The sequence below is a fragment of the Diabrotica virgifera genome, chromosome 10, assembly GCF_917563875.1.
Source record: "Diabrotica virgifera virgifera chromosome 10, PGI_DIABVI_V3a".
In the NCBI taxonomy this organism is placed as follows: domain Eukaryota; kingdom Metazoa; phylum Arthropoda; class Insecta; order Coleoptera; family Chrysomelidae; genus Diabrotica; species Diabrotica virgifera.
The window spans coordinates 15055789-15127877 of NC_065452.1; the positions used below are offsets into that span (position 1 = coordinate 15055789).

A 72089-nucleotide genomic window follows, 5' to 3' on the forward strand; every position below is an offset into this window, starting at 1 on the left:
AAAGAATTCTTTCTAAATTATTTCTAAATTCATTATTTGACACACCTTGTATAAAATTAACAAACTTGGATAACTGATGGTTGCATCATCTTGAGGTTTAGACCATGCACAGATTTTTATGAAAAATAACTTTTTTTCCTAAAATTATTAATAAAAGAGTTATTACATGTCTAATAAATAAAAATGATGTTCGGAATCGGTAATTTTGGAAAATTTCAGAAATTTTTTTTTTCAAGTAGAAGGCTGTTATTGCATATTTGAATATGGTTTTTAATTGCAAATAACTTTTCATAATAAAATTTTTTGATATTTTGAAATATAAAAGCAGTTTGCTCTTGAGCGAAATTCATATTTTTTTACTTACCTCGTATACTGTTGACAAAATTTGATATATGATGATTGCATCTTAGGTTTTAGATGTGCAGAGCACTTTATGAAGAATGACTTTTTTTCGTAAAATTGATATTAAAAAGGTTTCCCATATGGTTCCAAGTTACGCAGACACCCTGTATCATCATGGGTCAACCGGTTTCAAGTCTTACAATATATGACTCATCATCAGGCCCAGTACAAAAAGTCTTCTCAATACAAACTACAAGATAACAGCCACTGAAACTGTTCCACAGCTAAAGATGTACCTGGAAGTCACCAGCCCAGTAAGAAAAGTTGACCAGTCAAACAGCCCTTAGTCTCTTAACTTAAATTGTTTGTTATGTTCAATGTGGAACCTGGCATAAATTCCTGTGTTCCCAGTGGTGTATGTTTATTATCATTAACAGTTGTTTTTTGTCTGATTTAGCAGTTGTTTTTTAATTTTAATGTTAAAAAAGTGTAAAAACATTTAATAATGGGACATCACTCACAAAATTTCCACATGCACAAATTTTAAAAATTGTTTTTTTTTACTCTGGCAACCAAAAAAGATCAATTTTTAAAATTTGTGCATGTGGAAATTTTGTGAGTGATGTTCATGTTTTTACACTTTTTTAACATTAAAAATAAAAAACAACTGATAAATCAGACAAAAAACAACTGTTAATGATAAAAAACATACACCACTGGGAACACAGGAATTTATGCCAGGTTCCACATTGAACATAAACAATTTAAGTTAAGAGACTAAGGGCTGTTTGACTGGTCAACTTTTCTTATGGGGCTGGTGACTTCCAGGTACATTTAATAATTTAATAATGGGACATCACTCACAAAATTTCCACACGCACAAATTTTAAAAATTGTTTTTTTTTGACCCTGGCAATAAAAAAAAACAATTTTTAAAATTTGTGCATGTGGAAATTTTGTGAGTGATGTCCCATTATTAAATTATTAAATGTTTTTACACTTTTTTAACATTAAAAATAAAAAACAGCTGCTAAATCAGACAAAAAACAACTTTTAATGATAAAAAACATACACCACTGGGAACACAGGAATTTATGCCAGGTTCCACATTGAACATAACAAACAATTTAAGAGACTAAGGACTGGTCAACTTTTATTATGGGGCTGGTGACTTCCAGGTACATCTTTAGGTGTGGAACAGTTTCAGTGGCTGTTATCTTGTAGTTTGTATTGAGAAGACTTTTTGTACTGGGCCTGATGATGAGTCATATATTGTAAGACTCGAAACCGGTTGCCCCATGATTATATAACAACTAATAAAAATACAAACTTAAGATTGCGAGTATTCACTCAATTACTATATCCAATTGCATAATGGACTCACATTGACAACCCTTTCATCATGTTTTTTTAATTGCGAAAAAAACTCTTGGTTTCTGAGTTTCTGGGGGGAGGGGGTCAAATTTTCGTTGGAACACACTGTATATCATCTTCTATATCCGTTTTGACCAATTTATAATACTGTAGTGTTACTCGGTTGACTGTACTATTTTATTTTTACTGATTTATTATTTAGTCACTAACTTTTATTTATATATTTATATTTATTTACATTGCCTGCCATACGCCTTTTCCAAAAACTTTCATGGGGCGCCACACCATAAAAGTTGTTTTTTCTTGGGAGGCCGTCGGTCATATATGACTGTGACACGATAACTTTTGACTACTTATATCACTCAAAATTACGTGACAGTCTATGGATGTTTGTAATAAAAAATAAAATATAAAGTCAATATAGTCATATAGTCAATAAAAAATAATTGATGGTACACCCAGAAAAAAATATTTTTTTCTTGGATTTTTTTTTAATGTGGACTGCCAGGAAACAACGCTGTCACTCATATATGTATTATGACTGACATGGCCTACTGCAAAAAATTTCTGTCAGTCAATTTTGGATGACGTGGCAGGCAATATGTTTTAAATAAAAAAAAGGCTTACGTACTTTATATTATTTTATTTACAATTAACATTTAATATTTACAAAACAATTAATACAAAAAAAGAAACAAATAACACAAACTGGAAACTTGTCGGGACTGGAACTAGTGCTGGTATCGGCAACTGGACCTTCTTTTACAGCAAGGGACGGTCACATTGGGAGCGTCACATTGTCCCCTCCTTAAGAGATGGTTCCTCCTGGAACCTTGGTGGGACTCGAACTGGATGCTGGTATCGGCAAACGGACCCGCTTCGCTCCGCACCAGTAACTATGCGGATTGCAACTGACCAACCTTGTTGGTAAGGCTCGATACATATTTGCGTGTTTTCAAGCTGCGTGCCCGCTGAGGGCAAGCTGCGCTCGATTGCTGGAGGGTCATCAGTACATGAGTTAAATTTATTCACTGCACACTCGAGGTAACCCGCGGCGTGCAAGCGAGTGTGCAGTTAATAACATAAACTCATGTACTGCTGACCCACCAGCTATCGCCCGCAGCTCGCCTGCAGCGTTCACGCAGCTTGAAAACACACAAATGTGCATCGAGCCTAAGAGTTTCTTACGGCTGTTTCTAAGTGGCACATAATAGTCGTTGGAATTATCTGAGTTGTCGTCTGACGGATTATGGACGTCAGTGGTACACAAGTTCCTACTTTTGTCTCCATCCTGATGGTCACCGGGTAGTCATTGACATTAATCAATCTCACGGGAATTTCTTTAGCAGCAGTAACCAATTCCTTTCCAATTCTGATTTCTCGGCCAACCTCCTCGTCGTGGTTTCACGGCTCCGTCATAACAGGTGTTCCTTCTACAATTCCCTGTAGCCACGCTACGGTGATCGTTTCACGCCTCGCAGGCACAACTTTATCTTCTTTAATGGCTGCTAGCACAGTGCTGTCATCATGCGGATAAAGAAATACCTCCTCGTTGCCAACTTTGATTAGTCTATTCTTAAAATCCAATTGAAATCCATGCAAATTCATTACGTCCATTCCTAATATAACATCTTCTTCGATGTCAGCAACTATGACAGTATGGGCGAACTCTTCTGCTCCAATTCCTAATTGTATCTGGATTTTTCCGTGGGTGTTGGCAATTTCACCTGTGGGAGTCCGCAGTCGCAACCTTGTTGGTAAGGCTCGAAATACATTTGCGTGATTTCAAGCTGCGTGCCCGCTGAGGCAAGCTGTGCTCGATTGCTTGAGGGTCAGCAGTACATGAGTTGAATTTATTCACTGCACACTCGAGGTGACCCGCGGCCTGCACGCGAGTGTGCAGTGAATAACATCAACTCATATACTGCTGACCCACCAGCTATCGCCCGCAGCTCGCTCGCAGTGTTCACGCAGCTTGAAAACACGCAAATGTGCATCGAGCCTAAGAGTTTCTTACGGCTGTTTCCAACTGATGGTCATATAATGGTCCTGGTCGCTCCGGTATCCACCAACAATGTATACTTCTTATTATTTATTTCTCCATCTACATATACACTATCTTCATGAAATTTCAAAGAAGCTTCATATTAGTATACTACGCACGGTGCTCACAGACCCAGCAGTGGCACACAATAGACTAGATCTCATATCAAAACGATTATATCGTGTAAATACACCAGGCACGTTTTCCAAGATAACTCTCTCAACACATGTTCCATAACCTTTCATATGCCGCAGGAGAATACAGAGTCCAAATGGCGTAACGTTGAATTCCCACAATCCAGATCCTGTAGCGAAGGCTGTCTTCTACTTATCCACTGGGTTCATTTCTACCGGCTAATATCCAGACTTCGAGTCCAACGTAGAAAAAAAATTACTTACAGCCAATGTATTCAACGTGTCGTCGATCCGAGGCAGGGGATCTGTCTTGGTAACATTGTTCAATAAACGATAGTCCACACATAACCTCGTAGTTCCGTCTTTCCTCTTGACCAAGACCACCGGAGAGACTCATGGGCTCGTAGAAGGTTCTATCACCTCATCTTTCTTCATTTCTTGAACAATCCTTTCAGCTTCTTCTCTCTTTGCCTGTAGTAATCGTCGGGCTGTTTGACGAATTGGCCTACATAGTGTCAATTTTATGTTTGACAACGGTAGTTCTTCCTTTCTTTCGTTCTTTCGGTACGAATACGTCAAGACGTCGCCCAAAAAAATTCCCTTAATTTCCTTTTCTCTACTTGTTTTAGAGACTGGCCTGCAACTGCAACCATTTGGTCGAACTAGTCGTTGGAATTATCTGATGTTGTCATCTGATGGATTATGGACGTCAAGGGTACACAAGTTCCTACTTTTATTTCCTTCTTGATGGTCACCGGGTAGTCATTCACATTAATCAGTCTCACGAGAATTTCTTTAGCAGAAGTAACGAATTCCTTTTCAATTATGATTCCTCGGCCAACCTCCTCGTCGTGGTTCCATGGCTCCATCATAACAGGTTTTCCTTCTACAATTCCCTGTAGCCACGCTACGATGATCGTTTCATTCCTAGCAGGAACAACTGTATCTTTTTAATGGCTGCTAGCACAGTGCTGTCATCATGTGGATGAAGAAATACCTCCTCGTTGCCAACTTTGATTAATCTATTCTTAATATCCAATTAAATTTCATGCACATTCATTACGTCCATTCTTTCATTCATCTTCTTCGATGTCAGCTACTATGACAGTATGGGCGAACTATTCTGCTCCAATTCCTAATTGTATCTGGATTTCTCCGTGTGTGTTGGCATTTTTACCTGTGGGAGTCCGCAATCACAACGTTGTTGATAAGGCTCGAAATACATTTGCGTGATTTCAAGCTAAGTGCCCGCTGCGGCAAGCTGCGCTCGATTGCTTGAGGGTCAGCAGTACATGAGTTGAATTTATTCACTGCACACTCGAGGTAACCCGCGGCGTACACGCGAGTGTGCAGTGAATAACATTAACTCATGTACTGGTGACCCGCCAGCTATCGCCCGCAGCTTGCTCGCAGCGGTCATGAAGCTTGAAAACACGGAAATGTGCATCGAGCCTAAGAGTTTCTTACGGCTGTTTCTAACTGACGCGACGGTCATATAATGGTCCTGTTAGCTCCGGTATCCACTAACAATGTATACTTCTAATTATTTATTTCTTTATCTACATATACACTATCTTCACGAAGAAATACCTGCTCATTGCCTACTTTGATTAGGTACTCTATTCTTAATATCCAATTGAAATTCATGCAAATTCATTACGTCCATTCCTAATATAACATCTTCTTCGATGTCAGCTACTATGACAGTATGAGCGAATTTTCTGCTCCAATTCCTAATTGTATCTGGATTTCTCCGTGGGTTTTGGCATTTTCACCTGTGGGAGTCCGCAGTCGCAACCTTGTTGATAAGGCTCGAAATATATTTGCGTGATTTCAAGCTAAGTGCCCGCTGCGGCAAGCTGCGCTCGATTGCTTGAGGGTCAGCAGTACATGAATTGAATTTATTCACTGCACACTCGAGGTAACCCGCGGCGTGCAGTGAATAACATTAACTCATGTACTAGTGACCCGCCAGCTATCGCCCGCAGCTTGCTCGCAGCGGTCATGCAGCTTGAAAACACGGAAATTTGCATCGAGCCTAAGAGTTTCTTACGGCTGTTTCTAACTGACGGTCATATAATTGTCCTGGTCTCTCCGGTGTCCACCAACAATCAACAATGTATACTTCTTATTATTTATTTCTTTATCTACATATACACTATCTTCACGAAGAAATACCTGCTCATTGCCAACTTTGATTACTCTATTCTTAATATCCAATTGAAATTCATGCAAATTCATTACGTCCATTCCTAATATAACATCTTCTTCAATGTCAGCAACTATGACAGTATGGGCGAACGTTTCTGCTCCAATTCCTAATTGTATCTGGATTTCTCCGTGGGTGTTGGCAATTTTACCTGTGGGAGTCCGCAGTCGCAACCTTGTTGGTAAGGCTCGATACACATTGCGTGTTTTCGAGCTGCGTACCCGCTGCGGCAAGCTGCGCTCGATTGCTTGAGGGTCAGCAGTACATGAGTTGAATTTATTCACTGCACACTCGAGGTAACCCGCGGCGTGCACACGAATGTGCAGTGAATAACATAAACTCATGTACTGCTGACCCACCAGCTATCGCCCGCAGCTCGCCTGCAGCGTTCACGCAGCTTGAAAACACACAAATGTGCATCGAGCCTAAGAGTTCCTTACGGCTGTTTGTAAGTGGCACACAATAGTCGTTGGAATTATCGGAGTTGTCGTCTGACGGATTATGGACGTCACGGGTACACAAGCCCCTACTTTTGTCTCCTTCTTGATGGTCACCGGGTAGTCATTGACATTCAGTCTCACGGGAATTTCTTTAGCAGAAGTAACCAATTCCTTTCCAATTATGATTCCTCGGCCAACCTCCTCGTTGTGGTTTCATGGCTCCATCATAACAGGTGTTCCTTCTACAATTTTCTTTAGCCACGCTACGATGATCGTTTCACTCCTCGCAGGCACAACTGTATTCTTTAATGGCTGCTAGCACAGTGCTGTCATTATGCGGATAAATAAATACCTCCTCGTTACCAACTTTGATTAGTTTATTCTTAAAATCCAATTGAAATCCATGCAAATTCATTACGTCCATTCCTAATATAACATCTTCTTCGATGTCAGCAACTATGACAATATGGGCGAACTTTTCTGCTCCAATTCCTAATTGTATCTGGATTTCTCCGTGGGTGTTGGTATTTTCACCTGTGTGAGTCCGCTGTCGCAACCTTGTTGGTAAGGCTCGATACCCATTTGCGTGTTTTCAAGCTGCGTGTCTGCTGCGGCAAGCTGCGCTCGATTGCTGGAGGGTCATCAGTACATGAATTTATTCACTGCAAGTGAAAGAGTGTGCAGTTAATAACATCAACTTATGTACTGCTGACCAGCCAGTTATCGCCCGCAGCTCGCCCGCAGCGTTCACGCAGCTTGAAAATACGCAAATGTGCATCGAGCCTAAGAGTTTCTTACGGCTGTTTCTAACTGACGGTCATATAATGGTCCTGGTCTCTCCGGTATCCACCAACAATGTATACTTCTTATTATTTATTTCTTTATCTACATATACATATCTTCACGAAGAAATACCTCCTCATCGCCAACTTTGATTAGTCTATTCTTAAAATCCAATTGAAATTCATGCAAATTCATTACGTCCATTCCTAATATAACATCTTTTTCGATGTCAGCAACTATGACAGTATGGGCGAACGTTTCTGCTCCAATTCCTAATTGTATCTGGATTTCTCCGTGGGTGTTGGCAATTTCACTTGTGGGAGTCCGCAGTCGCAACCTTGTTGGTAAGGCTCGATACACATTGCGTGTTTTCGAGCTGCGTGCCCGCTGCGGCAAGCTGCGCTCGATTGCTTGAGGGTCAGCAGTACATGAGTTGAATTTATTCACTGCACACTCGAGGTAACCCGCGGCGTGCACGCGAATGTTCAGTGAATAACATTAACTCATGTACTGCTGACCCGCCAGCTATCGCCCGCAGCTTGCTCGCAAATGGGCATCGAGCCTAAGAGTTTCTTACGGCTGTTTCTAATTGACGGTCATATAATGGTCCTGGTCGCTCCGTTATCCACCAACGATGTATACTACTTATTATTTATTTCTCCCTCTACATATACACTATCTTCACATTTCAAAGAAGCTTCATATTAGTATATACATATACTACGCACGGTGCTCACAGACCAAACAGTGGCACACAATAGACCATAGATCTCATATTAAGTAGTTAATAGATAATTAACGAGACAAACAACACTATGCTACACTCAAAATAAAGATGCACTAGAAATAAACAAACCAAGACACGTTGAACGTTAGGAGGAGCACTCCCAAATCATAATTTACAATGTATACGTATAGCCCATATAGGTATCTATACCAACGCCTATACACTGTAAATCCCAAATCATGATTTACAAAGTTTATACTTACATTGTAAATCGAAATATAACGAAAACATCGCCAAGTACAGAACAACACATACCTAAGTATAGTCAGCGCGCCAATCGGTTGGAAAATTTACACCGAATATAACAACATTCAGTTTGGCAACATTGTGTGAAAGTTGATATTAACATATCCCGTCTAAGATAAACAGAACTGTAATTTAGTTCAGACGGATTAATATATTTTTTTGCCAACAAAAATGCGATGTTTTAACCAAAGAATGTTTCGAATGTGATGTGCAAAATAATTTTGAATTCGGTTCTGCTGATGAACTTACTAATTTTGTCATTAAAGTAGAAAAAAAGTTAAATTTCTCTTTGCATAATCATTATCGTCCAAGTATCGTCTAAATATTTTAACTTTACTAATATCCGACGACTAATTGAGAATGATTAATCGGTTGTTAAAACATCTTATCTGTACCGGCTTCTGGAATGTTTTAAATATCAAGTTTCATTGATAAAATGCGCATTCCCACCGATTGTCGTTTCGACTATACCTACTATTCTCTATACTACTGGAGTCATTCCAAAGAAACTTCTAGAATACCTACCTACCTAATAAAAAAAAGTTGGGTCTGAATGACCATCTTTAAGACTATGCAGAAAACTATACTATTTTCAACATCCAATGTGTACGAACATTTTTGAGAGATACTCCGAGATACAAAGACACCTAGGGCTCGATAAAACGCCAAGGAAGTAAGAACCGTATGCTTAAATCTAGAACAGTGATACTCAACCTGCGGCCCGCGGGCCGCATGTGGCTCTATCATTTTTTATGCGGCCCGAAGGCTAACCAAAGAACCCTGTGATCAAATTATTTGTCAAATTTCACGTGGTTTTCAAATTATTTGATAGTATGCCGATGTGTTTGAGGCGTGTGGCAGACAATTTAATGATTTTAATTTTAAACTATATTGTAATTTTTAAGAACTCTGATTAAAAGCAAGATATTATTAACTTTTAATAATAAATTATTAAAGTTAATGAGCAAATATTCATTTTAAAAATAATAATTACTTATTTCCTATATTGCAACGACCCATTTAGTAATCACAAGAAAAATTCAGGTCCGGATTAACAAAAAAAAAATTTAAATAATTGTGACCTTGAAACAACATTCTGTATATCAAAATTTTCAAAATTCGTCTGCACATTTGAAAAGAGCGCAAAAAACTAAGTTTAATTGCTCGCTTCAATTTTTGCGCAGATAATTTAATGACATTTATTTTGAAATTATATCGAAATTTTTGTTTTGAAAGTTTGAGTTCTTAAAAATTTCGACATATTTTCAAAATTAAAGTCATTGAATTGTCTGCGCAAAAAATGAAAGCTCCATCAAAGCTCTTTTCAAATGTGCAAACGGGTTTTGAAAATTTCAATATACAGGATGTTGTTTCAAGTTCACAATGGATTTATAATTTTGTTTAATCCAGACCTGGATTTTTCTTGTGATTAGTAGTTGGGTGGTTTGGGTTCTAAATGTGACATGTGTGTACCAAATATCAAAATAATAAACAAGGTGATTCTAAAGTTATGGGTCCAGAAAGAAATGGGCAAAATCGATATAACACACTCGGTTATACAGTCGGTGGAGCAATTAATTTAGTATGTCTAGAACCGCCTCATTTACCTCTATTCACCATTCAACTATTTCCGTTTCCCAATGAAACACCCTGTATACTACTTCATCTTGATTGCGGCCCGCAATCTGTGGCAATAGCTACTATGTGGCCCAGGAAAGAAAAAGGTTGAGTATCGCTGATCTAGAATAATATTAACACTGCATGTTTCACGCCTAGCTCTACTCATTTCGTATTATAAATTGATCAAAAACGGATATAGAAGAGGACATGTAGGTATCTAGGGAAAGAAGACGTTATGGACATAGGCGAGCAACTGGATAAATAAGTTGCTAATTTAAGAACCTAATTTCAGAGCCGGTAGCCTAAACTGGGGAAAAAACTAAATGATGACGAGACAAAAGTTGGAAATTACGGATATGGCAACAGAAATGACACCGAGGAACGATAATGATGAACTACCTTGAGGAAAAACATCTGTTTGCAACGAACTCGTTCTTTAAAAAGAAACTGTAAAGAAAATTGACATGGTTAAGCCCGATTGGGAAACATAAGAATGAAATAGATTAGGTACATACCTACTCTCCACAGAAAAATCCACCATAAAAGACGTTACAGTTCTCTATCAATTTACAACTGGTAGTGATCCTAGAATGGTAGGTAAGAACGCAAATAAACAATAATGCTACCCTAGAAATAACCAAGAAAATAAAAAGACATAAAAAGCTAGACATGGAAAAACTAAAACAAAATAAATATGTATATGAAGAAAAAATAGAACAACGATTAATAATAGGCCTAGCTCCCAACAGCAAAAACATAAATTAAATAAATAATTAATGCAGTAACAAAATCGATAGTCACGGTAGTCAGGGAAATTCCTCAGACAAACAAAGAGAAATAAAGTTACATCTCACAAGAAACAAAAGATCTGGTGATTAAAAGAAGAAAGTTGGCTGAAACAAGAGAAAGAAAATCCAATCAATTCAAGGAAATTAACAAAACCATCAGAAAAAACATACAAAGCGATAGAAAGAAAATTCAAGAAGCAAAATTGGAAAAAGTTATCGAAAAAAAAACAAGAATATGAAATGCTTAAAATCAAGCCTAGGAAAATTTTAAATAAACAAAGTCAAAAATGAAGATCAAATTGCAATAAACGACAAAGATCAGATCATAGAAATAATTCATAAATACTATACAGAACTATACCAAACAAAAAAACACCAACAGAAGATATCAAGAGAAGTATGCAGATTCAAGTAAAAAAATGTACACTCAGAGATCCAGCCAGAGATTAGTAAAGCATAAATAAAGAGAGCGTTGATGAAAATGAAAAACGATAAGGCGCTTGGAGGATGGATCACCGCAGAAATACTGAAGAACGGAGGAGAGATCATGATCAATATCCCTCATACTCTTATGAATCAAATAATGCAGGAAAAAAATCTCGGACAACTGGAATGAATCCGTAACAATTATCTTACATAAAAAAGGAGATAGATCAGACCAGAAAAATTTTTGCCCAATAAAACTTCTAAATGTTCTATACAAATTATTCACTAAAATACTTACAACCAGACTCACAACAAAGTTTGATGGACACCAGTAAAGGTAACAAGCGGGTTTCAGAAAAGGATTAAGCACTTCTGATCATCTACTAACAATGAAAGTCTTAATCCAGAAAGCCCACGAATATCGCATTACAAAACAGCCGAATTGATTACAGATATACAGACCTGATGGAGAACATAATATGTGTAACAATCTATATAATATATAGGAATGCCTCAACTAGAATAAAAGTATATGAAGGAACAGAACCAGTTCAACTAAAACGAGGAGTTAGACAGGGAGATACAATCTCACCAAAACTACATATTTAGTCAAGCGCTGGAGGATGTCTTCAAAAAATTCACTGGGAGGAACGAGGTATTAAAATCAATGGACAATATCTGAACCACCTACGATATGCGGAATATATAGTTTTAATCGCCGATACAAAAGTTAAAACCATGCTAGAAGAATTAAGTTGAAAAAATAGCAATGGGGATGAATTACAATAAAACAAAGATTATGACAAACTCAGCCGAAAACTCCTTGATCACGTTAGGTCAAAATATAATAGGACAAGTTAAGGAATATATCAGAATAGGACAGATCTTAACGCTCAGCAAGGAAAACCAAACGGCAAAAATAAAAATGTCTGGGTAACATTCGGTAAATTGGCTACATTTTGAAAAACAAAAAATACCCGCAATATCTTAGAACGTGAATTTTCAACCAGTGTATACTTCCTGTTTTCACATATGGTTCCGAAGTTTGGACACTTACAAATGAGAATATGGATAAAGTGGCCAAAGAGCAAAGATCGATGGAAAGACAGATGCTGCATAAAGATCAAGATCGCAAAAGAACCGTCTGTATCAGAGGAGTAACCAAATTGAAAGACGTTAAGGAACAGGTGGCAAAACTCAAATGAAAATTTGCAGGTCGCACCATCCGACAAGCAGATGAAAGATGGAACAATCAACAATCAAATAATCTACTGACGACCATGAGAACACAAGAGAAGAAGAGGAATGCCTCAGATGAGATGGAGCGATGACTTCAAAAAGCATGCCCGATTCAGATGGATGACCACAGCACTGGATAGAAACCACTGGAAAAGAGAAGGAAAGGCCCATGTCCAAAGATGGATAGATTAAGGCTCGAAGATAGATAGAATTGCAGAAATAGGCTGAGACATCTACTTTACATCTCGCAATTAGCGCAGCAGATGAAACAGCGCCGCGTAAATTCAGGGAATAAGCAATACCAATAAACTACGCACCTGGATGAGTAAACCTATGCATGAGTGACATCTCAATAAGATCAGCCAAAGAATATGTCGGCAATATAGCGTCGAACTATTGGTTGAGATCAGGAAGGATATTTCCCAAAACAGAGGGTTTCCAACTGGCCATTCAGGATCAGGTTATTCCAACCAAAAATTACATAAATATAGTCGAAGACCCTTAAGTCCAAAACGACAAATGCCGATATGACATCTTACCGCGGGATCCCAGGCGTTAGTCGATACCAGTAGCGCACCTATAATTTTCCTCTAGGGTGGGAAGGGGGGCGGGGGTGGCTTGTGCATTGAAATTTTTTTGTATTGTTTGTGAAAGCCAAGTTACATTTTCCTACTAGGTATTCTTTATATATTTTTCATATGCCCTGGGGTGGTTTAACCCCAAACCCCACCCCCCGGGTACGCCACTGGTCAATACTGATTATAAAGAACGCCATGGTCATGCGTTAGTAGGAAAGATTATCAGAAATTAGCCAACAAACTGGGACTTTTCCAAACTGATCATCTCCCTTACCTATTATCAATACGTCCTTAACACGTTTAGTGCCCATGACGCACGAGTAGCGTCACGAAGGTCTTATCAAAGGTACCGATGACGCATAAGTAGCGTCAGTAATACTGTATTACTAAATAAACGATTTAAGTATAAGTAGGTACGTGGGATCAACCAAGAGGCGCTTGTTCAAGATGGGCACCGAACGTGTTAAAATTTACAAAATGGTTGAAGTCGACATCAAGCTATACCGAAACCGCACTGTGCTTAGAGCCTTAGAGGGAGTGTGAGCCGTATGGCTAAATCTGGACGATAATAAGTAATAATAATAATATCTTCGGGAAGTCTAGCTTCCCTATTTTGAATTTCTAAATTCGCGCATGTACTGGGTGTCCCAATAAGAATGGCTCTCGGCCATATCTCAGTAACCGTATATAGTATAGCTTTGAGAAAAAAATATTTATAACAAAAGTTGCCTTGGGAAAACCCTGGAAATTGTTTTCATAATTGTAGGTCCACCGCTAGAGGGCGTAATTGAATATCAAAAATTAGAAAATCAAAATTTTACAAAATTTACCTAATGAAAGGGCATTGGAAATCCAATCATCGTATTCTTCATAAAATTCTGCGCATATTTGATTTCACAAGTTTAAGCCTACCTTTGCAAATAAGAGGTGGGGGTGAGTGGGAACCTTCTTATGAAAAAGTGGCTGTAAGTCCGGTTCTGCTAAATCGATTTTTGCATACTTGGCCTTGTTGAAAACAGCTCTTTTGCGTTAGTGTAAAAGTCTTATTTTCGAAATAGCCTAATAAGTAATATGCCAGCTAGTAGGCGTTATTTAATTATTTTCAGAAATCTAGTTTTCTTTGGAGAATATTAAATACAAGTATGCATTTTTAATCCTGTATTACAAAATTAGACTAAATTAGCAACATAACACCGAAAACCGCATGTCGATACCTTTTTTCTATCTCGAGATATCTTAAGAAACGCGTAAATTTTAACCAACTGTTAATGTCACCGTTAAACGAAGTTAAGAAAAAGTAGTGTGCTATGGAAAAAACAAAGAAACATTTTCCAGATGTAAACGTACATAATTAATTAAAACAACAATAAGACAAACAACACTATAAAATATAACAAAGAAATAAAAGCACTTACTTACTTAGTGACGACCTAAATGTTCAAATTGTTGCCCGTCATTTTCGATGCAAGCATTTACTCTTTCAAGAGTAGATTGAACACTTGAACAGCAGTCTCACTTTCTGCACTCGCAATGCTTTGAATGGCGTTTCGCATTCTCTAGCTAGATCATGTTTTCTCAAGCAGTGGGCCTAGCGACAAAAACAAGGTCTTTAATCCTTCCCCATAAATAAAAGTCTAAAACAGTTATCTGTTGCTGTTCAATATACTCTCGAAAGTGTATATGGAACCAACTATTGCCCATCAAAAATGATGGGCAACAATTTGAACATTTAGGCCATCATTAAGTAAGTAGTTGCTTTTATTTCTTTGTTATTTTTATAGTGTTGTTTATCTTATTGTAGTTTTAATTAATTATATACGTTTACATTTACGTTATATACGTTATATTACGTTATATACGTTAACTTCATTTACCAGTTATGTTTAGAATTAACACATTTTTTAAGATATCTCGAGATAGAAAAAAAGGCACCGACAGGCGGTTTTCGGAATTCTGTTGCTAATTTGGTCTAATTTTATAATACAGGATTAAAAATGCATACTTGTATTTAGTATTTTCCAAAGAAAACTAGATTTCTAAAAATAATCAAATAACGCCTCCTAGCTGGCATATTACTTATTAGGCTATTTCGAAAATAAGACACTTACATTGACGAAAAAGAGTTGCTTTCAACAAGACCAAGTATGCAAAATTTGATTTAGCAGAACCGGACTTACAGCCATTTTTTCATAAGAAGGTTCCCACTCACCCCCACCTCTTATTAACAAAGGTAGACTTAAACTTGTGAAATCAATTATGCGCAGAATTTTATGAAGAATACGATGATGGGATTTCCAGTGCCCTTTCATTGGGAAAATTTTGTAAAATTTTGATTTTTTAATTTTTGATATTCAATTACGCCCTCTAGCGGTGGACCTACAATTATGAAAATAATTTCCAGGGTTTTCCCGAGGCAACTTTTATCATAAATATTTTTTTCTCAAAGCTGTACTATAAACGGTTCCTGAGATATGGCCGACGGCCATTCTTATTGGGACACCCGGTACATAGGTATCTACGTATTTCTGATATACCTACAGGGTGATTCATTAAGAATGTCCAATCTCTAAATTGTAGATTCTAGACCTCAAAATATCAAGATTTAACAAAAACCATTTTAATAAAATGTGCCTCGTTACTACAGGATGTTTTATTTAAAAATTTAAAAACTATTTTTACCCAGTACTTTAAAACTATTTCCCAAATTCTAAACCACTGGCGGAATTTCCATTTTAGCACAATATTTGGATTCTTCAATACTTCCTAGGTATATTATATTCTTTATTTGTCGATAAAGTCATTAGTTTTCGAGATATTTGAAGTTGAAAATGAAACGGCACAGTTATTTTGATTAAGTTATTGCGGTCTTTCATTTTTAACTTTAGATATCTCCAAAACTAATAACTTTATCGAAAGAGGTATATTGTTCATCCGTTATAACTTTTCCCATGCGCCACGATTCATTTTCAAACAAATTAAGTCAAAACATAAAGTGAAACATAGGTACTCCGATGTGTGTAGTATACAGGGTGAGGCAGATAAAGGGCCTATTAGAAAATATCTCGAGAACTAAAGATAAGAAAATCATGAAAATTGTTATACAAGGGTTTTGAGGTGTGAACTATTTAATGAAAATATTTTGGTCTCTTTGCTACTTCCGGTTATACCGAAAGTTGATTGTAACTTCGTTTTTTTAAATGGGACACCCTGTATATTTTTACATTTTTGGATTCTCCTCGATTTCTCCTCGATGAAAAAGATTTTTCAAAAAAAATGGTGTATTTTACCAACTCAAAGCAAGAGTAACTTTTAGTACTAGAATACCTAATAACCTAATAATCTCGAGTCAAAAATGCTTAAAAATTAAAGACAAAAATGTTATGCGATAAAATAACCGTTGGACCTACCCAAAACGGACGCATATGACCCGTACTAGAAATTTGCAATTAATGAAATCGATTCATCTCTAAAATATAAATTAAACGTACCAGTTTTCGGATTTCTAAATAGTTTTTTTTTGAATTTTTCTTTTGAAATTCAAAAAAAGAAAAATTTTTAAATCGATTTTTATAGAAAACGGTGTATTCTATCGACCTAAAACAGTAGTACCTTTTAGTTGTAGAATACCTCACAATTTAATAATCCAGAGTCAAAAATGTTTAAAAATTAAAGATAAAAAAGTTATGCGATAAACTAACTGTTGCCCTACCCAAAACGGACGGCTATGACCGGTATTAGAAATTCGCAATGCATGCAGTCAATTTATCTCTGGAAGATAAATATGTATACCAATTTTCGTTTTTCTTCATAGAAGCGGTCTGGAGTTATTTAAGAAAAACTAATTACAAGACGCCATCTTCAAAGAGCTCTAGCGCTTTTAGGAAGCATTTTCGGACTATAGGTGAATTGGGTTAAAATATCTTAAAATTGTCTGAGGAATCTCCTGTCTTCGTTTGTCGGTAGAGTTTCTGGACACCCTGTATACACGTCGACTTTAGTTTCACTTTATGTTTTGACTTAATTTGTTTGAAAATGAATCGTGACGCATGGGAAAAGTTATAGCGGACGAACGATATACATAGGTATATTATTTAACCTTCCGATGACCAACCTTTTTTTGTTACACGGATGACCAAGGGGGCAAAAATGACCCCAGGTCAAAAATGTCAAAAATGACAATTAACAAAAAAAATGAAGTTTTTTTTAAATTTTTTTTATGGCATGGACTTTATGTCACAACATGAGTATTAGTGTCATGTGTAGTGTGTATGTTGAGTAAGTGTCTTGTTACTTTGCAAAGTCGACGTCATTAGCGTAAAACTACTTGAAATTACACATAATAGACTGTATTTTACTAGACATCAACTTCAGAATATATTTTTTATTCGTAAAATATAGGGATTTTTTTTATTTCAAAATATATGAGGATATCTAGAATGATATTAAAGTCAAATAAAAAAATAATGAGTTAAAAATTGAAAATACTTTTGAATTTATTAAAGAAAAACATACGCTGGGGTCACAATTTCCCCCGCTTGGTCATCCGAAGGTTAAGATATTGCCCTATCGAGTCTAGATATCATTGCAGCAAAACTGCTCTGTTTCTTCAGGGTGTCACGGCAAACATCATAACCCACTACCATCACGTTTGACAATGGCATGACGATACTCCATGGAGCACCTCTAATCTTACAGTTCAATTGAATTGCTACCTTCGTTGCAATTGACATCACACCTTTCGATGTCAAATTTTTTCTTAGTACAATTTGACTGGGTATTCCTCTATCAACATAGCACTTTTTCTTGATTGATCCATATCGATCTGCCTGATTAGTAGGCCATTATAAGTGTTGGAACCATTCTCGCAACAACATTTTCGATAGCAGTACAGAATCTATTTGTTCTGTCATCTGGTATGTCAAAGATTTGGGGCTGCCCGATATCCCACTGCATACCTCGAGCAGCTTTTTGCAATGTTTGTAGATGTAGAATATCTTAACTTTTGTCTCACTGGACAAATTGTAAATAATCGAATCATATTGGCGAATTCTTCCTTAGAATTGTACAAAGCACTTGCAAAAGTTTAAAAGGTAGCCATTCAGTTGAACTTTACGGTTGGAGTTGGTGCTCCATGGAGTATCGTGATGCCATTGTCAAACGTGATGGTAGTCGGTTATGATGTTTGTCGTGACACCCTGAAGAAACAGAGCAGTTTTGCTGCAATGGTAGTTACACTTGATGACTCGTTATTATAACCATGTCACTGAGTAACTTTTAAAAAATCACTTTAAGCAAAAAAGGAATAAACACCAGGAGCTCCTTTAAATTAGAGATAGAGTTCGAGAAAGTGGAGGAATATCTTTACTTAGGTATCCTTATTGACCAGGCATGTAAGGAAGGAATTGAAATCAACCTAGACTAACCAAGAGCAATAGATGTGCTGGAGGCATGAACAAAATAATTAAGGCCAAAGATATATCTCGTAATACAAAAAACAAGAGTATAGAAGACTATAATTACACCCACAATGTTATTCGCTGCCAAGACATGGAATATATAAGAACAAAAACATACAGAACAGATTGGAAGCATGGTAAAGAAAGATATTTAGCAGAATGTCTGGTGGAACAGTAGTAGAGAAAGAATAGAGAATACTAAGTCATCTAGAAGTGTACCAATTGTCCAATTGGGGCTTTCCGATATCCCATTGCATACCTCGTTTTTTGCTGAAGATGGGGAAGGAATGCGAAGTCACAAAAACAGTACAAACGAGAAAATTGGAATATCTAGGCCACATAATGAGAGGGGAAAAGTACTCACTGCTAAGGCTCATAATCCAAGGAAAAATATCGGGGAAGAAAAATGTGGGACGTAGGAGGATTTCCTGGTTGCGAAAGTTAAGGGTGTGGTACGGGTGCAGTTCAATACAATTGTTCAGAGCTGCAGCCAACAAAGTTAAAATTGCTGTAATGGTAGCCAACCTCCGATAGGAGACGGTACTGCAAGAAGAAGAAGACCAATTGTATGCTGAAAAAATCCATTGACAAAAGTTGTGAAAAAAACGTAGACTAGAATGTATCGGACATAAAGGAAGAATGCAAAGTAATACACACATCAAGAATATTGGTTGAAGAGTACATGAGGGCAAAAAACGGAGAGAAAGATCAAGAAAGAAATGGAGAGATGTAGTGATGAAAGATTTCAGAGAGATTTGAAACTGACAGCTAAGAACAGAAAAATATGGAAATTATCCATCCAGAGACGGGCCTAAAAGGGGTGTTAACGCTATACAGTCGAAAAACATGTTATGTTATAAACATATAACATTTAATATTACATATTATGGGGCACAAAAACGTTTTTTTAAACAGTTTTCGCTAATAATTCCGAAAATTTACATTTTATCGGGAAAACTGTCTGTATATAAAATGCAGCTTATGAAACAAAGAGATTAGTGTTTTTATTATTACTGTAACCTTGATGTTAACAAAGTTATGGCTGTTTAAAGAAGACTTTTATTCATCGATCATAGGCGTAACCAGGGGGAGGGTTTTGGGGGTTATAACTCCCCCCCCCCCATTTGGATGTACTTTGAGCTCTATACGCCTAACACCATTACTATTTCATACCCCCCAGAGACCATCAAGTAGTTGTAACCCCCCCCCCTAGGATCATCCTGGTTCCACCACTGTCATCGATTACAAAAATCCAAACATATGATATTGAATAACCGGAAAACGGTAAGTTTTTCATCAAAAACTTATCGGAACTTATAAAGATCTTAAAATAACCTTTAAAATTACCACGGGTAAAAAGATCGGCATAGATAAATTAAAGTAAGTTATATCTAAAATAAAGTTCACGCCAGAATACACTCTAAACTGGAGCTGGATATTAGTGACACTCAATATGGGTTCCGCAATGGTATGGGTACCAGAGAGGCATTATTCTCCTTCAACGTGCTGACACAGAGATGTTTGGATGTTAACCATCCTCTTTACGTCTGTTTTATAGACTACAATAAAGCGTTCGATAAAGTAAAACATGATCGACTCATGGAAATCCTAAAAAATAAAAACCTACATGAAAGAGATTTAAGACTAATAACACACCTCTATTACAATCAGCGAGCAATAGTAAGAATTGAAAAAGAAACATCTGAAGAAATGGAAATAAACAGAGGAGTCAGACAAGGCTGCATACTATCACCTCTATTATTTAACGCTTATTCTGAAGAGGTAATGCGAGAAACTCTGGAAGATGAAACAGTCGGCATAAGAGTAAATGGAGTCTTAGTTAACAACATCATATATGCAGATGATACAGTAATAATAGCCGATAGTTTACAAGACCTGCAAAGACTCATGAGTAAAATAGTAAGGTGTAGTAGGGAGTACGGACTCTCTCTCAATATCAAAATATGAAAATTAGTAAAAACAACCATAATACTAACGAAACCTTGATAGTAGAGGGCCAGCAGATCGAAAGAGTAAAAAAGTACACTTACCTAGGAACACTTATAACAGAAAATAATGACTACACTGCAGAAATAAAAGTCAGAATCGAAAAAGCACGTTCTAATTTTATAAAAATGAAAAAGGTCCTATGTAGCAAAGATTTAACATTAGCTCTTAAAGTACGCCTAACAAAATGTTACGTCTACAGTGTTCTATACTATGGAGTGGAATCATGGACGTTAAATGTAGAGACAATGAGACGACTTAACGCCTTTGAAATGTGGACCTATAGAAGAATTATGAGGGTTTCCTGGGTAGATAGAGTTACAAACAATGAAGTACTGAGAAGAATAGGTAAAGAGAAGGAAGTTGAACTTACAATTAAAGAAAAGAAGCTACAGTATCTCGGACATGTGATGCGGGGCGAGAAGTATGGCATCCTACGACTTATAATGCAGGGAAAGATAGATGGCAGAAGAAGCATCGGAAGAAGATGAATTTCATGGTTGAAGAACCTGAGTTTGGATGCAGCTCAAAACAACTATTTAGAGCTACTGCCTCAAAAATTAAAATAGCTATGATGATTGCCAACCTCCGTAGCGGAGATGGCACCTGAAGAAAAAGAAAATAAAGTTCGCTTATAGTTTTTGTGACGCAAATAGTGACAAACTAGCCCCCACAAGGTTGATCTGTCACGAAAGCCACCCTGGTTGAAACTATTCGTTGCTTATGTACTTCATAATATAAGTATATGTATACAAACATTACATTCTAGTAATTTAACTGGATTAAAAGGTTTAGTTTAAACTTTTAAAGTAAAGTTGAAGTTTAGTTTAAAAAAAAAAGAGTTTTTTTATTGAATATTTTGATTTATATTTCTTTGGACACGGACCACCTTCAAACAAGCTAAAACAAACTCTAATAAATGGAACCTAGAAGCATTAGAACAGACTGAAATAACAGAAAACTGTAAACAACAGATGAATAAAATTATATCTTAACCTTTTAAAATGTAACTACAACAACCTACTAACTAACCACCTACAAATATATCTAAATGAAAGATGGGAAGAATTAAAAAGCAAAACAAGTAAACCAGTAAACGACATAATAGGAAGGAAAAAACAACAAAAAGGAATAAAGACTGGAAACTGGAACGATCAAAACTGCGAAACAGAGAGAATACTAAAGAACTCAGCCAGAATGGCATTGATCAACAAACCGTCAGAACAAAACAGGGAACAATACAAAATAGCGAGAAACAAAGCCAACGCAATAAATAAAAAGAAGAAAAATAACTGGTTAAATGAAATGCTGGAGGATATCGAAAGATCCTACTCGCGTTGGACTCGTAAGTAAGGATGAGGAAATTGCAAGAATTCTGTAAGCGGTTCATGGGATGCCCTGAAGCTGTCAGGGAACTTAGAAAATGGGATTTCAAATTAGCAGATCGCCTAATACAATTCCAAGGAAGAGTTCTTCCCATGGAAACCATTGTTGCAGCCAATAACTCAAGGTACTTCGCTGGACCTAAGGTGGACTGGACCCGTGACTTAAGGGCTCAAAGAATGTTTAATTCTGCCAATATGACTAGACTAGTTACAATTTTTCCATTGAGACAAAAGAGCGAGTATTAAGATATTCTACAAACATTACAAAAAGCTGCTCGAGGTATGCAGTTGGATATCGGTCACCCACAAATCTTTGACATACCAGATGACAGAACAAATACGTTCTGTAGTGCTATCGAAAATGTTGCTGCGAGAATGGATCCAACCCTAATGTGTGTTTTGCCTACTAATCAGGCAGACCGATATGGATCAATCAAGAAAAAGTGCTATGTTGATAGTGGAATACACAGTCAAATTGTAGTAAAAAAAAATCTGACATCGAAAGGTGTGATGTCAATTGCAACGAAGGTAGCAATTCAATTGAACTGTAAAATTGGAGGTGCTCCATGAAGTATCGTCATGCCAATGTCAAACGTGATGGTAGTGGGTTATGATGTTTGCCGTGACACCCTGAAGAAACAGAGCAGTTTTGCTGCAATGGTATCTAGCTAGACTATATAATGCTATGACTCGTTATTATAACCATGTCATTGAGCAACTTTCAAAAATGCAGTGATATTTTCTGACAGTTTCTTGTAATTTACAAGAGTTACAGGAACTGTCAGAGATTATTTGTGCGTTTTTGAAAGTTACTCAGTGACGTGGTTATAATAACGAGTCATTGCCCTATTGAGTCTAGATACCATTGCAGCAAAACTGCTCTGTTTCTTCAGGGTGACACGTCAAACATCATAACCCACTACCATCACGTTTGACATTGGCATGACGATACTTCATGGAGCACCTCCAATTTTACAGTTCAATTGAATTGCTACCTTCGTTGCAATTGACATCACACCTTTCGATGCCAGATTTTTTCTTAGTACAATTTGACTGGGTATTCCTCTATCAACATAGCACTTGTTCTTGATTGATCCATATCGATCTGCCTGATTAGTAGGCAAAACACACATTATTAGTGTTGGATCCATTCTCGCACCAACATTTTCGATAGCAGTGCAGAACCTATTTGTTCTGTCATCTGGTATGTCAAACATTTGGGGCTGCCCAATATCCCACTGCATACCTCGAGCAGCTTTTTGCAATGTTTGTAGTTGTAGAATATCTTAACTTTTGTCTCACTGGACAAATTGTAAATAATCGAATCATATTGGCGAATTCTTCCTTGGAATTGTACAAAGCACTTACAAAAGTTTAAAGGGTAGCCATTCAGTTGAACTTTACGATTGAAGGTGCTCCATGGAGTATCGTGATTCGTGATGCCATTGTCAAACGTGATGGTAGTCGGTTATGATGTTTGTCGTGACACCCTGAAGAAACAGAGCAGTTTTGCTGCAATGGTAGTTACACTCGATAAAGCTATGACTCATTATTATAACCATGTCACTGAGCAACTTTCAAAAACACACTGTTCTATACGCAGTTTAAGCAAAAAAGGAATATACACCAGGAGCTCCTTTAAATTAGAGGTAGAATTCGAGAAGGTGGACGAATATCTTTACTTAGGTAGGTACTTACCTTTATTGACCAGGCATGTACGGAAGGAATTGAAATCAACCTGAGACTGACCAAGAGCAATAGATGTGCTGGGGGCATGAACAAAATAATTAAGGCCACAGATATATCTCGTAATACAAAAAATAAGAGTATAGAAGACTATAATAATTACACCCACAATGTTAATCGCTGCCAAGACATGGAATATATAAGAACAAAAATATACAGAACAGATTGGAAGCATGGTAAAGAAAGATATTTCGCAGAATGTCTGGCGGAACAGTAGTGGAGAAAGAATAGAGAATACTAAGTAATCTAGAAAAGTGTAGGTACCAATCGTCCAATTGGGGCTGTCCGATATCCCATTGCATACCTCGTTTTTTGCTGAAGATGGGGAAGGAATGCGAAGTCACAAAAACAGTAGAAACGAGAAAACTGGAATATCTAGGCCACATAATGAGAGGGGAAAAGTACTCACTGCTAAGGCTCATAATCCAAGGAAAAATCTCGGGGAAGAGAAAGTGGGACGTAGGATGATTTCCTGGTTGCGAAATTTAAGGGTGTGGTACGGGTGCAGTTCAATACAATTGTTCAGAGCTGCAGCCAACAAAGTTAAAATTGCTGTGATGGTAGCCAACCTCCGATAGGAGACGGTACTGCAAGAAGAAGAAGACCAATTATTGTATGCTGAAAAGATCTACTGACAAAAGTTGTGAAAAAAACGTAGACTAGAATTTACATTTTATCGGGAAAACTGTTAGGATATAAAATGCAGCTTATGAAATAAAGAGATTCGTTTTTTTATTATTATTATTTATAGGTGGAAGGGGTGGAGGGAGGGTGTAGGGTTGAAATTGTGTTGTATTTTTTAATCACATAGAATGTTAAAAATTGGAGATATTGACTTCTGGGAGTGAAGGCATTTTGCCTATCTTAATGGGGGGTATCTTTTTCAAGCAAATCAATGGATATCAAAAATTATGTGGTTTTCTACCATTTTTACTGTCAATATCCTAGACTAGCCATCTGATTAATTTTAAGAGAAATAGACGATTAACTCAAGTGGATTGATTACTTGAGAATACGAGTAGGCGTAATTCTACTCATAAAAAAATTGGTCGATTTTAATTTAATGGAAATCGACCAATTTTTTTAAATTAAAATACTGACAATATAATTAAAAAAATAATCTTACGTTTATATGTATGAAATAAAAGGTATAACATGAAAATAATTAGGTATAAAAATTGTATCTACCTACATTAATCAAAATAGCTGTGCCGTTTCATTTTCAACTTCAAATACCTAGATACCTATCTCGAAAACTAATGACTTTATCGTTACGAATAAAGAGTATATTATTTACATAGAAAGTATTGGAAAATCGAAAAATTGCGCTAAAATAGCAATTTCGCCAGTGGCGTGGAATTTGGGAAGGGTAAACCATTCACTGTCCCCTGTCGTACACCTCTGGTAGTAGTCAGAAACGTTTATTTATTATAATTTATTAGAATGTAATGTACGGTAGGTACCTACATGTTCTGCCAAGTATGACAACGATAGATATGTCAAATAATTTTAAAGCGTTGGGTAAAAATATCTAATTAAATTTTTAAATACAACACCATAGGGAGCGTTCAAGTATTACGTAACGCATTTTGGGGGGAGGGGGTCTTGTAAAACGTTACGGCGCGTTACATGGGGGGAGGTGGTTCGAACAGCGCGTTACGTAACATTCTTTTTTAAAAGATTAGTAAATCCTTTATAAAAGGTATATATTTTAACGTAAATATATACCTTTTATAAAGGATTTACTATTTTTTGTATTACATGGTATACAGCCAACTACAGGAAAACTTTTTCCTTGTGGATTCTTTTTTAACTTAAATGAAAAAAAACTACGGAATTTCATTTATGTTTTACATAGACCCCTGAATTGTATATGTTGAACTCTCACGCTCCGCTCATGTTCCGACAACAGGACAATACATAATAGTAAATACAAGTGAAATTCAAGTGAAAAAATCTTAAAATTTGTAACACAGATGAAGGACAGTAACATGTGTTTCTAATAATTAGATGGACCTGTCTCCACAACAAAAGATTAAAAGATACAGATGTTATTTAAGAGGCTGCAGAAGGGAACTACGCATGTTCATGTTCATAAATCATGTTTGTTTTCTGAAATCGTTTTCTGCAGTAGGTATTCACTAATGTTTTAAATACGCAAATTTTCAAATTATTTAAAAATGTCTTTAAATAAAAAGCATTAAATACAAAACCCACTATATTGATACTTAGTTTAGAAAATTGATAGATATTGAAAAAAAAAATAGTAGATACTCTTATTTAAAGTGTGATTTCAAAATTTCAAAAATTTCAAGTGAATTTCAACATTTCACCTTGCTTTATTCATAATAGACCCTACATAATACACATTTTTGAGATGAGGTTGTTAAAAAACAAAAATATACAGGGTGTTTAATTAAAATTAAAGATAATGGACTATGCTAGACTTGAGTGAATCACCCTGATATTCAAATTTATGTTTAAATAGTCCATAGTTGAATTTAAAAGTTGACGTATCCTATAGCGTTTTTATAATTTTCTAAAATAATGACACATGACAAAAACAATTTTATTCCATAAGTGGTTTCCATACATTATAATTTTAAATGATCACCCTGTATTATTCATAAAGACCATAAATTCAGATTGTTAAGCAGCTTTTAAACATATAAAAATATACAGGGTGTTAAAAAATAAAGCTTATGGACTACGGTAGTCTTGCATGAATCACCCTGTACATTTAAATTTAAAAGCACACATTTTTATATATGAAAATCTACGGGTCTCAGCGTTTTTTAAAATTGATTAAAACAAGGATAGAAATAATTTTATTCCATAAGTGCCTTCTTATATATACAGAGTGTTTCAGAAAAAGGTAACACGATCTCTAAGATAGGTGAAAAACTGAAAAATAATTGGGGTTTGCTTAGTATAAAATTTTTGTAACGGCATGCGTTTTCACGATACCTACAGGGCGTTGAAGAACAAAAAGTTTTACACATTTTTTTCACTATTTTTCCGAAACTACTGGCAACATCGTATATTATTTGTTACACAAAAATTTTTACTAAGCAAAATAAAATATTGAAATAAAAAATATGTTATTTTATTTTAAGTTTTTATTAAAAAAGATCAAATAGAAGAATGCATGAGAAGAACAATAAAGAATGAAGCCAAAAAATATATGTAAGGATTGGGCCAAGCAGGGAAAATGTAAATGTAAAATTAGTAATAAAAGATTATTATTCTAAGTTTTGGACATATTTCATGTCATGGGACATGAAATTACGATTGGCAGGGATAACCAGACACATGAACTAAAAAGAAGAATCGTTCTTGGGTGGGCAGCTTTTGGAAAACTGAGAGAAACAAAAGTGAGTTGCCCATATGCCTAAAGAGAAAGGTATTTGATCAGTGCGTCCTCCCAGTCTTGACGTACGGATCAGAAACATTTACCTTACCTAAAGCCTCGGCTACCAAACTAAGAGTAACGCAGAGAAGAATGGAGCGGTCAATGTCAATCAGGAGAAGAACAAAGGTGACTGACGTCACCAAAAGATAGCTAACTTGAAGTGGAGATGGGCAGGACACATAGCGAGAATGACACATGGGCGATGGACAAAAAGGTTATTGGAATGGAGGCCAAGAGAAGACAAGAGAAGCGCCGGTTGACCGCCTACAAGATGGACAGACGACGTAAGAAAGCTAAATAAAAACTGGATGAGAGCGGCGCAGGATAGACGTGGTTGGAAACGAGGGGAGGAGACCTATGTTCAGCAGTGGACTTTTGAGGCTGGATGATGATTGTAAGTTTTTATTATTACCTCAAATGCGATTAAAATAATAACAAAGTTCTTTTACCGGGCTTCCGGTACTTTTCGCAACCTAGTTTCCCATTTCGGTTCAAATGGTGACTTGGGTGTTACGTAACGTTTAGGTAGGGGGAGGGGGGTACATAAAAACGTTACGGTGCGTTACATGGGGGAGGGGGGTCAAAAATCTTCAAAAATTGCGTTACGTAATACTTGAACGCTTCCATGTATGGTATGTTAAACAGTAAATGGTTATAATTAAGTTCAATTAGTTACCACTATAAACAGCCCGGATTAACCGATAATAGTATAAAAGGCCCGGTTTCAGGTAAAATTTATTTTAGGCTTTATTATGGGAGTACCGTCTAGTCAGTGTTAATTGCAAAAGACCAACTCTGTCTACCTCGGTGGCTTATCGCTCCGGGTGGGTCTTAACAATGGGCCAGGTCAGATAAATTTAATAATATTTACGACCGCACTAATTGAACTCAAACCATTTACTGTTGAACAAACCATAACTCAGTTACGAGCGACATTTTATAAGTGATTTGAGTTAAATCTTAATATTTTGAGGTCTAGAATCTACAACTCAAGAGATTGGATGTTCTTAATGAATCACCCTGTAGATACCTATACGGATTATTTTTCTCAATGTTGTTCTTTAATAGATAGTGTAAGTACCTATAGGTATATAGAATATTATTTTTTTTATAATATATCGGCCTACTACCTATATGAACCTAGGTACCTACCTACTGAATGAATAAGCTTTAGTGAAACTAGGTGAGGACCTAGGGTTTAAAAATTTAAACCTTTTAGGTTTAAATTTTCTAATTTTATGTAGTATCTAGTATGTACTGTTGTATACCTATTAGGGATATCCCGCCAATAAAATAGTAACTTATAGATATATTTTGAATATGGCATACTATACATTTTACATTACATTTATTTTGAAAACATAATTCATAGAATTTAAATTAATTCCTTACATGTTCCTTACACAGTATCGCGCCATTCTATTCCATTGTTGAGGATGTTCCGTTCCCTCCTTTCTGCGCAACATTCACTGCGTCTTCAATATCACTGTGATGGCCAATCGTCTAGCGCTCTGGGGAGGAGCAAAGCTAATAATAAAAGGATAATCAATTTCATTGGTTATAAATATAATGTACAACCAATGGAATTAATGGATTCATTTTTTAATACCCCTTCCAACATAAAGGGGTGTTAACATCAGTTTTGAAGGAATTTTATTGGTTCTTTTTTAGTCTGCAATTCTAATTACAGAATTTTCTACATACTTACTTATAATTTGACTTTGGCAAATATGCAAATTGCATAATATGTATAAAAAATGCAAAAATGTACCAAATTTTGCATTTTTTTTATAAAAGTGTGCAAGTACAGATGAATATGTGAGGAGCAGACTTTCATATCGCACTTTGTCCGGATTTTCACATTATGACTTATAGACGGAGAGCTAGAGGCGAGAAATCATCGTCATAAGTAATATGGAGTTTGGCATGTGAAATGTGTCTATTGTATATTGAGAACTATGACCCCTTTGAGGCTGACACCTCAGTGGATACAGGAAGTATAAGGGATGAAAGGGGAAAGTTGGTGCAGTCATTAAATGTTTTCACCTTCTATTTTGTTAAACCTCCATCGATTTGCATGAAAATTGGTGAGTAGTTAGAGCATAACTCAAGAAACAAAACTGATATGGTGCCAACGTGCGCTTTTACCCTGGGGGTGGATGCCACCCCTTCTCGTGGGTAAAAACTATTTTATTAAAAATAACCCCACTAATCGATAGAGGGACAAATTTTAAGCAAAATTTGTTACTTCTAATTATTAAAATAAATCAATACTTTTTGAGTTATTAAAGATCAAAGATGTGAATTTTTCGTGAAATAAATGCATGATGTAAAGCGGTTTTTCGTGAATAATTAAAAAACTGTAAATTTTATCAAAATAGTTATGATTACCAAATTTGAAGGTAATAAAAAATAAAAGAGATTTATTGTTCGAAAAACCTTTGAGAATTAATAAAAAGTGAGTTATAGGTGATGGAATGTATATTTTTTTCCGCTAGTACCCAAATCTAAGTATTCAAGCTCAAATAACGGGAAAACAGTGCATTTTATAAAATATATTTACTGAACACTTGTCAAAGTACTCAAGAATACCTATCAAGTGAGCTCCAGATGAAGTTTAACATCAAAGCTAAGCAAGTGATGATGAAAATAAGAGAACCGTTTCGAGTTTTTAGGAAAAAGTGAAAATTAAAACATATGGTATTTATACATTTATTTTGAAATTTTTTAACAAAATAATTTTTAAAGGAATTTCAAGAATGAAGTTAGGATTATAATTTATTATCAAGTTCGTTTTATTACAATTTAAATATAACAAGTTAAAAATGCGAGCATTATTATAACGCAAACTTTGTTTTTTATGTATTTAAATTCCTAATATGGAAAATTGCTATTATGAAAAGTTGTTTAGAATTAAAAATTATGTTTAATGAGCAATTATATCATACTATTTAAATATTGTGAGCTATAAAGGCACTTTACTGAGCGAATTTCCTGAGCAAAATTCATATTTTTTACACATCGACTAAAATCGATACAATTTTATATAATCTTATGTTTATGATTGCATCTTGGATTTTAGACCGTGCAGATCTTTTTATGAAGAATAATTTTTGTTCGTAAAATTAATAATAAAAGAGTTATAAATGAAAATGATGATTGGTAGGTATCACTAATTTGAGAAAAAAATTAAATATTTTCTTTTTATTAGAAGAATGTAGATAATAGTTACATTATTATAATAATTATTAATTATTTAATTATAATAACAACTATTGCATATATTAGAACACAGTTTTTAATTCCAAACAATTTTTCGTAGTAACAATAATTTACAACAGTGTGAAAAAAAGGTACTTTAATCTTGAGCGAAATTTATATTTTTTAAAATACCTCCTATAATATAGATAAAATTTGCTATCTGATGATTGAATCGTAGGTTTTAGACGATGCAGAACTTTTTATGAATTATAACTTTATTTCGTAAAATTAAAAATAAAAAAGTGTCCCGTAATATATGTGTCCAACTTAAGTAGACACACTGTATACTATAAAATATAATATACATAATACATAAATCATTGGGTAGACAGCACCAAAAATTTGTAACCTGCCATTTAACATTACTTACATTAAAATTAATAAGTAATATTTATTTATTTGATATTTCAATTCTTTTAGAGTTTATATCGCCCTAGAATCGCCCTAATGATATCCAATCTCCGATAGGAGAGGCACTCAAAAAAGAAGAAGAAGAAGAGTTTATATGAAGTAATATATTTTTGAAATTTATTTTACTCATTAACAATTTTACGTACAGTGTCTCCATTGTAGAATTATCTCGCTATCTAAATTTGCTAAAAAATCATAAATTGCTGTCCCGAGATGCAACTTGTCTTTGAGGTCGTTTATCTCGAAGATGGTTTGAGATATCGAAATGCCGTTTTCAGATTTGGATTCAGGAGAAGAAACTACATTGACATCGGTACATAAGCTCCATAGCAAAAGTTAAAATAGGAAAAGAGGTGTCTAATGGTTTTCAGGTAACAAAAGGACTTAAGCAAGGTTGTTGTTTATCTCCCATACTGTTCAACATATATATCGATGAAGCACTCAGGCACTGGAAGAAGAAGTGTAAAGGGATGGGGCTATCTATTGGGGATGAAACGTTATATACGTTGCACTATGCAGATGACCAGGTAGTTATTGCCCAAGACAAAGAAGACCTGGAGTATATGGCTAGAAAAGTAATGGAAGAGTACAAAAAATGGGGCCTCGAAGTAAATGTCCAAAAAACACAATATCTTTGCGTAGGAGGAGAAAATAATCCAGATGACCTCGACTTAGAAGATGAAACTATTAAGAAATGTGACCAATGTACATATTTGGGGGTAAAACTGACAAAGACAGGACGAAGTGATGAAGCCATAAAAGACAGAATAACCAAAGGAAAACAAGTTATAGGTGCGTTGAATTCAGTATTATGGCAAAAAAATATAAGACCGGAAACGAAAAAACGAATATATAATACCATAATAAAACCAGTAATCGTCTATGGCTCAGAAGTGTGACAGTTATCACAAAAACTTAAAGGTAACCTATTGGCAGTTGAAATGGATTTTTGGAGGAGAGCAGCGGGAAAGTCTAGATTAGAACATGTGAAAAATGAGGACATCAGGAGACAAATGAAAGTACAAAGATCAATTATAGAAGACATCGAAAAACAACAACTAATATGGTACGGACATGTTAGACGTATGGGGGAAGAAAGACTACCCAAAAAGATATTAGAATGGGTACCACCAGAGAAAAGAAAACGAGGACGACCACCAACAACATGGATCCAAGGAATCTCAAAAGCAATGTCAGCAAGAAATCTATCTGAAGAAGACTGGCAGAATAGACAGGCTTGGCGAACGGGAACCCAAAGGCGTATTACGCTGTGAACGGGATATATATATATATATATATATATATATATATATATATATATATATATATATATATATATATACATAAGCTCCAGATATTGCAGGGGTGGCAACGCAGGAACGAACGAACGGACTTTGCGAATTTCTAAACGAAATCAAAATTTTCGTTGAAAATACTATTTATTTTTCACTTCAGCTGCCCCGCCCTTCAGTTTTTACAGTACTTTTGTACTATAATTTTCGTTAAAAAGGCACGTTATCTTGTTTATTCACCGGTTGTGTTCCCTTGCCCCCACTTTTTTTGGTCTAGAACCGCCCCTGTATAAACTGAATATGGACAGAGACTGAGGGTGTCCAATTAATGGGCACATTTGACATAATATTCAAATACATTTTTGCTATATTTTATATAAATGTCTTAAAACAATTTTAAAAACTTATATAAATAATATAATAATTAGTCTCCAAATTTTTGGAGCCTAAACTTTGAAAAATGTTTGTAGCATAATGTTTAATGGTATCAACTTTTCCGGGAGCTCATTTGATACATATTTCTAAGTACTTTGAGAAGTGTTCAGTAAATATATTTTATAAAATGCACGGTTTTCCCGTTATTTGAGCTTGATTACATAGATTTGGGTACTAGCCGAAAAAAAATATATATTGCATCACCTATAACTAGGGTTACCATAATTTATTAAGGCCAAATCCGGACAGGCGTAATCCAAGGGTTGTAGAAAATGTAAAATGTGAATTTCACTGTGTTGCTACCTCTACATTGTACATACCTATATGCGAAATGCATATATGGCACAATTAAACGTTGCTTTTAGAAAATGCTTCAAATAGTTCTTTCCATTTGTCATGAGTGTTTGGGGTTTCTTATTTAGGTAGCCATTTACTACCATAAAGAATGAAATTTCCCACCGTTGGGCCAATTGTTTTACATTTTTTTAGTAAAGAAAAAATCCGGACATTTCTCATATCCGGACGCCAATCCGGACATGCCTTTCAAATCCGGACTGTCCGGACGAAATCCGGACGTATGGTAACCCTACCTATAACTCACTTTTTATTAATTCTCAAAGGTTTTTCGAATAAGAAATCTCTTTTATTTTTTATTATCTTCAATTTTGGCAATCATAACTATCTTGATAAAACTTACAGTTTTTTAATTATTTACGAAAAACCGCTTTACATCATGCATTTATTTCACGAAAAATTCAAATTTTTGATCTTTAATAACTCAAAAAGTATTGATTCATTTTAATAATTAGAGGTAATAAATTTTGCTTAAAATTTGTCCCTCTATCGATTAGTGGGGTTATTTTTAATAAAATAGTTTTCACCTCTGAGAAGGGGTGGCTTCCACCCCCAGGGTAAAAGCGCACGTTGGCACCATATCAGTTTTATTTCTTGAGGTATGCTCTAACTACTCACCCATTTTCATATAAATCGATGAAGGTTTAACAAAATAGAAGGTGAAAACCTTTAATGACTGCGTTAACTTTCCCCTTTCATCCCTTATTGCTACTCCCTGTATCCACTGAGGTGTCAGCCTGAAAGGGGTCACAATTATCAGCATACAATAGACACATTTCACATGCCAAACTCCATATTACTTATGACGATGATTTCTCGCCTCTAGTTCTTAGACTATTAGAGGTGGCGTTTTAGCTTCGTCAAAACATCATTTACTAATTTACATACTCCTAGACATTCTACGTTCTCGATATTTTTGGTTTCAAAAATCACCTAGACAAACCAAACGCATTTTGTCCATTACCGAGAGACAAACAAATAAGTATGTAGCTCTATTTTGGATAATTGATTGGAATTGGAAGGATGAGTAGCCTTAACTTAAGGAGATTAAAACAGAAAAAAACAACTTAAAAACAGAAATAAAGGAAGAAAATAAGGAGACCAGAACTGATATAAAATAACTAAAAGAAGACATAAAACAAAATATCTAATGAAGAAATAAATATCTTAATATCTAATATAAAACTAGAAATCCAAAAAATGAAAAATGAGTGGAGTAAGGAAAAACAAGACTTGATAGAAGAAAATGAATTGTGTAAAAAAGAAAATAAAAATATAACAGACGAGAGGTACTAATAAAAGAACTCAAACAAACAATAGAAATAATGGATAAAGACAAAAGGGGAAATAATTTAATTATTAGTGGGTTAGAAATAGATAGATAGGTACTGACGATTCAGCAGCACTGAAAGAAAGAGCAACAAATATGATTGGAAAGCATTTAGTACCTAGTAAAATTTACTTTAGTAAATAATTTATTTAGTAAATAATATTTAATATTATCTAATATTAAAAGAGAATGTAAGATTGGAATTAGAACATGCCTAATAGAACTAGGAAACGGAGAAGAAAAAACAGCCATTCTACGAAATAGGAACAAACTAAAGAATGTTGAACCCAAGAAAATGTGGATAACACTGATAACAGAGGACCTTACAAAAAAGAGAGAGAGAAAAAATGAAATCTCTAAGAGACAAAGCAAGGGAGATGAGAGATAAAGGAAAACAGTGAAAATTGGGTACAACAAAATTACAGTGGATGGTAAGGAATGGAGATGGAACTACAATGAGGAAAAAGTAGTGAAGGTAGCGAGTCCAAAAAACTAGCAGAGCGACAGAGAAGAGACGAAGTAGAGGCCAGACAAGGATCAGAAAACAAAGAAATTATGAATACACTGGACAATGAAAATAAAAGTATAGACGTGATTAGTGATAAGATTAAGTTTAGAAATTTAAATGGTAAACATAATAATATAAATAGGATGGGTGGTGGAAATATTGGTAGTACCTATAAGTAGTACTTAGTAGTAGTAGTAATAACAATAATGAAAAATAAAATACTAATTTAGTAAATGAGGAATCAGAACAGATACGAATAGCGACCTGGAACGTGACCTCTCAAATAAACCCAAAACCGACACCTGAAAGGGTATAAGGAAGGGGAGAAAGAAAGAAAGAGTAGCCTTAAAACACCAAGCTGGCTAGACGGGTTGGTGAGTTTCATATCAGCCGCCCACTCTGGGTCAGACGCTGTTCGTAGCCGTCCATTCTGGATCAGACGCTACTATTTTGATTCTATATTACCCCTATAATCGAGGGTTGCCACTTCCGCCATCCACACCGTACCGAAGCTCCGCTTCTCCGCCGTGTCTGCCATTGTGGACTTCATCCGTAACCCTGGAAAAGGGACCCTAAACAGGTACTAGTTTCCCGGGTCAGGAAACCCCCGGAATCTGCGGAGGGCAGGGATTGATTCATTTTCCCTGATAGAAAATCTCTTTTCAAGAATTTAAAGAGTTCCTACCCGCTACCCATGGAAGAGGCCTATGTCCAGCAGTGGACGAACAAAGGAAAAGCGCAAAGGAAGCCAAGCGAAAACTCCAAATTGCGTGGAATGGTAATACACTAGAACACACAGACCGACCTGTATATCTTGGAGTAACTCTGGACGGTCCCTCACCTACAGACAATATTGCATAAAAACGAGAGGTAAAGTAACAACTAGGAACAGCATACTCAGAAAGCTAACGGGAAGTAAATGGGGTGCATGTCCTGGCGTCCTGGCGAGAACAACGGCACAGGCACTGTGTTTCTCATTTGCTGAATATGCGTGCCCCATTTGGGGCAGATCTGCCCACGCTAAACAAGTTGATACTGCGCTAAATGAGATATGTAGGATAGTAACGGGGTGCATGAAACCAACGCCACTATCAAATCTATATAAAGCAGCGAGTTTTGCAGAACCCTTAACACGCAGAGGCGTTGCAGAGCACATAAAGAAAATTAAACAGATTGCGGACGAGCGGCATGCCCTATACAAAGCTCGAACACCATGAAAGCGACTAAAATCCAGGAAAAGCTTCCTTGGAACAGTGCACGACTGAGCAGGCGCGGATACGGGGGAGGAGGGGGGTCAGCGGGTCCATGGACCATGAACCCCTATTGTATTTAGTGTATAAGTATTTTTTTATTATTTATTATTTTTTCTGTTAATTCTAAACTTTAAGCCATCAGTACAACACTAAATTACACGACAACCGCTTCCAAAGAATTGAAAGAAGCCATCTAATAAAACACCGTTCTCTGAAAAATAATCTGCAGGCGCATTTGTTTGGGTACCGGTGGAACCATAAACAACTGAAATATTTTTCTCAATTCAAAGAATAACAAAAATGATATTTTAAAATGCAAATACATTACACTGGGTATAAACCTTATCTCATGAAAAGTCACTTTTCAAATTTGCGATACAATAAAGATATAAAAATTTGTATTTTACTAGATAATCCAGGCGTACCTACCCATTGATGGTAGAAAGATTAATCTTTATGGTAAAGAACGACCAGTGAGATTAATAGTCGTGAATTGTCTATCAATTCTTTTGATACCGTAGGTATCTGGGATTATATACTTAGTGTATTTTATACTTAGAGTAAGTGTGAGTCGTATGGCTAAATCTGGAAAATATAATATTATTTGAGGTAAGTCTGCCCCCCCCCCTATTATGAATTTCTAGATCCGCGCCTGCGTCTGAGTATTTTCCTCTTCCTCAGGTTCAACGGAACGGCCAGTCTCTAGAGTTTAAAACGTGGAAAACTATGAATAGGATAAGGGACCGTTCAAGTATTACGTAACGCAGGCTGGGGGGGGGGGGGGTCAAAAATTTCAAAAATTGCGTTACGCAAATAGTTAAACACCCGTAAGAGTGCGTTACGTAGAGGGGGGGGGGTTAAAAATGTTCAAAAATCGCGTTACGCAATACTTGAACCCTCCCTAAGAACGGGGGTCTCTCCAGTAAAATCAAACATGGCAAAATGAGGAAAAATAGACAACATGATATGAACTGAGACTATGGAGAAACACAGAATATGGAACATCTTCTTACAAGATTTGTGGCTCGCCAACAAAGATGGAACCGACGCGACGTCGCGACGTAGCCAGATACTGGGCCGAAATTTTATAAATGAGATGTCCGGACACGACAAAGTAAAGTAAGTGGACGAACACAGGCTGAAGAAGAAGGAATATTTTGGATAAAATGCGATTCGTTTGTCTTGCAATGCTATTTTGCCATGTGACGACAAGTCCGCAAGCTGGGCTCTGCTTGGACTTGTATGACATAAAATATGCAACACTTTCACTCTAAAAAGCTATAGGCATGAGTGAAACCAAAAGAATAATCATAACTCGATTCAAACAAACAGCTGGGGAAAATAAAATCTTGTTTAAAACAGGTTTTGTATAGAAATACAGTAGAACCCCGCAAATCCGAACTAATTGGGGGGACAGCCTGTTCGGATTCCGAAAAGTTCGGATTATCCGAAAGTTAGCCTAAGAAGCTAACGAAGATGATTTTTAAAAGATTTGGACTGCCACCGATCCCTTTATGAAACTTTATCCGCACGTTTATGCCTCCAATATTCTAAAGCTGAAAAATATTTAGATTACTGAAATATTAAATCGCTAACGCCAGTAGTTTTGTTTCGTCACGGGACATGGGAATTCGGTCATGTAAATGATTCATTTAATTTGTAATCTGGATATTGATTACACTATGTTCCTCATGTTTCTTATCTTTTTCAATGTTTTCGTTCATAGTATACCATGGGAAATGTGTATTATCCACATTCCTTTATTGATTGTGTTTAGTCTTCGACGCTTTTATTCACCCATTAGTGTTGCAGTGTTTAATACTGTAGCTAGCATCTTACGTAATTATTTTCTCACATAATAAACATGTTTTTAAATTTTTATTTTGAATTTTTAAATTTTTTTTTCACTTTCCGTTGGTTCGGATTTGCGGGGTTCGAATTTGCGGGGTTCTACTGTACTGATTCTTCTAAAAAGTTTTTAAGTTTTCTTCAACCAAACTAACATAGTACCTACCTACTGGCATAATTGCCAATGAAGCATGCTGTTAAAAATAAAAACAATTTTTATTTAGTTTGTCAGGCAAAGAATTGGCATTAGAGTTAACTTGGTTAGATCCAATTTTAATCAGTAGGTATCGTTAAAATATAATTGAGAAATACCGGACCTGCGATCAAAGTGAAGCTGGAAAAGAATGTTGCTGCCTTCTGGAGGACGACATATAGGTATGTCATATGATTTTTAAATTTTTTTTTTGCTTTCCAAACACGCAAAAATGCATCTTTAGTTCATATTTTTATTTTAATCACTTAGGGACAATCAAACTACATTTCGTCCTTCAAAGACAATGTTTTTTCTAAAAAACTAATTTGTTGTGACTTATAAATAGGGCAAATTAATAATAAAAAAGTACTTTTTTCATATTTTGTGTTTTTTATTTAACTTTATAATTAACGGAGTGACAGTTTTTCTCATTTCCTGAAAAATGTAAAAAATGCACAAAGTGCGAATTGAAAGTCTGCTCCTCATGTATAAAGTATTGTATCCAGGGCTGTAAGTACGATATTGGGGGCCCGGAGTAAACGTGATACCGGGGTGGGCTGCGGGGTTTACCCTCCAGCAGAAGGGGGTTCGGAAAAATGTTTGATATACCTATATCCCCTTGAAATCGCATTTTATTTATTGCATTCCATGACTGGAGTTTCTTGTCCCTACTTAGATAATTTTAAAGTTTTTTATTAGATTTCTTAAAATGATTTTTTCGGACCGGATTTAGAGCTGACTGATTCAATTTTAGGAAAGCTAATCAGGTCTTTGGTTATTAATTAAAACAATGAATTTATCCTAACTTTAAAACACAATTATTATTAAATAACTGCAAAACATAGGTAAAATTAACGTAACTGGTAACTGGTAAGATATACCTACAGGAGATAAATAGGATTATATAAATATAAAAATACCCTATATTTATCAATCAACGCTTATACAATTACCATAGAGTATTCCGAAAAGAACATCCTAAATCAAACATTCTATTCAAAGACATACTGAGATCAAAAATTAAACAAATTAACATTAAAAAACAAGTAAAATCCTTTATAAAAGGTATCTATACTTATTTATTAAAATTCCCTAAAAGGGGCTACATCACAGAAGTAGTTTTCGATCTGATAACAGATCATCATCAGTGCTGACAAGATGCTGATATGCTAACCATCAAATCAAAATACAGAAATATTTGGGTAAAAACCCTTTACACACTTGATCAGTCATGGAAACAATGACTATAATATTGTGAAATTAAACATGGATGCACAAAAGATGCATCTTTTTGCTTAAAATACTGCATAAGTGTCTATTATTTATGTGCATATTTGATACGTTTTTATTTGCATATTTGCCTAAGTCTACTTATAGTCTACTTATATACTAGAGTCTATATTTTAATTTAATTAACATAATTATATCTAAAATACAACTGGGAGTAGAAAATAAAATACCTAAGTAGTCTTTACCATTTTTCAATTTCAATACATCACAAAAAGTCTTGAATATTGATTATTTCAATTTGAATCCTAGCATACATCAAGGCAACAGACAACTTAACAATGTGGTCCACTAAACCACTAAGACATATAGTCCATAAGGTTAGTCAGTGGCAGATCCAGAGGGAGGTTACGGGGTCATGACCCTCAACAAAAATAAATGTCAATTCAATAATCCTAAAAAGAAAGAAAAACCGAGAGCTGTCAAACAAAAAAATTTAGGTCCATCTAAAAAATAATTGAAAACCCACTTATCCTAGGGGTGGTAAGACTAACTGACCTTGCATTAGAGCAGAGGTCGGCAACATTTTTAATGTAAAGAGTGAAATACTAAATTAAAAGTTCATGGCGCGCGCCAACAATTTTTTGACCTAACAAATATATTAATATAAATGTATAAAAAATATAGGTACGTTTTGAATTTCTTGTCTAAATTAAAAATAGTTTAAGGGCGCATTAAAATTTATTGAAGGGCGCAGTGGCGCCCGCGGGCGCCGCGTTGCCGACCTCTGCATTAGAGAAAAGTAATTAAATCATCCCCAAGCTCCATGACCCCCCCCCCCAAAATTTCTGGATCCGCCACTGAGGTTAGTAGATACCAATAAAAATATTTTTAGCAAAAACCCAAACCTAAATTTTAAATCTTTATTTAACTAAATTATTAATATCCCAATCTAGTGATCCACGCATCGCCTAACTGCACTTTTCAGAAGCAACAATAGGTTTTGTTCAAGGCCTCGCGAAGATGTTAATCGCGTCGTGGTTAACTCAAACAAAATCTCACACCATGCCCTAATTGTTACTTCCAAGTAACCAAGTAAGCAGCCCAAGTCAGAAAATGGCCAACCTCCAGACAGAGACAGCAATAATTCTTGGTATGCTACACATCTTGCTTTCTAACCGGGATCGTTAGAGGATAACCAGACGTACCCTTCAATTTTTATAGAAAAATTAAGAAAACTGAAATTGGGACTAATTTAAAATTAACTCAATGGGTACTCGAATAATAGTACTGTGATGAATCTCGCAGATAAGCAAATCGCTCCATGTTGGCCAACCGCCGCTGAATATGAACCCCTATCAAAAAGATAACGATAAAATTCCCTCAGGAGATAGAATCTGGAACCCATAAACCTACGAACGGAAAACCCTGAAACGATTTTTATCCCTCATAGACTAAAAGCCGCTATACTTAGGTGAAATTTGCATCATTTTAGGTACGATATGACCCTATAACTTAAATAGTAGAACCTAAAAGAAAACGTATGAACACTGTGCCGTCACTTTTCAGTGGCACATGCGTCTACAGTGGCACATCAAACTTTCCACTTATGGACGAGATGAATAAATTAAAAGGTAGGTACCCTCCTAGATACACAAAGAAGTTGATCACTGAAGCCATCAACAGCACAAACCCCAAAGAAAAATAGATAGGAAAAAACATTGGATGACTGAAGAAACTCTTAACCTTGTAGAAGAAAGACGAAAACTTAGAAATGGCACATCAAATTCAATACAAAAAGAAATAGAGATAAGCACCATAAATACAACTATAAAACACTTGTGCAAAAGGGACAAAAATGATTATATAAAAAGCATATGTGAACAACTAGAACTAGAGGAACATGCTGACCGCCAAGAATCTAGAGAACTTTTCTCAAATATCTCAAAAGTCAAATATCTAGCGAGAGAATTCAAACCACAGACACAGATCATCAAAGATAATAGTGTAAATACCATAACAAACCCAGACGGTATCGCAGAGGTGTGGAAACAATATTGTGAAATACTATTCTCTAACAACTACCCAAATCATAATACAGAGAAAAGAAGTTATGAAAAAGAACCTCAAATATTGAAATCAGAAATTGAGTCGGCAATAAAAAAGCTAAAATGTAGAAAAGCACAAGGAGAGGATGGAATAGCAGCTGAAATACTCAAAGAAATGGGATAATTAGGGACGGAAGTAATGCTTAGAATTTGCAATGAAATCTGGAATACCGGAAAGTGGCCAAATGACTGGGGTAAACTCACGTTTATTTCCATATACAAAAAATGTTCTCCGACAGATTGCAGTAATTACCGTACAGTAGCGTTGATATCTCACGCGAGCAAAGTACTTCTTAATCAATGAAAGATTAAAATCAATTCTCTTACCGCAAATTCCCCAAGAACAATGCGGATTCGTCCCAGTTATAGGAACAAGAGAACACATTCTTAATATTTTCGTCAAATTATCGAAAAAATCTCGAGAGTTTAACATAGAAACATATTTGTGCTTTGTTGACTATAACCCGGTCTATAAGACATTTCAAATAACAAAAATTGCCGGAGAGCCAAATTTTCGTGGAGAGCTAGGGTATACCATAACAAATAAAGTTTAAAAAGTCCCCATCGATCCCATGTGTGCGTCAAAAGTTATTCGGGGTCAAAGGTCAAAATTTGAGATTTTTTGGATTTTTTTCGAAAACAGTAAGTTTTATCAAAAAAAACCTTAAACCAAAGTTGTAGATCTTAAAATTCTCTACAAAAATAGTCCTTACTATTTTTTTCCTAAGAGTTGCCATTCCTGAGATATCGCGATTCAAAGAGTCACATTATACATGATATGCACACGTTTCCACACCACACCTGTGAGGTAGTGTACTCGGCGCGTTTTTTTACCGTGGTTTCCCCTGTAGGCCTACTCCACTAACTGTTTTGACAATTTTAGGATAATTTAAGGAAACAATACCGGTCAAGTTCTAGATATTACCTTATTATTGATATTGATTATTGATATTGCTATTGATTATTAGGTTAACTATTGTTTTGATTTCTTTAGATATTTTAATCAGATTCATATTCTTGAAAGTCTACTTCAACAGTCAAGTCTTCTTCGATTTCATCTTCTTCCTCTTCCTCTTGCTGGATGTTCAAAAATTGTTCAAATGTGACTGAGTCATTGGTCTCTTCATTAAAATCACAGGAGTCTTCCTCTGTTGTACTAAACTGGACATTTGAGCAAGACTGACCTTGGCAGTTGGTACACACTAGAGAACACAGCAACCCGACTTTTTTACATCCACATTTGGCACTACAACCTTTTTTGCAATTGCAAAAAATAGTGTTAGGAGTTTTTCTGGAGCAGGTGGGAGTAAGGTTTTAATCGGTTCCAGAGTATTATAGGTTTGTTCGTAGTACGATCCAAACGATCAGAAACCGTTGCCAACCATCAGACGCATGCGTAGTTAACAGTTGGCGCTGCGCAGTTAACAGTTTGAGTTCGTAAACTACGAACGCGCATGCGTCTGATGGTTGGCAACGGTTGCTGATCTTTCTACGAACAAACCTTATATATATTAATTTCCAACCCCAGTCTTCTGGATTCAGTTCATTGCCTAGCCATGTTTGAACTTGATAATATACTCGATACAAATGTTGAAAAGCAGATGCTGATGTTGGAGGAAGACAAGATAGTTGTCCTTGTTTCTTGTTTCGCGTATTTTTTACAAAAGTTAAGTATCGGTATATGTATCGGTTTATGGAGCTCCAAAAAACATTATTTGTCTTGATAAATACCGATACTTAACTTTTGTAAAAAATACGCGAAACAAGAAACAAGTACAACTATCTTGTCTTCCTCCAACATCAGCATCTGCTTTTCAACATTTGTATCGAGTATATTATCAAGTTCAAACATGGCTAGGCAATGAACTGAATCCAGAAGACTGGGGTTGGAAATTAATATATATAATACTCTGGAACCGATTAAAACCTTACTCCCACCTGCTCCAGAAAAACTCCTTAACACTATTTTTTGCAATTGCAAAAAAAGTTGTAGTGCCAAATGTGGATGTAAAAAAGTCGGGTTGCTGTGTTCTCTAGTGTGTACCAACTGTCAAGGTCAGTCTTGCTCAAATGTCCAGTTTAGTACAACAGAGGAAGACTCCTGTGATTTTAATGAAGAGACCAATGACTCAGTCACATTTGAACAATTTTTGAACATCCAGCAAGAGGAAGAGGAAGAAGATGAAATCGAAGAAGACTTGACTGTTGAAGTAGACTTTCAAGAATATGAATCTGATTAAAATATCTAAAGAAATCAAAACAATAGTTAACCTAATAATCAATAGCAATATCAATAATCAATATCAATAATAAGGTAATATCTAGAACTTGACCGGTATTGTTTCCTTAAATTATCCTAAAATTGTCAAAACAGTTAGTGGAGTAGGCCTACAGGGGAAACCACGGTAAAAAAACGCGCCGAGTACACTACCTCACAGGTGTGGTGTGGAAACGTGTGCATATCATGTATAATGTGACTCTTTGAATCGCGATATCTCAGGAATGGCAACTCTTAGGAAAAAAATAGTAAGGACTATTTTTGTAGAGAATTTTAAGATCTACAACTTTGGTTTAAGGTTTTTTTTTTGATAAAACTTACCGTTTTCGAAAAAAATCCAAAAAATCTCAAATTTTGACCTTTGACCCCGAATAACTTTTGACGCACACATGGGATCGATGGGGACTTTTTAAACTTTATTTGTTATGGTATACCCTAGCTCTCCACCAAAATTTGGCTCTACGGCAATTTTTGTTATTTGCCAAGCATTTTGATGTCTAAGTTGACCGGATTAACTACTCCAAGGCCTTCGATAACGTAAAATGGGATAAAATGTGGCATATACTTAGAGAAATAGGTACGCCAGAACATCTAATCTATCGATTACAAGCACTTTATGTCAATAACACCGCTAATGTAAGAGTTAATAATGTGGTTTCGAAAAACTTCAAATTAAAATCTGAAGTGCGGCAGGGATGTATAATATCCCCCATTCTATTCAATATATATAGTGAACACATTATCCGTCAAGTATTTGAGGAATGGAACGGTGGAGCAACTATAGGAGGAAGAAAAATAAAAAACCTACGTTATGCTGATGACACTGTTATATTGGCGTCTTCACCAGAAGAACTGGAAGAAATTATGAATAGGCTAGGAACGGTAAGTACGGAATATGCTTTGAAAATAAATATACAGAAAACCTAAGTAATGATCATCGATAGAATCAGAAAAAACCAACCGGAGACTTGGCAGGTTACGAAGTGGTCAGACAATTTAATTACTTAGGCTCCGTTATTACTATACGGATCTATAAAAAATAGACACGTTTTGTAAAAGCCTCAATTATTATACCTATGAATTTTTTGAAATTTTAAAATTGATTTCAACCCACCTAAAAAAAAATAAAAACAAAAAATGAAGATTTTTGTGGTGGGGGAAAGGGGAAGGGGTGATGGGTTAAAATTACGCTGAATCTTATTATTTGATCACATAGAACTTGAAAAAATGAAAAAAAAATGAATTCTGGTAGTGAGGGAGGGTATATATATATATATCCCGTTCACAGCGTAATACGCCTTTGGGTTCCCGTTCGCCAAGCCTGTCTATTCTGCCAGTCTTCTTCAGATAGATTTCTTGCTGACATTGCTTTTGAGATTCCTTGGATCCATGTTGTTGGTGGTCGTCCTCGTTTTCTTTTCTCTGGTGGTACCCATTCTAATATCTTTTTGGGTAGTCTTTCTTCCCCCATACGTCTAACATGTCCGTACCATATTAGTTGTTGTTTTTCGATGTCTTCTATAATTGATCTTTGTACTTTCATTTGTCTCCTGATGTCCTCATTTTTCACATGTTCTAATCTAGACTTTCCCGCTGCTCTCCTCCAAAAATCCATTTCAACTGCCAATAGGTTACCTTTAAGTTTTTGTGATAACTGCCACACTTCTGAGCCATAGACGATTACTGGTTTTAATATGGTATTATATATTCGTTTTTTCGTTTCCGGTCTTATATTTTTTTGCCATAATACTGAATTCAACGCACCTATAACTTGTTTTCCTTTGGTTATTCTGTCTTTTATGGCTTCATCACTTCGTCCTGTCTTTGTCAGTTTTACCCCCAAATATGTACATTGGTCACATTTCTTAATAGTTTCATCTTCTAAGTCGAGGTCATCTGGATTATTTTCTCCTCCTACGCAAAGATATTGTGTTTTTTGGACATTTACTTCGAGGCCCCATTTTTTGTACTCTTCCATTAGTTTTCTAGTGAGGGAGGGTATCTTTTAATTTATTTATCCCCTCCATAAGTGGAAAGTTTAAAGCGCCACTGTCGACGCAAGTACCACGAAAAAGTGACGGCACAGTGTTCATACGTTTTAAGTTCTACGATTAAGTTATAGGGTCTTATCGTGCCTAAAATGATTAGCAAATTTCACCTATAGCGGCTCCTATAGCGTCTATCAGGATGGCTGATCTGCGACAACATCACACCCACTAAAATCCGGCCCGTATATTTACTGAAAACAAAATAGGGGACTAACTTTCAATGTCACAATCTATAGGTATCAAAAATGTCAAAATCGGTAGGTACTACAAACGTCAAATTCGGTAAATTTTTCTAATTCGGGAAAATAAATAATTGAATCGATCATTGCGAAAACAATGTTACAATGTGTAATTCTTTCAGGAAACGTAAAAATCTTTTCATTAATAGCAGGATATTCTTATATCTGTATATTTTACATAAGTATTCTGTTACGTTTATGTTATTACGTTTATTATTATGTTACGTTTTTTTATAATTACGTTTTTAAGTTTGTGGACTTAAATACGTTGTTTTCGAAATGAACCATATTTTTTAATGGTTTTTCTTTGTTTTTAGCAAGAAACAATCAAAATACTAGATATTATGTATTTATATATATAGTTTAGATTAATAGATCTATTAATCTAAACTGGAACTGCACATCTTATATGTACATGGATATAGTTGACTGTACAACCTAAAATATATAAGACCGGTAGTCACCAGCTCTTCCAAAGAAGTAGAAGACATGTCAATCAAAAATTTTCTGGGAAATCTGACAGCACAACCTTAAATATGACATAAAAAATAATAAAAAGTCTCTGGCAACCAAAAAACAATTTTTTAAAATTTGTGCATGTGGAAATTTTGTGAGTGATGTCCCATTATTAAATTATTAAATGTTTTATACTTTTTTAACATTAAAAATAAAAAACAACTGCTAAATCAGACAAAAAAACAACTGTTAATGATAAAAAACATACACCTCTGGGAACACAGGAATTTATGCCAGGTTCCACATTGAACATAACAAACAATTTAAGAGACTAAGGGCTGTTTGACTGGTCAACTTTTCTTATGGGGCTGGTGACTTCCAGGTACATCTTTAGCTGTAGAACAGTTTCAGTGGCTGTTATGTAAGTACATACCGATTACTAATAGCGTTATATTATGTCGTTTGATCGCATACCATCTTGTCAGGACTCCATCAACCCTTAACTAGTTAAGGATTGATGGTAGTATGTATATATTAAATTATATACCAAGCAAGTCTCATCAGATTGGTCGCTCCCAATGACAAAATGTCTCTTTTTAACATGCTATAGACTATTGAGTTCAATACTATACAGTTGTTTGGCTTTATTGTATGTGATTAAAACCAAGACAAAGTTGTTTTTTATGTTTTATATATGTATATGTACATGTCTCTCGTTTTGTGATTTTAGCTTGTAATTTGTATTGAGAAGACTTTTTGTACTGGGCCTGATGATGAGTCATATATTGTAAGACTCGAAACCGGTTGCCCCATGATTATATAACAACTAATAAAAATACAAACTTAAGATTGCAAGTATTGACTCAATTACTATATCCAATTTTATTTTACCCTTATTAAAAACCATAAAAAAAAGAAAAGTCTGGCATTTCAAACGCAGGTTGAGGATTATAAACTAGGTCTACCTATTGAATTAAAAATCTAAGAGCATTATTTCAAACGATTCAGTATAGTGCAACTTTTGAGACCTACCCACCAATAAGACAATAAAAGTTGAAATAATTTTTTTTACAAAATCGACCCACCCTAATATATAGGGTGATTGATTAGTGTGATAAAGCTCAGAAAGCTGCCTACTGCATAAATTTACTAGTCTTCGAGATATTTTCATTTTTCAGAGCAAATTATTAATTAAATGTCTACATTTTTCCAAATCTTCAGTAATCCGTGAATGAATTGTCTAAAACTGACAGTTTAGTTTACTACAATTGGTTGTGTATTATGTTATTAAAAAATAGTTAAGATAAATTTTGCTGTTGATGAAATAATAGAGAATATGATCTGGATATTGAGGAAATTCAGAAAAATGCGTTATTATCAGAATTATTTATACAGGGAGTTAAACTTGTTACGATTTTCATAGAAAATTGGTTATAATTTTGTAAATACCCTATATAACATAATAAACTATATATTTTTATGATTGGAAAGTTAAGAAGATTTCGAATATAAAATAAAATACAGGGTGTTTTATTAACAAAAACATGAACACCCTGTAACATTCTAACTAATTTTGTAATGTGAAGCTTAAAGTTAGGTACAATTTTGTTATTAACTTTTATTGCTATCTATTACTATAGAGAATTTACTGAGCTTTATCACACTAATCAATCACCATGTACATACATTAGGTCTGTAATTATTATGTACCGGGTGTCTCAATAAGAATGGCTCTCGGCCATATCTCAGGAACCGTTTATAGTACAGCTTTGGGAAAAAAAATTTACAACAAAAGAGCCTCGGGAAAAGCCTGGAAATTATTTTCATAATTGTAAGTCCACCGCTAGAGGGAGTAATTGAATTTTAAAAATTTTAAAATCAAAATTTTACAAAATTTACCTAATGAAAGGGCACCGAAAATCCGATCATTTTTCATAAAATTCTGCGTATATTTGATTTCGCAAAATTAAGTCTACCTTTGCAAATAAGAGGTGGGGTGAGTTGGAACCTTGTTATGAAAAAATGGCTGTCCGGTTCTGCTAAATCGATTTTTGCAAACTTTTTCGTCAATGGAACAGTTATAATTACGAAACAATCTAATAAGTAATATGCCAGAATTAATTTTTGAGAAATCTAGTTTTCTTTGGAAAATATTAAATACAAGTATGCATTTTTAATCCTGTATTACAAAATTAGACCAAATTATCAACAAAATAGCGAAAACTTCATGTCGATACCTTTTTTCTATCTCGAGATATCTTAAGAAACGTGTAAATTTTAAACATAACTGATGCTATCACTGGTAAACTAAGTTAAATAAATCAAAGTGGAATCAAGTAGTGTGCTATGGAAAAAATAAGAGCGTGGCACTTGCGGAGTGCCGACAGAAGTGAATACTTTTTATAGATTCGATTATATTCGTTGGATTTAATTCGATTCCATTCGCTTAGATTTAATTTTATTTAATAATTTATATTATGCCTATAATTTAATATATATTATGTAATATATTATACCTAATTTAATACATAATATATGCTAGTGATTTTACTCGTTAATATTAGGATTAATAAATATAAAGTTACATAAAGCTTTAAATTAGTATTTTTCTTAATAAAATAACCAATATTTTTTTTCAATTTGGCGAAAAATTTAATTACCGATGAAGTAGGTATAGTAAATACTTCGTGTAAATTTTAATAGTAAATAATGCATGGAAGAGTTCATTTATTATTAGATACTCCCGTTAAAGGCGAGGCCGTTATACAAAAGTGACCTTTTTAAAGTTGTTGATTACATTATCCCTTTCAACCTACTTATCCTCAAATTGTATTTTTAAACATATTGTTTATTTTAAATATAATAGTAAATACATTCACTATCAAATTTACTTCTTTTGAAAGTTTGTTAATCCTAAAATTAACGGGTAAAATCACTAATACTGTTTTTCAAACGTAGCAAAAAGTTTAAAAACTTCACAATGGCCAAACCGCCGCATGGCGATTGTAAGATTTTCCAAGTTTTGGCTACGTTTGACAAACCGTATATATTATGTATTAGATTGGTATATATTATATATTTTAAATTATAGGCACAACATATATTAAATAAAATTAAATCTAATCGAATGGAATCGAACCGAATATAATGGAACCTATGAGAAATATTCACTTCTGTCGGCACTCCGCAAGTGCGACGCTCCAATTTTTTTCCATAGCACACTACTTGCTTCCACTTTGATTTCCTTAACTTCGTTTACCGGTGACAGTATCAGTTATGTTTAAAAATTTATACGTTTCTTAAGATATCTCGAGATAGAAAAAAGGTATCGAGATACAGTTTTCGCTATTCTGTTGCTAATTTGATCTAATTTTGTAATACAGGATTAAAAATGCATACTTGTATTTAATATTTTCCAAAGAAAACTAGATTTCTGAAAAAGAGAAAATAGCGCCTCCTAGCTGTCATATTACTTATTAGGCTGTTTCGAAATTATAACTTTTACATTGCTGAAAAAAAAAACTGTTTTCAACGAGACTAATTTTGAAAAAATCGATTCAGCAGGACCGGACTTACAGCCATTTTTTCATAACAATGTTCCCACTCACCCCCACCTCTTGTTTGCAAAGGTAGACTTAAACTTGTGAAATCAAATATGTGCAGAATTTTATGAAGAATACGGTGATCGGATTTCCAGTGCGCTTTCATTAGGCAAATTTTGTAAAATTTTGATTTTTTAATTTTTGATATTCAATTACGCCTTCTAGCGGTGGACTTACAATTATGAAAATAATTTCCAGGCTTTTCTTGAGGCAACTTTTGTTATACAATTTTTTTCCCAGTGCACATGCTGTCCTATAAACGGTTCCTGAGATATGGCCGAGAGCCATTCTTATTGGGACACCCGGTACATATAACAATCACAGACTTCTTAAATCTGGTTTGTTTCTTTTAGAAAAAGTTTATAGTACCGTTTTAACTTTCCTGCATGGTGTAGCTGCAGGAAAGTTAAAAATGGAATTTGCGTAGTAAATCTCTGCTCGGCCAGATATGTAGAAACATACTCGTAGTACATGCACATTTCAGGGAAGACTCTTTGGACATTTTGTAGTTCCTCCATGAACATACCTGGCAATAGCTCACGATTGGTAAATGTGATTGAACCTATCGTAAGAGACTCTAAAGATGAGTCCCTTTCGCTCTCGCTCTTGTCACCGCTCTCTAAAACATAAAAATGTATTTTTAGTATACCTAAATCCTGGCCATTCTGATGTTTTTGAACTTAATACAGTTCTCCACAATAGACGGAGAGCTAGAGCCGAAAAACCATCGTCATAAGTAATATGGAGTTTGGTAATGTGAAATGTGTCTATTGTATATTGATAATTATGACTCCTTTCAGGCTGACACCTCAGTGAATACAGGAAGTTGCAATAAGGGATGAAAGGGGAAATTAGTGCAGTCACTAAAGGTTTTCACCTCCTATTTTGTTGAACCTCCATCGATTTGCATGAAAATTGGTGAGTAGTTAGAGCATACCTCAAGAAACAAAACTGATAAGGTGACAACTTGCGTTTTTACCCTGGAGGTGGATGCCACCCCTCCTCGGGGATGAAAACTATTTTATTAAAAATAACCCCACTAATCGATAGAGCGGCAAATTTTAAGCAAAATTTGTTATACGAAGTTATTAAAATAAATCAATAGATACTTTTTGAGTTATTAAAGGTCAAAGATTTGAATTTTTCGTGGAACAAAAAATGCATGGTTGTAAAGCGGTTTTTCATAAATAATTCAAAAACTGTTAGTTTTAACAAAATAATTATGATTATATTCTATAAATAGATTATATGAATATATTCTTTACGTTAAAGACCTTTTAGAATTACTTAATTAAAAGTGAGTTATAGTTGATTGAATATACAGGGTGTTTCATTAACAATTGTCCATATAGTAACTGGAGAAACCTTAGCACAAAATACGAAGATTTAACCTAAAACACTTAAATAAAATGTGGTTCCTTACTGAGTTACACGGTGTTTTATTTAAAAATTTATAAACTATTTTTGCTCAGCATTTTAAAACTATTCGACGTATACTTTACATACTTGGCAGAAAGTGCGACTACTAGACACCCTACTAAATTATGATAAACAAACGTTTCTAGCTACTACCAGAGGCGTACGACAGGGGATGGTGAATGGTTGACCTATCTCAAATTCTACGCCGCTAGAGAAATTACTATTTTAGTGCCATTTTTAGATTCTCCAATACGTTCTACGTAAATAATATACTCTTCATTAGTAACGATAAAGTCATTAGTTTTCGAGATATTTGAAGTAAAATATGAAACGGCACAGTTATTTTGATTAATTTATGATATGATTCATATGATTAAAATTTAAAAATTATTTGTACCCAGTACTTTAAAACTATTTGGCGTATCCTTATCATACTTGGCAGGAAGTGTAGGTACTGTACACCCTACTAAATTAAGATAATTAACGTTTCTAGCTACTACCAGAAGCGTACGACAGGGGATAGTGCCTGGTTGACCCTTCCCAAATTCTATGCCACTGACGAAATTTCTATATAGTGTAATTTTTTGATTTTGCAATACTTTTTATGTAAATATCATATACTTCATTCATAACGATGAAATAATTAGTTTTCGAGATATTTGAAATTAAAAATGAAGCGACACAATACATTAATCAAAATAACCGTGTCGTTTCATTTTTAACTTCAAAGATCTCGAAAACTAATGACTTTATCGTTACGAATGAGGAGTATATTATTTTCATAGAAAGGGTTGGAGAATCCACAAATTAAACTAAAATAGCAATTTCGCCAGTGGCGTAGAATTTGAAAAGGGTCAACCATTCACTTTCCCCCGTCGTACGCCTCTGGTAATAGTCAGAAACCTTTGTTTAACATAATTTAGTAGTTTGTACAGTACCTATACTACCTGAGAAGTATGAAAAGGATAGGTCGAATAGTTTTAAAATGCTGAACAAAAATATTTTTTAAGTTTTTAGATAAAACACCCTATAACTCAGTAAGCAACCACATTTTATTTAAGTGTTTTAGGTTAAATCTTCGTATTTTGTGCTAAGGTTTCTCCAGTTATTATATGGACAATTATTAATGAAACACCCTGTATAGTATTTTCGGCTAGTATGTACTCAAATATAAGTATTCAAGCTTAAATAACGGGAAAACGATACATTTTATAAAATATACGTACTAAACACTTGTCAAAGTATTCAAGAATACCTATCAAGTGAGCTCCAGATGAAGTTGATAACATCAAAGCTAAGCAAGTGATGATGAAATTAAGAGAACCCTTTCGAATTTTTTAGGAAAAAGTGGAACTTAAAACATACTTACGCTATTTATATATTTATTTTGAAATTACTTAACAGAATAATTTTTAAAGGAATTTCGGGAGTAAAGTTAGGATTATAATTTAATAATTAAATTACCAAGTTCGTTTTATTACAATTCAAATATAACATGATAAAAATGCGAGCATTATTATAAGGAAAACTTTGTTTATTTATGTATTTAAATTCCTAATATGGAAAATTGCTATTACGAAAAGTTGTTTAGAATTAAAAATTATGTTTTAATGTGCAATTGTATTCTTCTATTTAAATATTGTGAGCTATAAAGGTACTTTACTGAGCGAGTTTCTTGAGGGAAATTCATATTTTTTTACATACCTCGACTAAAATCGATACAATTTTATATAAGTATTAGGTATATGATGATGATTGCATCTTGGATTTTAGATCATGCAGATCTTTTTATGAAGAATATTTTTTGTTCATAAAATTAATGATAAAAGAGTTATAAATGAAAATGATGATGGGTATCTGTAAATTGAGAAAAAATTTAAATATTTTTTTATTATTTCGATATTTAATTGAATTTTTTCTATCAATATAAACTGGGGGTATCCAATGATGGGTACATTTGACATATTCAAATAAATTTTTGTTAAATTTTACATAAATGTCTTAAAATAATTTAAAAAACTTATATAAATAATATAATAATTAAGCTCCAAATTTGTGGTAGCATAATGTTTAATGGTATCAACTTCTCCGGGAGCTCATTTGATACATATTTCTGAGTAATTTGACAAGTGTTTATTAAATATATTTAAAAAAATGCATCGTTTTCCCGTTATTTAAACTTGAATACTAGATTTGAGTACTAGCCCAAAAAATATACATTCAATCACCTATTTTTAATTCAATCACCTATTTTTAATTCAATCACCTCACTTTTAATTAATTCTCAAAGGTTTTCGAATAAGAAATCTATTTTATTTTTTATTATCTTCAATTTTGATAATTATAATTTTTTGGTAAAACGCTTTGTTTAGTTTTTGAGTTATTTATGAAAAACCGCTTTACACCATGCATTTTTTTCACGAAAAATTCAAACCTTTAATATTAATAACTCAAAAAGTATTGATTTATTTTAATAACATGATATAACAAATTTTACTTAAAATTTGTCCCTCTATCGATTTTTGGGGATATTTAAAAAAAATAGTTTCCACACCCGAGAAGGGGTGGTATCCACTTCTAGAATAAAAGTGCAAGTTGGCACCAAATCGGTTTTATTTCTTGAGGTATGCTCTAACCAGTCAGCAATTTTCATGCGAATTGATGGAGGTTTAACAAAATAGAAGGTGAAAACCTTTAATGACTGCACTAACTTTCTCCTTTCATCCCTTATTGGTACTTCCTGCATCCACTGAGGTATCAGCCTGAAAGGGGTCATAATTATCAATATACAATAGTCACATGCCAAACTCCATATTACTTATGACGATGATTTTTCGGCTCTAGTTCTTAGACTACAAAATTAGCTGAACAGTTTTATCAATAAGCAAATAAATACCAAAATATAGAAGAAATATGGAAAGATTATGAATATAGTCTATTAGTAGCTGCAAAAGAGAGTTGTGGAGTAACAAAAATAAGTAATAACCCCGAAAAACGCACGGCACGGTGGACAAAAGACTTGAAAAGAAACAACTGTGGAAAAAATACTTAACAGACAGAAAGCAAGAAAGCTATGACAAGTACAAAAAGAAAAGAACAGAAGTTAAACAGATGGTTAAAAATAACAAAGACAGAACGTGGGTAGAATTTGGTAATAAATTAACAACAGCTTTCGGTGAAAACCAGAAATTGTTCTGTAACACACTTAAAAGCATGAGAAACCCAAAACAAAATACATTGAAAAAAGTGAAGGATAAAAATAGAACCATACTTACAAAAGAGAATAAGATTATGGAGAGGTGGAGAAAATACTTTGAAGAACTCTTGGAAGTGGAACAAGTAGAAGGAAATAAGATAGAACAAAACAAAAATCAACACACCCCATAAGAGCAACAGGAACAGATAGGAAATATAACACAAAAAGAATTAACAAATGCAATCAAAAAAATCAAGCTGGGAAAAGCACCAGGACATGACGATATAACTGCAGAAATGGTTAAATACATGAATGAAGAAAGACAACAAAAATTACTAAACATCACGAACCAAGCTAAGAAAGAAAAAAAGTATGTACCACTAGACTGGCAGATAGGCATTAGAACACCATTGTATAAAAACGAGAGAGCAAAGAATGCTCAAACTATAGAGGAATAACACTTGGAAGCACAGTAGGAAAACTTTATGCTAGTATACTAGAAAACAAGCTAAGATCTAATAGGATGCATCCAGAGTTTATACGAAAAAAAGAAAAGCTATCTAAGGACAAGAAATGAAAAATCAAAAGTATTCGACAACAACATTGGATTAAAACAGGGTTGTGTCCTAGTCCTGTGACCACTACTCTTTAACCTAGTACTAGATGACGTAATAAAAAAAAATGCAAACACAAATGGAGAAAATATAATGTAGGATATTGGAAGTTGAGAATGATACAACTATACATGACAGAACTATGCTACGCAGACGACCTGGTGATCATTGGGGAGTCAGAAAAACAATTACAAGAAAATATATACATATTGTATGAAAAGCTAAAAATCAGAAACATGAAAATAAACAAAGAAAAATCAAAAACAATGATAATTGAAAGACAAAAAGGAAAACATAAAATAGAAGTAGATGGCAAGCAACTTGAACAGGTAGACAGATATAAGTATTTGGGGGTAATCATAAGCCGGGATGGAAAATTAGAAGATGAGATAAATGAAATAATTATAAAGACTGGTAAGCTGTACAATATTATTAAGAGTAACTTTTTTAAAAAGAAAGAAATACCAAATACCTATGAATATAAAAACGGAAATAGTAAAAAAGATTGTGAAACCCACTCTAATAATAATGCCTGTGAATCTTGGGCATTAACAAAAAGGCAAAAGAATAGACTAATAAGCACAGAAATCAGATTTTTGAGAACAATAAAGGGAAAACAAGGAAAGACAAAATTAGAAATCAAACCTCTAGAGAAAATCTGAAAATACTCCCAGTTACAACAACAATCGAACAAGGACAACTTAGATGGCTCGGACATGTAATGAGAAGAGGAGAAGAAAAAATAGTAAGACAGATATATGAAGCGTTAGATATGGGAAGAAAGAAGAGAGGAAGACCAAGAAAGAAGTAGACAGAAGAAGTGAGGGATGCGGCGGACAAAAGAGGAATAAAATGGGAGGAAACAAAAGCATTGGCCATGGATAGAAGGAAATGGAAGGGACTGTGGAAGAAAACGACGGAGAACCTAACTCCGTAATAACTCACACCGAAAGGTAGACGAGTTCTGGAATAAGTATAAGTTTTATCAAGAGCAGTACGAAGAGGGAAAATTTCCCCACCTAACATGGTCCATATATTTATATAGATGTATGCGCTCTACAGGAAACAAGAAAGAAAGGAAAAGGACAATCAAGATTAGGTGAATATATGTATACTAATCTACAGTGGAGTAGCAAAAGAAAACAGGGCTAAAGAAGGTGTAGCATTACTAATGCATCAAAAATACCAAAATCACATCATAGAGTGTCAATATATATCAGAAAGAATTGTCACAGCAAAAATTAGAATGGAAAAGGAAGACCTAAATATCATAGGAGTATACAGCCCAGAAAATAACAAGCCTCAAACAACAAGGGAAATCTTTTAGGACGAATTACAGCAAGTAGTAGATCAAGTTCGAGGGAAGATGATAATACCGGGGTATTTTAACGCTCTAATAGATAAACAAATAATACCCGGAATTAAGCAAAAATATAATGAAAATGTTAAAAACGAAAATAGAGAACTGAGCTTAACACCAGACACGAAAGCAGAAAATTCTACAAAAGAATAAAAGAAAGCACACAGTCATTTAGACAAAAATTGGCGATTTCAAAGACAACGACGGAGAACTACTACTAACAGAGAAACAAAAAATTATAATGAAAGAATACTTCGAGCAGCAGCTGGCAGCACCCACTGTTTCTCGGAAACGGCTACAGCAATAAATTTTTCTTTCCGTAATAAATTAGCAATAAATTAGCAATTGATTCCTTGGGGTTGAATTTTCGATTTTCATCATCTTTTTAGGGGTGAGTTTTACGCTAGGGGATGATGGGGTAGTTTTTCAGGATTGGTTAATATACCAATCAAGAGCAATTAAATAGCAATAAAATATGCCGTTAAAGTAATCCCTGTACTCCTTTTCATTGCCGAGATATAGAGTGGGTGCTGCTAGCTTTACCGTAAAGCCGGCAGCACCCACTGTTTCTCGGAAACGGCTACAGAAATAAATTTTTTCTTTCCGTAATAAATTAGCAATAAATTAGGAAATAATTCCTTGGGGTTGAATTTTCGATTTTCGTCATCTTTTTGGGGGTGAGTTTTACGCTAGGGGATGATGGGGTAGTTTTGTGGGATTGGTTAATATACCAATCAAGAGCAATTAAATAGCAATAAAATATGCCGTTAAAATGATCACTGTACTCCTTTTCATTGCCGAGATATAGGTTGGGTGCTGCTAGCTTTACCGTAAAGCTAGCAGCACCCACTGTTTCTCGGAAACGGCTACAGCAATAAATTTTTTCTTTGCGTAATAAATTAGCAATAAATTAGCAATAAAATATAGTGCAAGTCTGAAATTGGTCTTATGAAGTGGTGCTGCTGACTTTACCGACATTCAAACCCCAGCTATGGTGAAACGTCCGCATCGAAGAAGAACCATCAATAAGTCCGTTGAAAAGGAGCTGTATGTCTGAACGGCATATCTCTTTATTCACATCAAAAAAAAATTGAAAAAAAATTTGTTTATAACAAAGTGGTGAATATTGAAGGTATTGCATAATATGCCAATTTTCAGCCAAAAAGTTTTCATTTAAGGTGCTACGAAAATGATTATTTTTCAAAATTTTCTACAATTTTTATTATGTGTATAAATGGCATTGTTAAGTAGTAGGGTTAATTTTTAAACTTGGAAAAGCTATCTCGGCAAAAAATGGTAGTAGAAAATTTTTTTTCTTTTGTGAATGTGTCAAAAACTACCAGGAACACGAATACCGAAAAATAATTTCAAAATTTTTAATCCCGGCGATGTTTTTAACAGAACAAGTTTTAAACAAATTACACCAATTTTCAAACGCCATTCTGGAGGGGTGCTTAATTGAAATTTTGATTTGTCATTACATTTATCGAAAATATACTTAAAAGAAAAAAAGAATGTGTGTGTACTTTGTACGCACGAAAGAAGTTGTACTTCTATTATATGATTTCAACGAAATTAATATACTTTAAACAGTTTATTTATATTTTATTTAAATATTAAACTAATTTTAATACTTACTACTTCTCAAAATTTTTTATTAAAACAGTGCCAAAAATTAAAATAATAAAAGAATAAAACACACACAAACAAACACATTGAAAAATACCACAAATGATTTCTGAACAATGTAGGAAAAATTTTTAACTAAATACGTATTTTCTGAAAAAAAAATTATACAGTATGTCCCTGTAAGTTGTATCCATATGGAAAACTTTTTATTATTAATTTTACGAAAAAAGTTATTCTTTATAAAAAGCTCTGCATGATCCAAAACCTAAGATTTAACTATCAAATATAAAATTTTTTTAATATTATACGAGGTATGTCAAAAAGTTTGAATTTCATTCAAGAGTAAAGTAGCTTTCTTTTTCACAATATTGAAAATTGCTATTATGAAAAGTTGTTTGGAATTAAAAACTGTATTCTAGTATGCAATTACATCCTTCTAATTGAAATTTTTTTTTTTTAAACTATGGATAACTAACATTATTTTCAGTTATTTTAATTCAAATAACTCTTTTATTATTAATTTTACGAAAAAAAGTGATTCTTAATAAAAAGTTATGCATGGTCGAAAATCTAAAATACAACCATCTTTTGTCAAATTTTATCAATTTTATACGAGGTATGTCAAAAAATATGAATTTCGCTCAAGAGTAAAATAAGTTTATTTTTCACAATATCGAAAATTGTTATTATGAAAAGTTGTTTAGAATTAAAAACTATGTTCCAGTATGTAATTACATCCTTCTAATTGAAATATTCTGAACTATAAAGGTACTTTACTTTTGATCTAAATTTATCTTTTTTGACATACCTCGTATACAATTGATAAAATTTGATATAAGATGGTTGTATTTTAAGTTTTAGACTATCCAGAACTTTTTATTAAGAATCACTTTTTTTCGTAAAATTAATAATAAAAGAGTTATCAGAATTGAAATAACTGAAATAATAATGAGTTATCCATAATTTCTCAAAAAATTTTTTTTTTCAATTAGAAGGATGTAATTGAATATTAGAATATAGTTTTTAATTCCAAACAACTTTTCATAATAGCAATTTCCAATATTACGAAAAATAAAGCTACTTTACTCTTGAGTGAAATTCAAACTTTTGACATACCTCGTATAATATTCAAAAAATTTGATATTTCATGGTTAAATCTTAGCTTTTGGACCATGCAGAGCTTTTTATAAAGAATAACTTTTTTTCGTAAAATTAATAATAAAAAAGTTTTCCATATGGATACAACTTACAGGGACATATATATATACAGGCTATACACTCCGTGCGGAGTTGGAGCCACTCTTATTGAGCTCATTGACTCATTTATTGTGGTGAGTCACTCCACATTCTTTCTTCTCTCAAGTTAACTAGTCTAATCTAGGGTTCCTCTTTGCGTCCTCTGTTATTTTCCTCCATATATCCCGGTCCTGTATTTTCTGTCTCCATCTTGGCACTTCCAATCTTTTTATGTCCTCCAATACCTGGTCTTCCCACCTGCTTTTTGGTCTTCCTTTCGCCCTTGTTATATTTGGGTTCCACATTGTAACTTTTCTTACATCTTTTTCTTCTCCCATTCTTCTTAAGTGTCCATACCACCGTAGTCGCTGGGTTTTTATAGCTTTCACTATGTCCTCACCTCCTAGTATGTCTCTTATTTCTAAATTCAAGAGCCTTTCATAATCTCCGTGCACTGTTTTCTTTGGTCCATAAATTCTTCTTACCATTGTTCTTTCAAATATTTTTAACATTTCTTCTTCCCTCTTTGTTAGGCTCATGGTTTCTGCCCCATATATCACCACTGTTCGAATTGCTGTTCTGTATACTCGGATTTTCGTAACCCTGCTGATTTTTTTGTTTTTTAAAATACTTTTGTACTTATAATATGCTCTATGACCCGCTTGTATTCTGTTGGTAATTTCTATGTTTCTTTCATTTTTGTTGTTAATTGTGACTCCCAGGTATTGAAAATTACTGACTATTTCAAAATTATAATTCCCGATTTTTATATTTCTTTCCTCTGTATCTTTGTTTTTCGTCTCTATTTTCATGTATTTAGTTTTCTCTTCATTTATTGTTAAGCCTCTTTTCACCGCTTCCTTTTCAATTTGTCTGGTTATGTCATTTAAGGTTCTTTTGTCTCTCGCCAGCACCGCTAGGTCATCAGCATATGCTACTATCTGGACTAAATTGTTGGTGATCGTCCCATTGAGTTTGCACGTCTTAATTATGGCGTCTAAAGTTATGTTAAAGAGCGTAGTTGACAGCCCATCTCCTTGTCTTACTCCTGCATTGTATTCGAATTCTTCTGTTGTTCCTTCCTGCGTTAATACGGATGCCTTTGATTCTTTCATCGTCATTTCCACGAGTCTTATCATCTTTCCAGGCACTTCTATATTCCTCATATCGTTTACTACTTCTGGCCTCTTAATACTGTCATACTGTCAATACAGGGACATACTATATAATAAATAAACTTACAATCATCAAATGTATAAAAAAAATAAAAAAATAAAAGTTTCCATTGGGGTTCGAACCCGCTTATCAGCGCAGTTAGTATTGAAATTCATTCACCTTAAACTTTTACCCACGGAGACCATGTCTCATCATGTGCGAAGATCAACTAAACGGATTAAACTTTTGACGATTCTGAATTTAACCAAATTATTTTGATTTTGAATTGAAATTATTTAGAATTGAAAGAAATATTAAAAACAAAACATAGAGTAAGAAAACAATATATTAGGTGAATATTGACAGAAATTTTGATGGTGATCAAATTATGTAAATCAAAGCATTACATACTATTTTGGTAGGTTCTTTTTAAATTTTCCAAATAGGTAGGTAGGTACCTATGAAATTTTTTATTATGATACTGAAACATTTACAATTATTACGTACCTGTCGCTTTTAAAAACTATTTAAAAAGTCACTACAATATTATAAATTTCTTTTTTGCTCTGCCATCATAACAATAAAAACTAATATACACAACATTAATTTGTTTATCCAAAATCTCCATATTGAACAATTATTGACAGATGATTTTAACTCCCAATCAGATCCCGTATAACGTTTATACCATACTGTCTGTTTGCGCATGCGCGCAGTATTATGAAATTTTACTCTCAATCACGCCTAAAGAAGTATAACTTCAAAAAAAGTGAGACTTTAAAATCTTGTATATTCTGTCAGCAACAACCGCGTTTTTGCAATTGAAAAAATGGTAATTTTTTATACACAAATTGCATATCTGATAAACTACTCAATATTTATCAACCATTTTTTTTTCAGTTTATACTGGTATCATAGCGCAACTTTTTCTGTAAAACAAAATGTTCTATAGTGTTTATTTATCTAATGCAAATAATATTTTTTTGGAAATTTGTTTTTAAGTTTTAATTTACAATTATTTAAATCAATTAAGGGTCAAATTCAATTGAGTAAGTCTTATATAAAAGACTGTTTCTTCAGCTTTGCAGAAAAAAATTGTAAAAACCTTAATAAAAACAAAATTACCCATTTTTAAATATTAAAGCAATGATCCACGCATATGAATCATATACTTTCTTGAAAATATCTTTTGTTTTGACCTATACTTTGATAAAAAAAATTTCCAATTTGTACGGAATTACATGTTGATTTTATTTTATTTTATTGGGCTATTATGTCTGCACTGATTTACTAACTGTAATATAGATCCTTACCTGATAAGGAGGTTCCGCTAGTCGACGGAGGTTCTGCTCGTAAATCCACAGAATTTCTTAAAGAAGGGGATTCCCCTTGAAGAACTGGGGAGGAGAACAACCCTCCAGATCTAAGAACAATGAAGTAATGAAACAAATATCCTATTTATATACAGTATGTCCCTGTAAGTTGCAGTGGCGGCTCGTCAGAGGAGGCAAGGGAGGCTCAGCCTCCCCATAAATTTTTTACACACTCTATACTGTTTTGTTTATCATGAATCGCGAAAACAACAATTACTCTCACTATTATACAACGTGTAAATTCCATATTATCACTAATTATCCATACGTACGGAGCATTAGCATTAGAAAGCATGATCGCGTCTCAGTTTTATTACATATTATTGTAGGCAGGACCCTGGGTTATCCCGAGATGCACGAACGGAGCCGGGAAGCCCAGCATTCTCCGTTGTTAATGCTCCGTGCAGCGCAGCAGGCGTTTAAGGAGATCCGGTCTCCTAACAGTGGCATCTACGGCGCCATCACACGCTGCCCGGAGATATACCAAGGGAGGCAGAATAGCTTCTCAGCTCCGTTGGGTGGTTGGGTGCGTCTCGGGACAACGAATTTTAGGGTCCTGACTAAAAATAATGAAAAATCTAAAAGTGCGAATTTTGTTATGAAATTTGGTATGTGGGGTTATAATAATATTTGGAACAACTTGCTCAAATAACTTTTTCCGATATCTCTAACTCAAAGCAAAATATCGGTAATTTATCGTGTTTTTAAATTCGCAGTAGGCCGCGTTTAGAATTAAAAAAATTCAGTTGAGTATCTTAAAAAAGTTGAAGCTTCATTATGTATGGACTGCAAAACTTCAAATCTGTATTTATTTTGATATGCATAGGTATCTATTTACAAATAGATGGAATTGTTAACAAATAAACGACACAAACTTTGGTATTCAACTTTTAATATTAAACTAACTATTTTTAAAATGATGATATCATGAAATTATGAATTAGGATGATATTATGAAATGTAAATAAAAATGGTCAAAAGATGGGGCCTTAAATTACATTTTTTGGCGCATTTTTTTGCTAGTGCAAATTTGTCTAGATATTTTACAGTTAGGAATAGCCTCCCCTATTGTAAAAATCACGAGCCGCCACTGGTAAGTTGGAACCATATATGAAAAACGTTTTTATTATTAATTTTACGAAAAAAAGTTATTCTTCATAAAAAATTCTGCATGGTCTAACTAAAACCTAAGATTCAACCATCAGATATAAATTTTATGAATATTGTATGAGGTACGTCGATAACTATGAATTTCGCTCAAGAGTAAACTAGCTTTATTTTTCAGAATACTGAAATATTCTTAAATACTGAAATATTTTTCAGAATAGTGAAAATTGTTATTACGAAAAGTTGTTTGGAATTAAAAAGCACCTACATATATTCTAATATCGTCATCCTAATTAGCAAACCTGGTAACTCCATTTTTACTCAATTTGTGAATATATGCGCCATCTGTTTGTAAATTAATTATTTTTTTAACCAAATTAAGTTTTTAACCAAATCCTGTAACTCCACCTAAATGTAGAAACTAAACATAAGCGAAAAAGAAAACCTTGGAACTCCGTTTCAGTTATTTTTGCGTCTCCTGAACAATTTGACGTTTTTGAGTTACGAGTTTTGCTAATTAGGGTGGCGATATCTCCTTACATCTTTCTAAATGAAAAAAAAAAATTAAAAATTTTTCTTAAATTGTGGATAACATTATTTTCAGTTATTTCAATTATGATAACTCTTGTATTATTAATTTTACGAAATCAAATTATTCTTCATAAAAAATTCTGCATGGGCTAAAATCTAAAATCATATATCAAATTTTATACGATGTATGCCAAAAAAGATGAATTTTGATCAAGAGTAAAGTATCTTTATCTTTCAGAATATTTCAAGTAGAAGGATGTAATAATTACATCCTTCTAATTGAAATATGTAGATAATTATTATTATCTACATATTATGAAGGGTCCAGGGGAAAAACATGATAAGCGCCAATTTATTAATTTAAGGGTTTTACAAAGATATAGTATATAGATATTATCTAACTGATCCATACAAAATGTATAAACTCTACAGGGGCATAAGCTGTTAACTACCACAATTACGCCTATTAAAAATATACATACAGAGAAAGAAACTGATAAAGTCGGGTCCATCGATATTTCGCCCGTCGGCAAATTCAAACAGATTTTACAACAGATATACAGATAATAATATTTTTGTATGTTATGAAATTCGAATAACCGATGTCCAGGGACGTATCGCGATATTTGTTGTTTCACAGACACAAATTTTTTGATACAAGTATCAAATCATAAAATAACAATATACAGGGTGTAACAAAAATACAGGTAATAAATTTAACCACATATTCTGGGACTAAAAATAGTTCGATTGAACCTAACTTACCTTAGTACAAATGTGCATATAAAAAAAGTTACAACCCTTTGAAGTTACAAAATTAAAATCGATTTTTTGCAATATATCGAAAACTATTAGATATTTTTTATTGAAAATGGACATGCAATATTCTTATGGCAGTAGCATCTTAAGAAAAAATTATAGTGAAATTTGGACACCCCATAAAAATTTTTATGGGGGTTTTGTTCCTTTAAACCCCCCAAACTTTTGTGTACGTTCCAATTAAATTATTATTGTAGTACCATTAGTTAAACACAATATTTTTAAAACTTTTTTGGCTCTTATTACTTTTTCGAAAAATCAGTTTTTATCAAGATATTTTGAATATTTGTCAAATCAACCACATATTTGTATATGGTTAAGTACGATTATGGAGACAGTAATAATATGAAAATGTATGTATGATTTACATTTTTAGGTATATTTTGCACCATATTAAAAAAGAAGCCACATCTCGATAAAAGGTGCCTTCTCGAAAAAATCCAAAGAGGCAAAAAAGTTTTAAAAACACTGTGTTTAACTAATGGCACCGCAGTAATATTTTAATTGGAACGTACACAAACATTTGGGGGGTTTTAAAGAACAAAACCCCCATAAAATGTTTATGTAAACATATTAAAAAATAAGCCTCAACTCGATAACAACTGTCTTATCGAAAAAATACTAGGAGGCAAAAAGTTTTAAGAATATTGAATTTAACTAATGGTAGCACAATAATAATTTAATTGAGACGTACACAAAAGTTTGGGGGGGTTAGAGGGAACAAAACCCCCATAAAATTTTTATGGGGTGCACAAATTTCAGTATAATTTTTCTTTAATATATTCTTGCCATAAGAATGCCACATGTCCATTTTCAATAAAAAATCTATAATGGTTTTCGATATATTCGAAAAAATCGATTTTCATTTTGTAACTTCAAAGGGCTGTAACTTTTTTTATGTGCATATTTGTACTAAGGTAGGTTAGGTTCATTCGAACTATTTTTGGTCCCAGAATATGTGATTTAATTTATGACCTGTATTTTTGTTACACCCTGTATTATTATTATAATGTGTATATTATAGTCAAAGAGCAGAAAATCTGATTTTGGAAAAACAAACAAAACCTTATATTTCTTTGTTTTTTAAATGGTTAAAAGTGAAATGTAAAAAAAATTATCACTCTACCACCCTGTCGGAAAAATATTAGGTGATAAAACGGCATCTTCTATAGAGCTTTTCAGCGCTTCTCATTTGTTTCAGGCACTTGTTATGTCATACAATTTTAATGTATCTACGTCATACGTCTTTGGTATGTATAGTTATTGGTATATACTACATACCAATATCGTATGACGTAGATATATTAAAATTATACGACATATGACAAGTGCCTGAAACATATGAGAAGCGTTGAAAAGCCCTATTAGCGTTTAACGATGACGTACATAGACGAAACAGTGGAAAAGTATTTTACATTTAAGGTAGGTACTAGTACACTTTAAAAGACCAAACATAATCATTTTTTTCAAGAATTTTTTTTTTAGACCCGTTATTAAAAATGAACATAAACTTTTTACATATTAATATCTAAGTCTTAGAGATGCGCATCTAATTTTTATCGATAAACAAACTCCTTGCAAAGATACAACTAAACTAAAAATTTGCAAGTCCAGTCCCGTAGATAAGGCACATGCCGGTATTTTTACAACCGGGTTACTCATCGTAACTCAATCAGTTTAACACTTAAAAATTTGTACTTGGGCATTAGTACAGTTAAAATTGTTAGATGATTATATTTAGATGAAATATTAAACAATATAATTGAAACTTTTTTCTACTTTTAAGGACAAAAAAGCAAGTTTACTAGCGGAATATAATTCAAAATTATTCTGCACATCATATTTGAAACATTATTTGGTTAAAACATCTCATTTTTGGTGTTAAAATATATATTAAATACATATATTAATTTGTCTGGACTAAAGGTGGTAAAAGATGGTCTGGAGTTATATTTTTGTTTGAATTTGCCGACGCGACGGGCGATTAAGATAGATGGTGTCAACTTTAACCACCAGGCGCCCAGGGAAATAACTTGACCCTTTTCAGAAAGTCCATTCAGAATTCAGAAAGTCCAGTGGCGTAACAAAATCCGTCGGGGCCCCCCGCAGAATTGGAAATGGGGCCCCCTTTAAAAAATTACTAAATGCGACATGTGTAACAAAAACTTAATATGTTATAGCCTAGTAAATGAAGGTGAAATACGGCGATACCGTGTTATTTCCAATGTCACAATTTATACAAGAATGAAGCCTATCGACCCATGAACATTTTTTTTATGATACATGCATAGCTTAGGTTACCTCACACTTTCCTCGTTCAGCACAACCTTTACTACCAGCGGGATATGTGTTTGAAACTAAAACCATTTTCAAACTGCAAATATTTAAATTTATATTATTTTAAATCTTCGAGGGGGCTTTCGGGATCTACCCTTGCTAATACTTTGTAAGTTATTTTGAAAAAAGGGATTTTTTCTAAAATAAAAACTTTTTTTAGTATAAAACCAAATTTTGTCAAAAATGAGAACTTCGAACTGATCCAACAGATGGGAAGATTTTCACGTTTTTTTTTTTAGCAAAAAGGGGGGCAACTTTATTTTGAGCGTAACTCGCGTAGTTTTGATGCTAGAAGCTTGCTATAAAATGCTATAAAAAATCAAAATAAAGCTAAACATTAAAAAAAAGTTTCAATGAGTTTTCCCCGAAAATGCTTCGTTTGTTGGTTATTTCACGTTGAAATATTCGATTTGAAATTGAACGAATAAGAACACTTTTTCATGAGCTACACATTTGCTTTTACTGTGTCGATAGATTTCATGAATAGATATACCATTTTTTGTTTGTTTTTTATAAGCTACATTTTTGCTAAAAAAATTTTTCGATAATTTTTCGATAATATTTAATTCGACAATATACTTATTTTTTGTTGATTTGAGTTGTTTTGAGTTATTTGCGAAAAACTCTTCTGAATACGTGGTTTTTTTGTTGAAAAATAAAAATTTTCACTCCAAGCTCTATGAAACAAAAGTTGCTTATAATTAGTCAATTTATCAATTTCCGGACTTATTTTACACGTATGTTTTTCATCCCCGAGAAGGGGTAACTTTCACCCTCCAAGTAAAAGCAACCACCGGCATAAGTCCCACTTTGAAGTTGAGGATAAGTAGAATGTAAATCCAAATTGCCAAGCAAATACGTCGTGACGCTGATAAGTACACTCCAAAACGATCATTTACTGGGCTATTAGTGTATTCAGGCACTGTTTATGACAACTTTTTTCATCTTTATTAGTCTAGTCGCAACATAGGGGGTCCCGTGGACACTTTTAGGTCGCCGCGATTTGATGGTGGTATTATAGGTTTTTTGGGTCGCTGAATCCAATGGAAGTGGTCTGGAAGACCAAATGTGGTGCGTTTTATTGTTATTAACAAATTATGGTAAAATTAGGTGTTTTTCAGGAATTATTAGAAGCCCTGTAAATAAATTGATAGTGTTAAGGTCTTCTCTGGTGTAATTGTAAAAAATCATTTGAAATGACATGAAATTTGGCATGCACGTAGCTAACATGTCAAACAGAACAAGTGATATTGAGGCGATGTGTGCTATTACCCTGGGGGTGAGTTTCACCCCTTTCCGGAGGTGAAAAAAGAAGCCTTTAAAATAAGACTAAGTTTTCACTCTAATGACATATAAAACAACAAAATGCTATTCTACAACCCACCAGAATGAAAACAATGGGAACCTTCTCTGGTTACACCTCCGAGGCTTCTACAATATGCAAGCCATACGGATGCTGAGACTAAGGAAAATGAGGGAATTCTACAATTTGCAATTCACGTCCCATCTGCTCAGCGCGGTAAAGTTCCAACGAGAATGGTTCCCTTCGTACTCCAATCAGAGTAAATGTAAATCAAAAATGAATAACCATTTTCAATTTCGTTGCAAAACGAAAATACAGCCGAACCATATTCTAGTCCAATCAGAGAGTTCAGCAAGCACCTCTACCGGTTTCGAAACTTATTAGTCTCTCATCAGGAGGCACATATGCTGCTCTCCCCGATCCAACCAAAACAAACCCCAGCGTGCAGTCCCGGATTGCAACGAACGAAATGGCATAGATGCCCTAGCGGCAACTGCAACAACAAGACTAAGTTTTCACTCTAATGACATATAAAACAACATAATGCTATTCTACAACCCACCAGAATGAAAACAATGGGAACCTTCTCTGGTTACACCTCCGAGGCTTCTACAATATGCAAGCCATACGGATGCTGAGACTAAGGAAGATGAGGGAATTCTACAATTTGCAATTCACGTCCCATCTGCTCAGCGCGGTAAAGTTCCAACGAGAATGGTTCCCTTCGTACTCCAATCAGAGTAAATGTAAATCAAAAATGAATAACCATTTTCAATTTCGTTGCAAAACGAAAATACAGCCGAACCATATTCTAGTCCAATCAGAGAGTTCAGAGAGTTTTTTTTCCTTTAAAATAAGTTCGGAATTGGATAAACTGATTAATTCTAAGTAACTTTTGTTCCATAAAGTTTTTTCACTAAGTCAATACTCTTCGAGTTATTTGCGAGTGAATGTGAATATGTTCATTTTTCAACAAATAAAACCAAATAACTCGAAAAGTATTTACTTAGTGAAAAAACTCTTTAGAACAAAAGTTGCTTAGAAATAATCAGTTTATCCACTTCCGGACTTAAATTAAAGGTTTCTTTTTTACCCCCGAAAAGGGGTGAAACTCACCCCCAGGGTAAAAGCAGACATCGGCACAACATCATTTGTTTTGTCTGACATGTTGGCTACGTGTATGCCAAATTTCATGTCAATCAAAGTGAAGATTTAAAATTTAGAGCAAAAACCGTGGATGAACGTAGTTTAAACCGTTATTTTTGCAATAATTTATTAATAACAAAGTCGGAACGTGGTTTAAGCTATCACGACTAGTGGCTATCGATTTAGCGTATAAAAATATTATGAAAAAGACTACAAACTTGCTGTAGATAGCGCATTTCGAGCTTTTCGGCGAATAAACAATTATTTTGGTTATTAACAAAATAAGAACATATTTTGAGTAATAGCGACTAGTCGTATTCAATTCAGCGACTAAAAATACACCAGAGAAGACCTTAACACTATCAATTTACTTACAGCGCGTTTAATAATTCCTGAAAAACACCTAATTTTACCATAATTTGTTAATAACAATTAAACGCACCACATTTGGGCTTCCAGACCACTTCCATTGGATTCAGCAAACCTATAATACCACCATCAAATCGCGGCGACCTAAAAGTGTCCACGGGACCCCCTATGTTGCGACTAGACTATAATTATATAGAATAAAATAGAAAGAAAATTAATAAACGACTACATTATAACATAGTACTATTCTATGAGATGGACAACTCTCTTCGTGCACTATTATCAGGGAATATATCTACAAAATGTTATTAATACATACAATACATACATACGATACATTGTATCTACCTGATAAGTAACTTCATTTTCAATACTGCATTGCTTAAAAAACGTTGCGTATGTATGCGTAAAATAATATAACAATAACACATTTTTACCTATATTAGACGATAAGATGGGGTCCCTGACATATTGGGGCCCCCCGCAAGCATCGTGCTGCGGGGGACACTGTTACGCCCCTGAGAAAGTCCATTTGATTGCGTCATTTTTATTTGGTGATTTATATTCGAGTGCATCTTGAAAATTATGTTTTTACTTTGTTACATATGCAGTTTTTTTATTCTCCTGTAAAATTAGCAAAATGGCGCTTATCATGTTTTCCCCCTGGACCCTTCATATTGGAACATAGAGTTTAATTCTAAACAACTTTTATAACCATAATTTTCTATATTATAAAATATAAAGGTATGTATTTTTATTTACTCTTAAGAGAAATTCATATTTTTTTACGTACCTCGTATAAAATTGAGAAATATTTATATAATAATAGTCTCCCGTTTTATACCGCTGTGGCTTTGGGAGTATAGCAGGGTAGTCTGCTATATTCAGGGCCTACGGTATACAAGGAAGGTAACAGGGCCAGTGTTACGCTTCAACCGCCTATTATTACCCCTGGTTTTACCCAAGGTACTCATTTTATTCAGGCTGAGTCGACCTGGGGCCTATAAACATTTTAAAAATGTCTAGTTGTTCTTGCCGGCGCGGCGGTAGGATTTGAACTCCGGACCACCGGCATGCGAGCCAAGCACACTACCACTTCGCTACGCCGCCGGCCCATTAAATATTTATTAAATATTTATTTAATAATAAAATATTATACATTGGGAAACGGAAATACTTTAATGTATAATACTTTAAGGTATACTAAATTTTTTGCCCTAACGACTTTTATATCCGAGTTACAGGGTGTTTTATCGATTTTGCTCATTTCTTTTCTAAGCCATAACTTTAGAACCACCCTGTAATTTTTTTTAATATTTGTTACACACATGTCTCATTCAAAACCCAAACGACCGACATACTAATCACAAGAAAAATCCTAGTCCGGATTAACAAACAATTATAAAGTAATTGTGACCTTAAAACAGCACCCTGTATATTGAAATTTTGAAAATATGTTTGCATATTTGAAAAGAGCACAAAAAACTAAGTCTAATGGTTCGTTTCGATTTTTCGGCCAGACAATTTTTTGACTTTAAATTTGAAATTATATTGAATTTTTTAAGAACACAACATTAAAAAGCAGGTATTATTAACTTTTAATTATAAATTATTAAAGCTATTGAATAAATACTTATTTTAAAATGAATAAATACTCATTTACCACATTGGAAAGACCCTATTATTAATCACAAGAAAAATCCAGGTCCTGTTTAACAAAAAAACATAAAGTAATTGTGACCTTGAAACAACACCCTGTATATTGACATTTTCAAAATTTGTTTGCACATTTGAAAAGACCACAAAAATCAAAATATATTCAAATTTTTAAGAACCCTGAAATTAATAAGCAGATCTTTAAAGCACTTTTAATAATAAATCATTCAAGATAATAAATAATTACTAATTGTAAAAATAATCAGTTATTATTTACTGCGTTAGAAGGACTCACTTACTAATCACAAGAAAAATCCAGGTCCGTATTAACAACAAAATACAAAGTAATTGTGACCTTGAAAAAACACCCTGTATATTGAAATTTTTAAAATACGTTTGCACACCTGAAGAGAGCACGAAAAACTAAGTTTTCCACCTACCTCTACCGAAAGTATACTTTTCCGGACCTGATTGTAGGGAGCAAAGTTGTACTTTTCCTCCCTAGGGAGGAAAAGTAAAAGTGACGTCATGGTATTTCATTCATGAAATATAACTTATTGACGCCCTGTACAATATCTATTTTCTATTACGTAAGTATCTATACATATTAACGTTTATTTATAACACACCCTGTATTTTGCAGAATGGTAAAAAACAGTAAATTGTTATTTTGATTTAACAATGTTTACATTAATAATTTGACTTATATTTGATAGTTGACAGTTATATTGTACCTACTTGTTAGTTTTAGTTCTAATAAATTTTGTTGGTTAGTTACATAAATAAATTAAGTAAAAATGAAAAATTACTTGTTATTAATTTGAGGAAGGTGGAAAAACCATATGTATAACATGGGAGTAAAGTACATTTTCCTCCCTTGAATGATTACTGCCCTCCGCTACGCGTCGGGCAGTAAACTTCATTCTCGGGAGGAAAAGTAGCACTTTCCTCCCTTGTTATAAAAATAGCTATTAATGTCC

At 34.1% G+C, this 72089-nt stretch overlaps 2 pseudogenes; one reads left to right on the plus strand and one right to left on the minus strand.

Moving 5' to 3' along the window:
• Nucleotides 1-17560: 17560 nt before the first annotated feature.
• Nucleotides 17561-18807, minus strand: LOC114336530 (piwi-like protein Siwi; annotated as a pseudogene).
• Nucleotides 18808-21828: 3021 nt separating this feature from the next.
• Nucleotides 21829-30714, plus strand: LOC126878601 (piwi-like protein Siwi; annotated as a pseudogene).
• The last annotated feature ends 41375 nt before the right edge of the window (nt 30715-72089 follow it).